Source organism: Lathyrus oleraceus, chromosome 3, assembly GCF_024323335.1.
Source record: "Lathyrus oleraceus cultivar Zhongwan6 chromosome 3, CAAS_Psat_ZW6_1.0, whole genome shotgun sequence".
Taxonomy (NCBI): domain Eukaryota; kingdom Viridiplantae; phylum Streptophyta; class Magnoliopsida; order Fabales; family Fabaceae; genus Lathyrus; species Lathyrus oleraceus.
Genome location: NC_066581.1, coordinates 447,790,218 through 447,862,306, shown reverse-complemented (window position 1 = coordinate 447,862,306; position 72,089 = coordinate 447,790,218). Strand labels below are relative to the sequence as shown.

General features: G+C 36.9%; 1 non-coding gene across 1 annotated transcript; it reads right to left on the bottom strand.

The window, feature by feature from the left end:
* Positions 1 to 27,251: 27,251 nt before the first annotated feature.
* Positions 27,252 to 27,358, bottom strand: LOC127134046 (small nucleolar RNA R71). The gene has a single exon (XR_007807826.1). It is a non-coding gene; the product is annotated as a small nucleolar RNA R71 (small nucleolar RNA).
* Positions 27,359 to 72,089: the final 44,731 nt, after the last annotated feature.

Sequence of the window (72,089 nt, the reverse complement as noted above, 5' to 3'; positions counted from 1 at the left end):
TCATTTCCATTTAATTTGTTTTTGAATTCTTTGTAATTTCCTCTTTAAGGATCTTTTCATCCTTGTATACACTCTACATGTACAAACTTTTCACTATCAATAAAACTCAGTCGTTATTTAGTAAATTCTCCTATTTTTAGTTTTCCGCATTTTTGTTTGTAAAATAATTGCTGATCCTTATTGCATAATGCCATAAAACTTTGAGAATAATAAAAGGCTTAAATCATAAGGAAAAATTTTATGCATTGGTTTGATTATTGAAACACCCTAGTGGATTGTCAGTAGTCTATAGTTAGCACTCGTTATACACTTTTATCTCTATTATTGCTCATACCGGTCATGTTTCCTTATTTCCCGAAGCAGAGTGAGATGGTAGTCCTCAACCATAGGATTTTCCCCCCAATAGCGGTGGTAACTTGGAAGATCTTCCCCTGCAGAGTTCTCTGATATGGATGCCGACGTGTCAAATTCTATCTTTCATTCAGCCAATTTTACCTTGCTATTCAATATTGCATTACATATGCATCATAAGTAAACAATCAAGCATTGCTATTATACAATCATGCATATCGAGCCTCCATCTTGCAATTGATATACCTCTTAGCAGAATATTTCAGTTTATTCCCAACAAATCAAACCAACCAGTTTATCTGTCGCTCTTTGCAACCCTTTTTTCTCGGGAAAATTTTCGGTTACTTCTGTATTTACTCCTCTTTTACCTTGAATACCTGAAAGGCTAACACAATTCTCACCTTCAGGTTAAAGATGGTTACATAGGGGAAGTTGTCATACCCTAAAATTTACCCTCCCCTTTTTCCTTTTCTGCATTCCCATTTGCATACATCTAACCATATCATACATGACCATTGCATTTGGTCATGACATCACAAGCATAGCCACATTGTGGTTTGTATCTTAACACTAGGGTTTTACTTTGTTATACTTATCAACTAAACCTAACTTCATGAAGAGATGGAAATTGTTTTCTCATGTTACTCAAGTAGGTGATCATGCATCAAAAGCAAGGCAAAGTTGATGTCTTTAACCAAGGGAAATGCAAGTTTGGTTATAGTTGTTTCAAAAGGGGTTCATGTGTTTATTTTCATGCCACATCACTCAATCTCCAAGCCAAATCAGGCATCACTCAAGCCCTAATCAAGATTTTATCGAGGTATCCCCACTCCATCATCATCATGGTATAAAATGCAAGAAAACTTCAAATTAGCAAAAGAGGTGCAATATGGTTTAACCTAATGCCATGCCTTTGATCCAAACTCCATAAATCCTTCATTTTTTCCCAATTGCCAATCTTCTTTGATAAAAATGTGCCTTTTGGGATCCTCTACACCTTTTATTCAAGGGTAAAACATCAATTCATCCATTTAGGACTTCATTTGTGCAAAGGACCAAGTTGCCAAAGTGGGTCAAAACCTTGCCATGACCCCTACTTTCCACCCTTACCATTTTCAACTAAATTACTCTTTTGATCCCATTCCTTTTGAATTTTTTAAGCTTATGTCAAAGATCATTTGGCCTAAGTTTGGCTCAAAATGCACATCAATATTAGGGAACAAAGCTAACCCATAGATGAGCAAAGAGAAGTACGTGTCACCCAAGAGAGTTGGAACAGGATTCCCAATCAAGAAAATTCTATTGGCATTAATATCAACAAAACCATCAATATTAGGGAACAAAGCTAATTCATAGATGATCAAGACAAAGATGAATTTAAAAGCATCCATACTACCGACGTGAGCAAAGACGATGGCTTTACCAATGAGGAACTCAGAAGTCAACCCAAGAATACCTCCTTTCTTCACCAAATGTGCATCAACCTTAGATTTCTTCAAATAAAGAGCTTCAACTATGATATGAGATATGGGAATCTCCTCCAATCCACTAAAAGGTACCTTGTCAGATACGGGTATTCCCAAGAGACGGGCATACTCCTCTAACGTAGGTACTAGCTGATAATCGGGAAAAGTGAAACACACGTAGATAGGGTCTTAAAACTGAACCAAAATACTCATAAGTCCTTCAACCATATCAGTAGATAATGAATACAAAAGCTTCCCATGATGTTGCTTGAAGTCCAAGGGATCTAATACAAAGGATGACAACTTCCTTAGCTCTTTCAAATCAGGACATCTGAAACTGTACTTCTTAGTGTTCCTTCGTCCACAATCCATGGTCTGAAAATATTTGCAAATAAGACCTTAGTTCCTTAAAAAAAATTGTGATGAATATTATGATGCACATGTATCCATGAATTCAACAATCACACACAAAGGATCACACACAAGGTAAACACAAACAAAGGTCAAGGGATGGATCATGTAATTATCAAGATCAATAATCCATTTTGGTGGATTATGGTTTTCACCTTATCAACACCTAAGTTCCATTATTATTGACAAGACTTGATCGGATCAACCAAGAATCAAAGGGTTTATTGTGAGTCACGAGCATGGGGTCAGGTTAAGAACCATCACAAAGGAGTGTACTAAGGATAAAAACCCGTAGATCATGTCCTAAGAAGTTCCCAGAGTCTTAATCCCATCTATCGGATATTACAGGTTTGGATGACTGATTCATCATCCCATAATATTCTCAAGAGAAACTAGTCTGAGTGTAGTATCGTGTAACAACTATTATTAGGTCTACACCTAAACAGTCTCTGCACTACGTCCTAAATAGGCCAAGTTAGGTTAAATGTTCTATGGTCCTCAGCTTCTCGGACCCTAAATGAGGGAAAGTAATGCCTATCCACAAATAACTAGTGTGACATTAGTAACTCCAAAAGGGTCTCCACTGAGTAGATGGGTCTCAAGCCAACTTGTTAAGGACTACTCCACACAAGTTGAACATGACTATACCATTCTCCTATCTTAATTGCACTCAAGTTCGGGTTAGAACATCTCTCACCACTCAGAGATCACCAAGTATAATAGATAGATTATATCATACAAACAAATATACAAACATCAAATATACAAATATATACACATAAAAAGTAGGCTAAACCGACTGAGGACTACTCCCTAGCAGAGTCGCCACTTAATTTCTATAGCGGTAAACTCATGACCATCAAGCTATGGATAAGCTTAACATCAATAAAACTAGAGTCGCCACCACGCTTTTATTGTTTCCAAAGGAAAAAGTAAAAGTACGAATAAAACCCAAAGATGAGAAGTTTTCAAATCAAAACTAATAAAATGCCCGAGATTACAGGTAAGGGGGTTGGTTACATAGAGGGAAGGTGTTAGCACCAAAAGTGTCCTAGGTACTCCTAGGGAGCCCTTTTTTATGTGTGCGTATGTGTTTGGTATAAATGATGTTTGAGAAAGATAGAGTGTGGGGATGAGAAAATAATTCATTGATTATATTTTTGTGTTTGATAAGACCTTCAGAATTGTACCTACGTACCAACATAAAATGAGAGATCAAAACCTCGTAGTTCGTGGTAAAATATTCAAAGTTGGTGAATTGCTTTTAACAAAAGGTTTAATAAGAAAAGGCACAAAGGGCCAAAAGTTTGAATGGAGTTGTTAGTTCTTCTTGTCTTTTTGAAATTTTTAGTCAATATGATTAAGTTTATTTGCAACTTTGATTTAAGAAAAAGTTTGCAAATTTAATGGCATAGGGCCAAAGTTTCTAATCATTAAAATAAAGTCTAAGTTTGAAAATAAAAGCAAAGAAGTTTTCGAAAACAGGGAGAGGTTTTGAAATTTAAGAAGTGGGGGATATGAAGAGACTATCCTAAGCACAAATTAAAAGTCAAGAGTTGAAAAGATCTGACCAAAGGGATGTAATCCAACAAACAATAATGTCATATACAAAACTCATTTTTCCTTTGGACTTTGAATCAAGCAATAATCAATAAGAAATTAGCAATATCCAGACATCATGAAGATTAAGGAATCAAATAAAGATAGCAACATCCAAGTAAGCAATCCCAAAAGCTAGCAGTCGTCTTTGTCTTCTCATGTATCAGGTGAAATATTCCTTGATCAACTTAAAGTAAAACATCAGACACAAGGTTAAAATAACAATTAGCACAAAGACAGAGTAACATATGAATTCAAACAAGATCCAAGGCTTGCATCAGATGAAGGCTTAACGTACAATAGCTTGGTCTCAGAAAGTTGGCATTGGCCAAGTCCTTTTTTGCACAGGGAATATTGCCTAATCCTAAGTCCAAAAGTTAAAATCAAGATCAATAGTCCACCAGATGTTTTTTAGGGTTTGTTGTTATTATTAAATATTTTAAGGCCCTAAGACCACAAACAAAATCAAAACACACAAACAACATATACAATCACAAGATATGGCTCAAATGAGCAAAGTGAAAATGACATAAATATAAACAAGTTAAATGAAATCTAAATGGCAATGAATGATAAATGACTAAAATTTAAATTGCATAAAGTAAATGACTTAAAAGTAAAGCAATATTAAGAATTAGTCAAATGTTAGTCAAGTGTTAGTAGTGTTTTTTTATTGGTTAAGGCATTCTTTGGAGAACACTCAACCATTCATTCACAAGTATGAATCTTTAAACCAAGACATCTTCCATGAGAAGGGCTCTAACTTGGATAATTCAACAAGTATGCCACTAGCTCCCATGAAAGGAAAAATGGTCAACTTTCCACATAATGCCATGAAGAATGGGAGACTTACATTCTCACTTACTATAATGTTATACCTTTAGGGTAAAATTTAGCTCTATGTTAAGCAATCGTAATTGGACTTATGTAGAAGTCACAACTATCTGAGGTCGGGCAATAAAAATTTAGGTGTTAATGCATGTTAAGGATTTGGTATGAAGAACCAAACTCCTAAAACATACTACACATTAAAAGAAAAGATCAAGAAGGAAGGACCTATCTCAGTCATATTTGTATTGGTTCATCTGACACAAGGTCATTGATGAACCAATTAGCCTTAAGATATTTGAGATTTCATTGGTCCAATGAGGGGATGGGAAAGAATAGGGATGAAGATGAAGAGGGAGGGGAAGATAGAAACACAAATTGGTCATGGGAGGACTTTCATCAAATCAAAACCATCCATTCATTTTGGGAGATGAAGTGTACATTTCATCAATCCCCTAAATCCAATGGTTTTGATCCAACAAAAGTCAAATCAACCTTGACCAAGGCTTAAACATAAAGTCAAACATCACAAGACCATACGAATGGCTGAGTATCATTTTTAAAAAATTAATCAATTACAAATCGAATTAAAAGTGAATAAAAATACAATTTAATTTGGTCAAAACCTAAAACCTCTTCAAAACAACAAATAAAAGGCCAAGAGATTTATCCTAGGTTAAACAAGGTCAAAGGACCTTAGACAAAAAATTTCACAATTTTTGAAAAGTCAGAAGTATTTTTAAACAATTAAAAAATGCATAAAAACATTTAATTCATTAAAAATATCAAGTTTAATCCAAAAAATAATTTTTATTCAGAATATGAAGAGAAAAATATTTAAATATTTTTGGTGAATGTCCCATATTTTTTGGATTAAAAATGAAATTAATATGAATTAAACAAAATAAAAGGATTAAACATAAAATAAGAAATTAATATAAAATAATAAAAAACAAGGGCCATCAGATCTCCCTCATTAAATTAGGTGGCAGATCTGATGGTCACACGTGCGCGTTCCATGGTAGTCTTGAGTCAACATGTTGTACGCGTGGTAATTCAAACCAAAGGTCCTGATTAGAACATCCAAACATGATTAGATGGCCAGGAGGTGTGCCAACACACCACCAGAGCTAGGGCTCCGGTCATCTTCTTCGGTGACCTCCACCAAATTGGTCCAACTTCATCTCAATGGAAAATGAAAAATAAGGACACTATTTCAAAGAGAAAATGCTCAACATCACGAATCTGACCTCAATTTTCTCCAATTCCCAGTATATAAAAAGATACAAGGATTTGAATTTTGAGGATCATGAACTGAGTTGCTTCGATTTGACCTCAAAGAAAATCAATCTTGATTCCTACATTGGTAAGACTTCAGCCAACCAAAAATCACAAAGAATAGTAAAGAATTGAAACAGAATCGAAGATATAATGTTTTTAAAAATTCACCTTCGAGGGAGCTTGAATCTTGCTTGATCTTGCTTCTAATTAGCTTTGGCTTGACTTCAGAATCTTGAATAACTTTTGCTATGGGTTTCAAGTTGAAACAGTTCCTTCATGAAAGTTGTAGCTATTTCAAAACTCTTCAATTTAGTCACAAATTTGACCTCATTTGGATTTGGCATGAAGGAGTTATGCATTTTAGAAGTTGAGGAAAATTGCATGTTCAATGGTAATGGCCCAAAGTGACCAATAATGTTTCCTCTTGGCACATGCATTTGCAAGTTGAATTTTAATTTCTTCCAAGAATCAAAGTTGAAGAGGACATCTTGAAATTTATCATTAAAGTTTAGTGGTCTTCCTATTATACAAATTCAGAAAGTTATGGTTCTTGGAAGTTGACCTCCTAACCTTAGAGTTCTCATGATATTTGGGACTCATGGAGGATCATATATGCGTAAGGTGGTATACGGTTAAGTATCCCTTGATATATTGGACCAAATGTTGAAGAAACTTACTGAGGAAGTCACACAAGTAACCTAGATGAACTAGGGTTTCCAAGGCAAACTAACTTCAAACTCTTGATCAAATCTTGACCCAAATGATAAATGAAGAATATGGGGATCCATATATGATGTCTAGAACCATTGTGAACCATCTCTTGATTGATTTACTTGGATTGAAGGTCTCAAACCATAGTTGTGAGCTTGATGAGGCATTGGTAGATGCACACACTTCCTACAAAAGAAACAAAGCTATACTTAGACATATTTTTGCTATTTTGGTTAGTAAGCAAAGAAAAATAAAGTATGATACAATCAAATGTGTTTGGTGCTCTCTCCCAATGCAAACCCAATGAATAAGGGGTTAGGAGGATACCAAGGTGTGATCCCAAAGCCAATGCAAATGATGAGATAACATGAGGGATCTTAGGGTCAAAATTGGGTCTTACAATTGCATCATAAGGATACGTAGGTAGGAGAATTCAGATTCTTCGTGAGCTACCTTATTTAAATCAATCATTCTCCATTCATTCAATCAATACCATCTTTTTGAGATCAAATATACTTCTCCTTGGACTCCTTGTACATCCCTTTAGGATGATATAGCGACAGTCCACGTCGTGAATCAAGAGTTGTTTGGATCGGCCCTAAACATTTAATTCATTATTTTTTGGCTAAGACGACAGTTTTCTCTTCGATTCAGAGTCCATCCCATTCATGGATCCAAGATATTATTCTTCTTTGATCTCGAACTGATTGTTCCCCAGCCAATGATATATTGTTCCTTGTACTCAACAATACTTTCTTTTGAGCCCCGCATATACTCTTTTCGGACGATATAGTGGCAGTCCATCTTGTGAATCAAGAGTTGTTTGGCTCGTACCCAGACATTTAATTCACCTTATTTTTTGCCATACCATATAGTGGCAGCCCAACTAGTTCACATATGGGTTCCCTTGATACCATTCTATTGGTGCAATTTATACTTTTCATCACTATCATTCTCTCTTTATTCTCGTGGTTCCACGAACTACGATTGCTCTATCTTTCTCATTGTACGATGAGAATATGTAGGCACGAGGATGCGAATCCTTGGCAAGCATACTCCAAATTATTCCACTTTCTGCCTTAGGGAACCATTCATATCTTTCACAGCTCATGATATGCCTTCGATCATTGAACCTTTCACCCTAGTGACATACTACCTCTTTGACACTGAAATAATATTTTCTTTGGGATATCCATATTGTAGAGGGAAATTCATGATCATCGAGCTATTGACAAGCTAGAGATCAATTAACAAGAGTCGCCACCGCGCTTTTATTATTTCCAAGGGAAAAGGGAAAAGTACGAACAAAACCCAATAAGTAAGAAGTTTTCAACTAAAAACTAATAAAAATCAGAGATCACAGGTAAGGGGGTTGGTTACACAGAGGGAAGGTGTTAGCACCCAAAGTGTCATAGGTACTCCTAGGGAGCCCTTTTTGTGTGCATATGTATTTTGTACAAAGTGATGTTTATAAACAAATAGAATGAGGGGTTGAGAAAAGAATTCATTAGTTATATTTTTGTGTTTGACAATACCTTCAGACTTGTGCCTACACACCAACATAAAAATGAGGGATCAAAACCTCGTAGTTTGTGATACAAATTTCAAACTGGGTGCATTGATTTTAACAAAATTTAAGTTTTAAAGGCACAAAGGCCTAAAATGGTTTGAATGAGTTAGTTCTTTTTGGCTTTTTGAAAGTTTAAATCAAGTATAGTTAAGTTTATTCACAAGTTTGATTTAAGAAAATAAGTTTGAAAATGCAATGGCATAAGGCCAAAGTTTCTACCTTTTTGCAAAAGTGGTCAAAGTTTAGAACAAAAATAGTTCACACAAAGTATATTTTTGAAAATGGAGGGAGAGATTTTGAAATTAAATAAATGGGAAGAAGATGAAGAGACTACCCTATACACAAAATTTAAAAGTTTAGAGTTGAAAAGATCTAACCAAATGGGTAGCAATCCAATAGACAAAAATGTCAATAGAAACCCAGAATTCCCTTGGTCTGTTAGAATCAAGTAACACACAAATGCACAATTATATTATCTTGAAGAGAAAATGCATCAAATAAAGATGGCCTCATCCAAGCTTATCCATTCCATGATCTTCTTCAAAAATAGCCCATGTAACAGATGAATTCCACAAGTCACAGGTTCAAAATAACAGCTTCACCAGTGATCATGTTACAGATGGATCCTAGAAAGGTCTTCAAAGATGTATCAGATGAAGTTCAAATTGCAATCTCTTGGTTCTTCACAAATTGGCATTGGCCAAGTCCTTTAGCTTAGGGAGGTTGCCTAGATTCTAAGTCCATTTGTCTAAGATCAAGCCAGCAGTCCATTCAAAACTTTTTTTATGGTTTTTATGATTATTATGTACATTAGTGGTCAAATACCACATAAAAAAACAAAGTATATACAAACAAAATATATCACACAATATGGTCCAAATGGACAAAGTGAAAATTGCATTTGTAAGAACAAAATTAGTTCTACAATAGAATTCTAGGATTTTGATGATAACAAAGGATGAAACCAAAAATGGCACCCTAACGAAATTTCTCTAAGTGTGAAGGACTCTGAACAGCAACGAAGGACTCTGATCTTTTTATAAGATACAAACTATGATCATATACAAAGCACTAGAAGATCAGACGCATCTGAGGAAGAAGTGTGCTCAAGAAGTTCGGAATCTGAAGAAAGCAAGATAGTAGAAAGAACCAAAAGCTCTAAACATCCACGGGTCTCAGTTCTGATGATCTGGAAGACCAGTACTCTGAGAAGCTCTGATGTAACCTCAAACTAATCTCCTTCTGACGCAGAACTCCGAGATAACAAAGACTCTGATGAAGATTCACCAAATCCAGAAAGAGTAACGGAAAGAAATTCTTCAAATGGAAAGGGAGTATTTTTAGAAAGAAATTATTCAGGGAGACAAATTGGTTATGGCAAGAAACACAAAAGTAATGACATTGAATGCTCATCAAAGACCAATATTCTGTCATCACTCCAACGGTCCTTCTCACTACTATATAAAGGACAACCTACCACATTGAGAGACACAACAATGCACAGAAAAATCATTCATATTCTCTCTCAGTTTTTCACGAGCTGCTGCTCATACGTGAAAACTCTTGCTTAAATATTCTGTTGTAATACTTGCTTACTCTTAGAAGCACCTTCTATTACAAACTTATTTTTTGTTAAATTGCTTTTGTTCCTCAAGTGACTCTGCATAGTCTGTATACTTGAGAGGACTAAGAGATCATTCTCTTAGACGTTTGGTTGTATTAATCTTTCAAGATTAGTGGATTAAGTCCTTTTTTGAAGGCGAAATCACCTTGGCTGGGTGGACTGGAGTAGCTTTGTTTTATAAGCGAACCAGTATAAAATTTTGTGTGTTCTTACTTTTGAAAAATCTTTTAATTTCTAAAATAATTCAAACCCCCCTTTCTTGTTTTTCTCACCTTCAGTTGGTATCAGAGCTTCGTCTCTGTTATTGATTTTCTAATCAAACACTTAACAGTGTAGAGAGATCCAGAACGAGAAAAACTATGGCCAACACCAATGAAAGAAATAGTTACAACGCTAAGCCTCCAGTCTTTGATGGAGAGAAATTTGATTACTGGAAAGATAGAATTGAAAGTTTCTTTCTGGGCTACGATGCTAATCTCTGGGACATTGTCACAGTTGGATACATACCTCCTGTAACAGATGCTGGAGTTGCTATTCCAGAAGCAAAATGACAGATGATCAGAAGTGCGAATTCAAGCATCATCACAAAGCCAGAACGATACTTCTCAATTCCATATCCTACAATGAGTATGAAAAAATCACCAACAGGGAAACAACTAAAGAAATACTCGACTCCCTGAGGATGACTCATGAAGGAAACTCTCAGGTCAAAGGAACAAAGGCTCTGGCTCTAATCCAGAAATATGAAGCCTTCAAAATGGAGGATGATGAAGCTGTAGAGGTAATGTTTTCTAGATTTCAAACTCTAATTGCAGGTCTCAAGGTGTTAGATAAAGGATACACAACTGCGGACCATGTCAAAAAGATAGTCAGAAGCTTGCCAAAGAAGTGGAGACCCATGGTCACAGCCTTAAAGTTATCAAAGGATCTGAACAACATCAGCCTTGAAGAACTTGTCAGTTCACTCAGAAGTCATGAGATAGAACTGGAGGAAGATGAGCCTCAAAAGAAGATCAAGTTTATAGCACTAAAGTCCAGATCTGAAAGGCGCAAGTCTGACAAAAACAAAGCCTTCCAGGCCGAAGAAGAAGACGTTGATGACTCTGAAAAGGAAGATTCTGACGATAAGGAAGAATTATCCCTTCTGACCAAAAGAGTAAAACAACTCTGGAGAAAGAGGAATAATAACTTCAAAAAACCAAGATCCAAAGGAGATCGATCAGAATCAACCTCAAAAGGTAAACCTAACAAAGATGTTATGTGTTATGAATGTAAGGAAAAAGGTCACTACAGAAACGAATGTCCCAAGTTGATGAAAGACAGTTCCAAAAAAGAGAACTTCAAGTAAAATTCCTTTAGAACCAAAAAGGGACTGATGGCTACCTGGGACGACAGTGAATCTGACTCATCAGAATCAGACCCTGATGAACAGACAAATATGGCACTCACGGCTACCACATCCAAGAATACTTCAGATGAAGAATCTGAATCTGAAGAGGTATTTTCTGAACTTTTTCGATCTGACCTAGAATCATGCCTATCTGAAACTCTAAACTCATATCAGAAACACAAATGAAAATTTAAAGCTATAAAAGGTGTGCTTGAAGAAACACTTGAAGAATGTGGCAAACTTGAGATAAGAATTTTAGAACTTAAAGATGAAAACAGAACCTTGATATTAGAAAGAGATTCAACAAATAAAAATTGTTCAAAATTTGAAGAAGCGTTATCTCAAGCTCCACAAACTTCAAACACAATAATTTATAAATATGAAAAATCTTTTCAAAAGTTTCTCAAAAATGGGATAGAGAGGAGCAGAATGGCATCCATGATTTATGGGGTCAGTCAGAACAATAGAAAAGGAATTGGATATGATCATAGTGAAGATAAAACTTATACTAATGACCAACCTAAATCTCCATTTTTCTATCACTATACACATACACAAGCACAACAATTTAATAATGCTAGAAAACCCAAAGTGTTAAGAAACTCTGGGAAAACTAATCACAAAGGACCCAAAAGATTCTAGGTACCAAAGGATAAGATTGTTTATATTGCAGATATCTTATGCAGCAGAGTTAAAACACCAGTTATGGTACCTAGACTCTGGATGCTCGCGACACATGACGGAAAGAAAGTATATGTTCCAAAACCTGGAACTTAAAGACGCTGGATTCGTAGGTTGCGGAGGGGATCAGAAAGGAAGGATCAAAGGCTCTTGAACTATTGGTAATGGTACTCTTCCCTCTATATCTGATGTTTTATATGTAGAAGGATTAATACATAATCTGTTATCAATAAGTCAATTAAGTGATAACGGGTATGATGTAATCTTCAATAAAAAAACATGTAAAGCCATAAATCAAAATAATGGTTCTGTCCTATTCACTGGCAAGAGGAAAAACAATATTTATAAAATAAATCTTTCGGATTTAAAAGAATAAAATGTAAAATGTTTGATGTTTGTTCATGAAGAGCAATGGGTATGGCATAGACGCTTGGGCCACATTAGCATGAGAAAGCTATCTCAGCTAAATAAACTCGAGTTTGTCAGAGGTCTACCTAAACTGAAGTTTTCTTCAAACGCTCTATGTGAAGCTTGTTAGAAAGGAAAATTTTCAAAATCATCTTTTAAAAAGAAAAACATTGTTTCTACCTCTAAGCCTCTGTTACTTCTTCACATTGATTTATTTGGTCTTGTGAAAACAGCATCAGTCAATGGAAAGAAATATGGACTAGTCATTGTTGACGATTTTAGTCGCTAGACATGGGTAAAATTCTTAAAGCACAAGAGTGAGTCTCACTCTGTATTCACTAGCTTCTGTTCCAAAGTGCAATGGGAAGGTGTTAGGCACCCAAAACATCCTAGGTACTCCTAGGGATCCCTTTTCATACTTGTTGTAAGGTTGTTGTTTTGTGAAAATTTGTTGTGCAAACATAATTGAAGAGATGAGAAGAGGATATACAAGTTTATTTACATTTTGTGTTTGGATGGATAAACCCATTGCCTACGTACCATCTTTAAAAAAGGTAGGATCAAAACCTCGTAGTTCGGGGTAAAAATCTCAAAAAAATGAGTTGGTGAATTGATTGGTCCAAAAGCCTTAAGGTCTTTTGTTATCCAAGGGAGAAAACTCAACCTAAAACCACAAATCTACCATATGAGGATAGCTTCAACATGCTAGTGAGGGGTTAACCCCATAATAAGCATGGAAGACTCATTGTCCATCACTAAGGATATAGGTGAGTATTACATCTACAACAAGGATAACTCAAACCTAATAGCTAAAGGTTATGGAAAAGTTTTGATTAAGAGAGTGGCCATTGAAACCACAAAAGAGATTTGAATGGGTTATATTTACCAATGAAAAGTATATACAAAATATGGTCAAAGTTGACTTAGAGATTCAATTCAAAATAAGTGTTATGAAAAGAGAGTTTGAAAATCAAAAGCATAAGGCTTAGGTTTCTAATGTTGAAAACAAGTATTAAATGTTTATACAAAAGCTTTGGCTTGGGTTAGAGTGGAGAGAAGAAGAAGAATGGCTAGAGTCCTAAACATGCAAAGAGGTGAGGGATAAGAAACAAAACCACAAAATGAGTTCCTCTCTTGAGATCATGTGGATGATCCAAGTAGCTCCCATCCTTTGGAATAAGCGATCACATAAACATAAACTCAAGCAATCAACAACCAAATGAACTCTTGGAAGGTTCCTCAGTGTATCTTGAATCTTTCTCTCTTAGAAGCACATGGCAATGGTTCCCCAATTTGGCTCAAGTTGGAATCCCTAGCACAAAGAAACACACACATCAAAAGGTTCTATTTACAAATCAAAGAATGGACAAGAGGGAGTTTAGAATATGGTCCTTTCAATGTTCATCTTCAAGCTTTAAGCATTCTAAAGGCATGAGGCCTAGTTGCTCTTTGACATTTATAGCACTCTAAAGGCATGAGGCCTAGTTGCTCTTTCACTCCATTTTGCATAGGGAAAGTCCTAAAATCTACGTACTTTTTTCCATTTTTGCATTTGGTTCACAACAATCAAACAAAACACAAACACAATAGTATATACACAATTATGTGCTCAAGTGAGCAAAAGGCAAATTGCATTAACATAAACATGTGCTCAAGTGAGCAAAGGAAAAAAGCAAATGGATAATATGTGCAAGAAGAGTAAATTGCATAAAAGTAAAGAGCAAAAGTAAATGTTAATGGTTAATAGTTAGTGTTAGTAGTTAGTGTGCCATAAGGCAAATTTAGCGCTATGTTAAGCAATTGTAATTGGACTTATGTGACGTCACAACTATCTGAGGCCGGTCAATAATAATGTAGGCAACAACACAAGTTAGAAGTCTTGATTAGTGAACCAAGTTCCCACAACTTGCCATGCTAAAAAGAAGAAGAAAATTGATCTTGTATTGGTTTAAGTCTTTTGCATGTTTAGGAAATAACCTATCCTTAATGCAAAGCTATTCACTTGATCAATTGATCAAGATGAATTAGATTTGAATCAAGGAAGATTAAGTCTCCCTAATCAATGCTAACTTATCAACCTTTAACTTATTGATCAAAAAGAAAGAAGAAGAAGAAGGAGATGAATAATGGAAAAGGAAATGGAAAGAATAAAGTGCATAAGGTGAAATAAAATGTACCAATCCATGTGTGTTGACCAAATGACATTGAGAGTCAAAGTCAAATAATGAGGAACCAGAAATGGGATGGAGATTGGAGGTCAAATAATAATCAAAATATTTTTTGGAATTTTTAATATCAAAATAAACTTGAATTAAAAATAAAAGAAAGGTCAAACTTCAAAATCACTTCAAATCAACCTTGAAAGGTCCAAGTGATTTATCCCAAGTTCAACAAGGTCAAACAAAGTTTGACAAAATATTTCAGCATTTTTAAAAGTCAGAAACTATTTTTAATCAATTAAAAGTGAATAAAAATAACCTAATTGAACTAAAATCTCAAATAAATCTCAAATCAATTAAAAAATTGATGAGAATATTTTTCATAGATCCATCATCATTCAAATAGGTTAGGAAAATATTTTTGTATTTTTTGAATATCAAAGACTATTTAAAATGAATTAAAAATAACCAGAAAAGAGAAAATTCACAAAAAATATCAAATGACAAAATAAAAAATATTAAAAATTAAAATTAGAAACTAGAATTTATTTGGAGAAGAATGAAATTGGTCTCATATTTTTTGGAATAAAAATGAAGAAGATATGAATTTTTGAAAATAAAAGAAATTAAATGAAAAAAATAGAAAAATCAAAAAAACCAGGAGCGTCTGATCAAGCCTCATTAATTGACGTGGCTGATCAAACGCTCCATATGCGCGCTTCCATGGTAGGCTTCAGTCAAATGCGTCACATATGGTATTAAAAAGAGTCATAAGAAACAAAGGTGGAGATTAGATCGTGGTCAATTAATCCAAGGGCTGTGAAGCCATCCACGTGTGGACGGTGGTGGAAACCACCGTCTTCTCAGGTGAGAAGCCAGAATCCGGCCACCAGTTGCAGGTTTTCAAACCTTAACCAAACCACACGATCCTTATATCGAAATGAAGCTGGGGTGATGTACATCACCCCTGTAACCTTGAATTGCACTCAAACTTTCTATAGAATAAGAAATCTGAGCTGGAAGATTCAGGTACAAAAATTACAGTTCATTAAAACACGAAATTAAAGCCACCACTGGCTTGCCTCTCAAGTGAGGACTTCAGAAAACACATTGGCCAGGCAAATAGATCATGGAACAAGGAGATTCGAAGCGAAAACCAGTTGGACCATACCTTTGAATTGAGAAGTTTTTAGCTGATTTCTTTGCTTCCTTTTGTAAAACAGAAGTACAATGGATTATGAGAGAGAGGTCTAGGAACTTTAGATCCAAAGATTCAACAAGATTTAGTTGAATTTCAGATATAAAAATTGAAGAAAAGTGAAATAGTTCCTTTGGTAATGGTTATGGATTCAGTTGTGTAGCATCTCAGGCGCCATTAGGTTGGATTTCAAGTGAAGCAAGCAAGTGTATTTATAGCAAGAGCTGATACAATGCATGATCAAACTTGTGTGCATGTGAATTGGGTCCTCCATGCATGGGCCTGTACAGGCGCATGTGAGGCCCAAAACTTGGTGCAAATGCAAGCTGAAATGAATGTGAGATGGTTTTGACGTGTAGTTTGGAGTGAATTGGCTTGTGTGATGAATTTCAACATGTTATGCATAATCATGCCGAAAACTTCTCATCTTCGAAAATGCCATTTGCCAAATCCAAACATGAGCATGTGAGTAATGGTTGGAAAGGTATTGATGTAAGGAACAAATGTTATGTTGGGAAAAAATCCATTTGAAGTGTGGAAATTAGTGAATTTTGAGTTTAAAGTGTAAGGTGCAAAACATGTAAAGGCAAGGTTTCCAAATTTGGCCAATGTTCAAGCCCTTCTGTTTTGATGATGCAAGCTCCAAATGGAAAAACTCCAACATCAAAGTTGTAGATCTTATCAGTACAATCAAAATGGACTTAAATTATGCATCATTTGGATTTTTGATAAAGAAGTTATGGGCACTTGAAGTTGGACTTTTTTGACTTTCAATGCATTTGGTCCAAAGTGACCTATAGTGTTTTGCATTATCACATGTATTTCCTTTAAGATTTTGAACTTTTGTTCAACATAACCTTTGAAGTAGACATCTTAAGCTTTCCAATGCATTTGATCCCACCTCAAAATCATAAAACATGAATGAGTTATGTTCTTGGGAAGTTGACCCAAAATTAGGGTTTCAGTCAAAATGACCTATAATGTCTTGGAATGGATGATGACTTTCCAAACTACAAATCAATTTTTGATGAACATGAAAGTTGTTCATATTGTCCTTAAGAACATTGTTTCTTTTGGGATAATCTCCATTTGACCAACACATAAAAAGTTAGGTCACAGTGCATTTCAAAATAATCAGATGGATTGACTGATCAACTTCTCAAGTCCATGACTCATGTCTTGATGAATTGATGATCGAGGACACTCAAATATGTTAAAATATGCATGAAATGATGAATTAAAGAACTTCCCTTGATTTTATTTGATCATGAGCTGAGGTTGCTTCAGGAGCAAGGCATTGTGGATGATCTGATGAACTAGGGTTTCCTTGGGGAACAAACCCCAAACCCTTTGACTTGCTTTGATCAAAATGATGAATTGAGATGCTAAGGAGGCATATTTGATGGATGAGAGATTTGGGAACCATTTCCATGTTTTCTTTCCTCTTTTCTTGGCCATATCTTTGTACTTATGATCTCCTTGAAGCTTTTGACCTTATGATTGCTCAAGCTACACACAAGAAATGTTAGTGACATATTTTTGTGCTTTTGGTTAGTAAACAAAATAGGAAAAGAAATAATATACAATTCAAGCATGCTTGGTGATCTCAAACCACTCACAAGAGGTCCCACCCAAAGGTAAGGGGAACCAAGATGCTTATGATCCTTGAGGCAATGCAAATGCAATGTTATGATGCCATGAGGGATCTTAGGGACAAAATTGGGGTCTTACAGATGCCCCTATTTAAGGTCATTCTAGCCGGAGAAGTGAAGGTTAAAATCTTCGTCTCGACGAGGTAGAATGGGCTTAAATAATAACAGAGAGACGAATTTTGGTCCCTAAGAGACCTCATGATGCAAATGTATGTATGCAAAAGGTAACACTCTGTGGAGATATGTGTCCATAAAGAAGGAAAAGAAATAAGGAGAAACTGATAATACATATGAGTAATTTACTCCATGGGACAGAGACTCTGGGACTCTCATGGGGATAAGGGAGGAATAAAATGCGTGAGTAGGTCACGACTTCAAAGCTTGGGGAGCAAAATTCCAAAAGGAGTAAATCCATGGAAAGACTCGAGCTGACTCAAAGATGCGTGTATTGGGGAATATGCCAATACAACAAAATTATCCACTTCGGATACTTCGGATGAAAATCCGGACTCAGATGGGGAGAATCCACCACGGGACTCCACTGGGGAAACACCAGGATGAGGTATTACCGGCTACTGGGTAATAAGCTCAAGGAGACATGTGATTCGAACATCGGTATGAGGGTGAAGGGACAACATGCTCGGGGAGAATGAATATCAAAGACCGGTATAAGGGTGAGAGATATCAAACATCCGAGATCATCTGAGGAAGACCTAAAAAAGGTACACTTTAACTCAGGAAAATCTGACTCCGCAGGGGGACACAAGGTCATAATAGGGAGCAGAAGGAAGGAACACCAAGGATACCGGTTACTGGGCATATAATAGGTGACCAACCAAAACGTGAATTGGGGAATATTCCCAAGACACTCATCATCCAAAAGAGGGCTAAAAGCAAACTCGATTATAGGATGGACATTCGATTCCAAAAAGGGATACGAATCTTACTCAACTGGGGAAGAACAAAAGGCTTCGACCAAAGAGTGCATGAGATATATTATCTATTACCGTCAGAACATAGATAATATACTCGCATGGAAGATTATCCACAACCGGTTACTGGGTTAATAAAGGATAAATCGACCGTCACAGAAAGGCATCGGGATACCGAAACTAGGTATATAATGATGACCATTCAAGGAGAGCAACAACCATTACCGGCAATCGGGATATGAAAGATGACTTGCTGGGGATAAATTGCTTGATAAGAGCAATTATCCAAGATATAAACCACCGGGGGTGAAGGACTTATCAATACCGAATATTGGATAATGATAACAGTCAAAGAGGGGATTACATCTACCGGATACTGAGTAGAAAACCACAGAAGAGTAACCGTCATCGATTAGGATGAACAAAAGGTTAACTCTGCAAGGGGATGAAATAGGGTTTACAACTACCGGTATAAGGGTAGAAAACCACAGACTCTGCCGGGGATAAGATGAATGATTACTGACTACTGAGAAATTATTCATTTATACCACAGGGAAGCGTAGGAAATAGTCACAAGAGGCCAATCTAGGATCAAACTAAAGAGGCAAGCTGAATCAAGACTCGTCCTAGTGAGGATATAACTCAATAGGGAATCCCATCCCAATATATGTGTTGGGATGAAACAGAAGCAATCATCATCCACGAGGATATAACTCGGTGGGGAATATGGGAGGAAAGGTAAACACTTTCTACTTAAGGGGATGACTCTATATGAGGAGTTCAGACACCGACATCTGCTTGGGGAAATGTATTACCAACTAGCAGGGGATCGCAAACAAAGATATATGGCAAAGAATGCGATATGAATATCTGAATGTTTGAAAACTATATGCACACATGTGTAGTTTTATATATGATGAATGCTGACAAACAGGTATCTTTAACACCAACAAGTCCATCAAACAAGTACAAACATCCGGTACTACATCTCAAAAGAGAAAGCCAGGATAACAAAGATCTCCGCTGGGGAATGAGCAAAACATTCTAGCTGGAGGCAAAGATCATCAAAAATCCGTCATGGAAACACTCTACTGGGGAAATCAACAAAGGGGATCATGGAACTCTGTGGGGAACAACCACCAAATCAGAAATTTCCAAAGGTCATCAAACACTGTCCCAAATAATGAAATCACATCTTCCGAGGAGGAAGAATCACTATTCTGCTGAAAGAAGGAGGGAGGAATAAATCTTCCCAACACTCTACTAGGGGCAGAAACCACAAAAGGCTCAGGAGGAAGAGGACACCAACATGCCAGGAACATGAACAACTGCCTTACCCTATCAAGAATCTTACCATCCTTGGGAGAGCACTGAAGGCATTCCCAGTATCCTTATGTCATTGTGAATGTTCACTTTGTTTAAAAACAAATTATGAAAAATTTGATTATTTAAAACAATGACATTTTTTTCAATTAAAACATGCAAAACATTTTTTGAATAGAAACAAATAAGAGTGCAAATAATTGGATAAAGGCTTAAGTTTATTTGATGGAATGGTAGTTTGCAAATGGCAAGACTCCATAGATCTTTACAAATTTGAAATTGGTGATATATATTGGAAAAGGGCTACATTGAACATAATGACCATTTCTCCACCAATTCTGAATCCGATTTATTTGAAGCTTTGGTTGATGGTGAATGGGCGAGAATCTTTGACAGATAACAGTTGTAGAACAAAGTCTTGTCAGGATGCAGTTACTTGCCAAATCCCTATTTTTTTCCTAGATTGCCCCAGGGTGAGGTACTCAATCTAGCGGGATACATACATTCATTTTTTTTATGTCTCTAACTTTTTCCTGGATCGCCCTCTCAGGTTTTCAATCCACCGAGACGCTCATATTTTCCTAAGCCTCCCTTTCGGGTTTTCAACTTAGTGAGCTATTCTGTTTTTATTTTTAGGCGAAGTATTTCTTGACTGCATCTGAATTCACAGGATGAGTGAAATCCTCCCCATCCATAGTCGTAAGTATCAAAGCACCGCCTGAAAAGGCTCTTTTAACAACATATAGACCTTCATAGTTTGGAGTCCACTTTCCCCTGGAATCGGGCGCGAAAGACAAGACTTTCTTGAGCACGAGGTCACCTTCTCGGAACACATGAGGCTTGACCTTCTTATCAAAGGCTTTCTTCATTCTTTGTTGATATAACTGACCGTGGCACATGGCAGTCAATCTCTTCTCTTCAATCAAATTCAACTGGTCATAACGACTCTGAACCCATTCAACATCAGTCAACTTGGCTTCCATCAAGACTCTCATTGATGGGATCTCCACCTCTATTAGGAGCACAACCTCCATGCCATAAACGAGAGAGAAAGGGTTGCCCCTGTTGAAGTGCAGTCAAATGTACGATATCCATGTAAAGCGAACGGCAGCATCTCATGCCAATCTTTATACGTGACAACTATCTTCTGGATAATCTTCTTGATATTCTTATTAGCAGCTTCAACAGCCCCATTCATCTTGGGTCTGTAAGGAGAAGAATTATGATGCGCAATCTTGAACTCACTACATAGCTCTTTCATCATCTTGTTGTTCAGGTTAGATCCATTATCAGTAATGATCTTATCTGGCACACCATAACGGCATATGAGTTGATTCTTGATGAATTTTACAACCACCTGTCTGGTTACATTAGCATATGATGCCGCTTCAACCCACTTTGTGAAGTAATCAATTGCTACAAGAATAAATCTTTGTCCATTGGACGCTTTTGGTTCTATCATGCCAATCATGTCAATTCCTCACATGGAGAAAAGCCATGGTGATGAAATCACATTCAGAACTGTCGAGGGAATATGAATCTTATCCGCATAAATCTGACACTTATGGCATTTCTTCACATATTTGCAGCAGTCAGACTCCATTGTCAGCCAATAGTAGCCTACTCTCAACATCTTTCAAGCCATGGTGTGTCCATTGGAATGAGTACCAAATGAACCCTCATGGACCTCAGTCATCAACAGGTCTGCTTCGTGTCTATCCACGCATCTGAGCAGAAACAAGTCAAAGTATCTCTTGTAGAGTACATCACCATTGAGGTAAAAACTTCCTGATAATCTCCTCAGAGTATGATTTAACATATACTGGCGTAAGCGCTTAGCGGCCCAAGCCAAAGCACAACATGTCTTCTCAAGCATTGAGTATCGAGACTCACAATCAGTAAACTTCTTGCTCAAGTAGTAAATATCATACTCTTTCTTTCCTGATTCGTCTTGTTGACCAAGGACACAACCCATTGAGTCTTCAAGAACAGTCAGATACATAATCAATGGTCTTCCTTCCACGGGCGGAGACAGGATCGGAGGCTCAGACAGATACTCTTTAATACTGTCAAAAGCTTTCTGGCAATCCTCGGTCCAATCATGAGACTGATCTTTCCGGAGGAGCTTGAATATTGGTGCACATGTGGCAGTCATGTGGGATATGAATCTGGAAATATAATTCAAGCGGCCAAGAAAACCTCGGACTTGCTTCTCAGTTCTGGGCGTAGGCATCTCTTGTATTGCTTTGACCTTTGCAGGATCAACCTCAATACCTCTTTCACTGACAATAAAGCCCAATAGCTTACCAGAACGGACCCCAAATGTACACTTGTTAGGATTCAGACGAAGCTGATATTTTCTCAAACGCTGAAAAAGCTTCAACAAGTGCTCTACATGTTCAACTTCCGTTCTTGTTTTAGCAATCATATCATCAACATATACCTCGATCTCCTTATGCATCATATCATGAAACAAGGTAGTAATAGCTCGTTGATACGTGGCTCCGGCGTTCTTCAAACCGAAGGGCATCACTCGATAACAGAATGTTCCCCAAGGTGTGATGAATGTTGTCTTCTCCATATCCTCGGGTGCCATTTTAATCTGATTATATCCGGAAAATCCATCCATAAATGAGAAGATGTTGAATTTAGCCGTATTATCTACCAACATATCAATGTGTGGTAGAGGGAAATCATCTTTCGGACTAGCTTTATTCAAGTCTCTATAGTCCAGACACATCTGGACTTTACCGTCTTTCTTAGGCACGGGCACAATATTGGCCACCCATTGAGGATATGTAGAAGTCACCAGAAACCCCGCATCAATTTGCTTTTGAACTTCCTCTTTGATTTTTACTACCATATCAGGATGAGTTCTTCTGAGCTTCTTCTTCACAGGCACGCACTCAGGCTTTAAAGGTAGGAAATGTTGCACAATATCAGTATCTAGACCAGGCATGTCTTCATATGACCAAGCGAAGACGTCAACATATTCTCGTAGTAATTCAATCAACCCCTTCTTAACAGACTCTTCCCGGAGTGCCCCAATCTTCACTTCTCGCACACAATCCTCAGACCCCAAGTTGACTGTTTCTAGATTCTCAAGATGCGGCTAAATGATTTTCTCTTCATGCTCAAGTAGGCGGGTAATCTCGTCAAGAATCTCTTCATCATCATCTTCTTCCGCCTCAAATACAGGGAATTCAAAGTTGGGAGATGGTGTTGGATCATTATGTTCAATGGGTTTGATTAACCTGCATAATGATTTTGGATATAAAGAGCTTTTAGAATTCAAACAAGGCAAATCATTATGCAGATGAAAAGATTGATTTTATTCTATTTTTAGGGTTTTATGTGATCACCAATTTCATGCAAAAACGAAAAGGGAAAACAATTGGAAAAACAAACATTTAGCATGAATCTATTGAATGAAAATATCATTATATTTATGCGCCAACAATGTCATCACTTCTCCCTTTGGCATGAGAGAAGGGTTTTTAAACACAATGAACATTACTTTGACTTATGGATAACTGTTGGAATATCCACAGCGACCCAATTATTGCAGATCCCTCCAGGGATGACAAAGTTGCCGGAATCCTCTTCGTCCTCTTCCAAGATAGCAGCAACCTCCTCGTCTTGATTGGTGTGGATGAAACCTCCACTCTTGAACAACCCTTGCGTATTGGAAACCCCAGAAGAATAACCTATGCCAGCCCGGGACTTGTTGTCTTTTAACTCAATAATTTGCCCCAAACCAGCAGTTGCGCCATGCTCAATGGCCAACTTTGCATCTTTGTAGGAAACAAATGAAGAAGTTCCCTTCTTAATAGGCTCTGCAATAGATAAAGCTTGGAACGGAGTTCCAACTTCATCCTCAGCATCTATATAAGAGAAGGAAGACAAATGACTGACCTGGAGAGCCTTTTCTCCCCCTACCTCCACCAGCTTCTTATTCTTTACAAATTTCAATTTCTGGTGTAGGGTGGACGTCACGGCGCCCGCCTCGTGAATCCATGGTCTTCCCAAAAGACAGTTATACGATGGGTGAATATCCATAACCTGGAAGGTAATCTTGAAATCACTTGGTCCGATTTTGACTAGGAGATCAACTTCACCAATCACAGTTTTGCGAGACCCGTCGAAAGCCTTCACAACTACTCCACTCTGCCTCATGGGAGGCCCTTGATATGACAGCTTCGCAAGAGTGGATTTCGACAATACATTCAATGATGACCTAGTGTCCACCAGAAAATTGGACATGGCGTCGTCTTTGCAACCCATAGATATGTGTAATGCCAAGTTGTGGTATCTTCCCTCCTCGGGGAGATCGGAGTCACAAAAACTCAAGTTGTTACAAGCGGTAATGGTTGCAACAATACTATCTAATTGTTCTATTGTGACATCGTGATCCACGTACGCCACTTCCAACACCTTCTGCAGAGCTTCTCGGTGTGGTTCTGAATTCAAAAGCAATGATAACACAAATATTTTGGATGGCGTTTGTAGAAGCTGGTCAACAACGTTGTACTCGCTCCTTTTGATGAGCCTCGGCATCTCATCACAGTCTTCTTTCGTATTGCCACTTGGTCTAGCAGAAGCAGGAGTTCTTAACGTAGAGGAGGGCTTAACAACAAGTGCCACATTCGGAGTGCTCACGGCATTCCCAATCGGGCGCTCAACAAAATCAGCATCAACACTTCCTCGAACATCAGCTTGAGGCTTCGACGGTGTTGAAAATACACGATCGCTACGGGTCAAACCACTGACATCAGCAATGTTAACAACAGATGAAGAGGGCAAGGACACCTCTTTCCCATTTTCCATTGCCACAGCGTTGTAGCGATAGGGAACCGCTTTCTCAGAGGAGTACGGTACAGGTCCGACTGGTTTGATGACCAGAGCAGGAGAAACCTTTTGCTTTCTACCCTCATACTTGATGACAATAGGCTCAGGTATCCGGAACACCGGGGAAATTACATTGACTTCGAGCTCTTCTTTGTCAACATTTCTATTTTGAAGGATCTCAATGACTCCTTCGTCCAACATCTCTTGCACATCTTTGCGCACCTGGTGACATCCTCTCTTATTGACGGAACATACTCTACATCTGTCGTGATCATGCTCATAATGGCTATAGTCACGCAGCAATCTATGCATCTCAACCAGCGATTTCCGGATATGACTGACATATTTCACCTTGTACTTGCCAAGGCAGCCCTGGACCATATTGACATACTTCCCATGCTCGGGCAATGGGTTCTTCTTCACATTCGGACCTACGTCCTCGAAAAACAGAATCCCACTTCTCACAAGGTCTTGCACCTTGGTCTTCAGGGGATAACAATTCTCTACGTCGTGTCCGGGAGCACCGGAATGATACACACAATGAAGTTCAGGCTTGTACCCCCACTAGGGGTTAGTAGGTACAGCGGGAGGGTTTCGCGGCGTTGATAACATGAAACTATATCACATTTTAGACTTGATTTAATTAAATTATATTATTATTTGATTCAATTTATTTTATATTATTCGATATTACTTGGTATTCTCTTATTATTTATTTCAGGTAACATTATTTGAAGCATGTATGAAAAGGAAAGAAAAGGGGTGCAAAAAGAGGATTCTCTAGGAAAAGCATCTCACTAAAGCCCAACCCACGTTTGGGGCAAGCAAAATGACTGTGACGACCGCCACACTCACGTGCCGAGCGTCACGCCCCTTTACCTAGAGTTACGACCGTAACACATAGTGTGACGGTCGTCACACCCCCACTCCTATATTTTGGCTTTGACGCGCATAACAGAAGGACGTTCTCTCCTATTTTTCCTCTTGACTCGTTGACACTTTGGAACCCTACTGAAGATGCTTTTGAGGAAACGGTTATTTTATGGATGAATATAAATAGACCCCAAAAGATCCAATTGGACACCTCTACGCCGTGCAATATTTTTCCTGCTTTCTAATTTTCCAGCATTCTATTTTCTTAGCATTTTATTTTCTTTTCTTTGCTAGCTTAATTTCCTAAGCATTCAATTCATTTTCTCACGATAGTTTCTACACCGGAAACTATTGTGTAATTTTTACTGGATTTAACCTTACGTTAGATCATAGTATTTTATTTCTTTGTTTTTACCTTCCTGTCTGATCAAGAATTGTGAAGAACAAATCCAACCGACTTGTGGTAGAGTGTTCGAGCATCGAGGCTTGGAACAAAACCAAGATTTCTAGTAATTTTCCAGGTTCATTAATTAATTGAGTTATTGTTTTAATTTACATATGCTTTGTGCTCAATTTACAGAGTTAATACCAAAGTTTTTATACGAGAGTAAAAGACATAAAGAAGTTAAAATCTATAGAACGACGGTTTGAGCTTTTAACTGGACAGTGTAAATTGAACATTAACTTTAAATAAGGGCGAAAGCAATTTTTAAAGTTAATTAAATTCTAATCATTTTCAAAAATTATTTTTAAAGCTTAAATGTGAGGACGAGAGTTAAGCATTTAAGTTTAATCATATAGTCTAAGTCAACAGAGCGAGAGTTTGAGACGAGGGCGTTTAAACGGTTAGTATTTTCTTAAAAAGAGTTTCTATAGATTCTATTGTTTCAAAAAGTGATTTTAGATATAGCGAAATAGTGAGAGCGTACGTTAATATAAAGTCATAGTCTGATTCAACAGAGCGAGAGTTTGAGGACAAGACTTTTAATTAATAGTGTATACGGAAAAGACTTATTTAAAAATTAAGAAAAAGATCAACGAAGATTTGATTCCCTAATTACGACGAACTACATACCGATATCCGTGTTATTTGATATTTTATCTATATCTAAATTTAGTTTTACTATTCCCCTTAATCATCAAAGTATCATCCGCCTTAGCTTTACGCAGTAACCCTAGAAAAACGGTATATCGATTCATTAAGTCCCTGTGGGATCGATATCTTTTAAAACTACGTGATTAGATTGTGCACTTGCAGTTAATACCCTGATAGACTCACCAAGTCACGATCAAATTTTTTGGCGCCGTTGCCGGGGACTTTTATTTAGTCGATATCGTAACTCTCCTGTTACGCTGTAGAGACTAAGGCAATTTTTATTTTTCCTTCTTTTTCGTTGATTTGTATGCCACACACTCGCTCACAAGGCGAACCGTACTACTTACGAATCAACGACGTTGAACGATATCTCCGATTATTATGACGAATTTGGGAGTATCGTGCTACAAACAATCTTCCTCCAATCAAAATTCCCGATCTCAAAAATCTTCTTCCTTCGACGATACCAGCAATGGCAGAACCAGCTCATGCTCTTCGAGATTACGCTGCTCCATCGCAAGATGAGCCGCATTCGAGTATTTCTCCACCCGTAATCGAAGCGAATAACTTCGAACTTAAACCTTCGCTGTTGCAGGCAATGCAACAGAACCAATTTTCTGGAAATCCTACCGAGGATCCAAACCTTCATTTATCCGTATTTGTCCAATACGCTGATACCGTTAAAGCTAATGGTGTCACTTCAGAGGAAATTTGACTTCGTCTTTTTCCTTTCTCGTTAAGAGATAAAGCTAGAAGATGGCTTCAGTCTCTTCCTTCCAACTCAGTCACCACATGGAATGAGTTGAAGAAAGTCTTTCTTGCCCGATATTTTCCCCCAAGCAAAACAGCTATGTTGAGAGCCCAGATAAATGGATTTAAGCAAAAAGACAATGAGTCTCTTTTCGAAGCATGGGAAAGATACAAAGACATGATGAGACTTTGTCCGCACCATAGGTTAGAGGACTGGTTAGTAATTCATACCTTCTATAATGGTCTCTTGTACAACACAAGGTTAACAATAGACACCGCCGCCGGTGATGCGCTTATGGATAAACCTTGCACCGACGCTTATCAACTTATCGAGAGCATGGCCCAAAATAATTATCAGTGGGGAAGCGACCGAACAATGGTAGAAAAACCTCAAACGAAAGGTGGGATGTACGAGATAAGTAGCCTTGATCATGTTAAAGCAAAAGTGAATGCTCTTGCCCAGAAAATTGAAAGTTTAAATGTATCACCTCCAGCCACCGTGGTTGCCGTAACTCAAAATTGTGAAGTCTGTGGAATTCAAGGTCACACGCCTACAGATTGTCAACTCCTAATAGGAATCCAAGCAGAGCAGGTGAACTATGCTCAAGGAAATCCTTACTCGCATACCTATAACTCAAACTGGAAGAACCATCCTAATTTTTCATATAAAAGTAACAACGCTTTATATGCACCAGGACAAGCTCCTAGTCAAGCCCCAGCTATACCTCCTGGATATCAAAAGCCGACCCCATCTACACCTAACAACAACGTTCCTAGGATATCCAATTTGGAAATCATGATGGAGAACTTCATAGCTTCTCAACAGCAAACCAATAAAGAGTTCTTAAACCATAATGTACACACTAACGAACAGATTAAACAACTAGCAAGTAAAGTAGATGCCCTGGCTACCCATAACAAAATGCTGGAAACACAAATCTCACAAGTAGCTCAACAACAAGCGCCTACTGCTGCCCCAACTGGTACATTTCCTGGACAGCCCCAACCTAATCCGAAAGGCCACGCTCATGCAATTATATTAAGAAGTGGAACAGAGGTAGAAGGGCCATCTGACCCAAGGATTGAGAACCAAAACTCTAAAAAGTCAACTGAGGAAAAAGGTAGACCTAAGGAAAAGGAAGAGTGCAATAAAGAAACCGTAGAAAACAAAGAACCTTATGTAGTTCCGCCACCTTACAAACCACCTATCCCTTATCCTCAAAGGCTAATTAAAACCAAAGACGCGGGCCAATTTAAAAAATTTGTTGACCTACTGAAACAATTAAACGTCACCATTCCTTTTACAGAAGCTATTACACAGATGCCCTCATATGCTAAGTTCTTAAAAGAAATTTTATCTAATAAAAGGAAACTTGAAGACAGCGAAACCGTTACACTCACTGCAGAGTGTAGCGCAATAATCCAAAATATGCCTCCTAAACTTAAAGATAAAGCTTTTGCGATTTAGGAGCCGGTATCAGTGTTATGCCCTTGTTCATATGCAAGAAACTTGAAATGGGAGAAGTAAGACCAACTAAAATGTCTGTGCAATTAGCAGATCGTTCTGTTAGATATCCCGTAGGAATTCTTGAAAACGTTCCCGTGCGCATAGGTCAATTCTACATTCCCACCGATTTTATAATTATGGACATAAGAGAAGATGAAGTTACCCCCATTATATTGGGAAGACCCTTCTTAGCAACCGCCGGTGCTATCATAGACGTAAAACGAGGACGACTCACTTTCGAAGTAGGAGAAGAGAAAATTGAGTTCATTCTTTCCAAATTTTTGAAAGCACCTGCAATAGAAGACACATGTTACTTCACGGATATCATCGATGAATGCATAAAAGAAACAGAATTCAAAAATGACGAATTGTCCGACTATCGTGTAGAAGACAGACTGAACCAATGTTTAGCAATAACATCAGATCCTACGCAATGCCTTAAGAAACCAACCCTCGACCTGAAAACACTTCCCAAAAATCTGAGATATGAATTCCTAGACTTAGAACTCGAACGACCAGTGATAGTCAATCCAGACCTAGGAAAACTTGAAACCGAAAAACTCTTACATATCTTAAGAAAATATCCAACCGCACTAGGATACAACATCACTGATCTTAAAGGGATAAGTCCTTCTATTTGTATGCACCGCATCATGCTAGAAGAAGACTGTAAAACTTCTAGGGAACATCAGAGGAGACTAAACCCGATCCTGAGTGAGGTAGTGAAAAAGGAAGTAACGAAGTTATTAGAGGCAGGTATCATATATCCTATATCCGATAGCGAATGGGTTAGTCCTGTACACGTAGTACCAAAGAAAGGAGGTATAACAGTGATCGAAAATGATAAAGGAGAAACTATAACCAAACGAATTGAATCAGGATGGAGAATGTGCATTGACTATAGGAAGCTAAACAAAGCAACCCGAAAAGATCATTTTCCTTTACCATTCGTAGACCAGATGTTAGAAAGACTAGCCAAGCATTCTCATTTCTGCTATTTGGACGGTTACTCAGGCTTCTTCCAAATACCAATTCATCCTGATGACCAAGAAAAGACAACGTTCACATGTCCCTTTGGTACCTTCGCTTATCGACGAATGTCGTTTGGCTTTTGCAATGCTCCTGCAACCTTCCAAAGGTGTATGATGGCAATATTCGCCGATTTCCTCGAAAACATCATGGAAGTCTTTATGGATGACTTTTCCGTATGCGGGCAAAGTTTCGAAGAATGTCTTGAAAACCTAGAAAGAGTTCTAGAACGATGTGTAAAAGTAAACCTAGTACTTAATTGGGAAAAATGTCACTTTATGGTACAAGAAGGAATTGTTTTAGGACACATCATATCAAATAGAGGAATTGAAGTAGACAAAGCCAAAATAGAAGTAATCGAAAACCTTCAACCTCCGAAAACTGTGAGGGAAATACGAAGCTTCTTAGGACATGCCGGTTTTTACCGACGATTCATTAAAGATTTCTCTAAAATAACTAACCTTTAACCGGATTATTAATGAAAGATGCTGAATTCATCTTCGACAATAAATGTTTAGAAGGATTTCAAACACTTAAACAAGCATTGATCTCCGCGCCCATAATGCAGACCCCGGATTGGAATGAACCTTTCGAAATAATGTGTGACGCAAGTGACTGCGCCGTGGGTGCTGTTTTAGGACAACGAAAGGATAAAAAACTTCACGTCATATATTATGCGAGTAGAACTCTAGATGAAGCACAAATGAATTACGCCACGACCGAGAAAGAACTTTTAGCAGTAGTATTTGCACTGGATAAATTTCGTTCCTACTTGGTCGGAGCTAAAATAATCGTTTACACTGATCACGCTGCCATTAAGTACCTCTTAACAAAAAAGGACGCCAAACCTAGACTCCTAAGGTGGATCTTGTTGCTACAAGAACTTGATTTGGAAATCAAAGATAAAAAAGGAACTGAAAACGTAGTAGAAGATCACCTCTCTAGACTTGAAAACCTAGAACCGGAAAGAACATCGATCAACGATGATTTATCGTACGATAAACTTATAGCTAATTTGGAAGAAAATAGAGTTGATGAACAGGTAGAGACCACCTTGGTTGTATGCGTTACACCATGATACGCTGTTTTTGTTAATTATTTTGCCGCCGGAGTGGTTCCACTTGATTTATCCTACCAACAAAAGAAACGATTCTTCCATGACATAAAACATTACTACAGGGACGACCCTTTACTTTTCAAAAGAGGCCCCGATGGTATTTTCCGTCGCTGTATACCTGAAGAAGAGGTAGAAAGTATAATCCAACATTGTCATTCCGCTCCCTATGGTGGACACGCAAGTACATCCAAAACCTGCTCTAAAATCCTACAAGCCGGTCTTTATTGGCCAAACATATGGAAGGATGTGCACGCCGCTGTCAAGAAATGTGATAGGTGTCAACGCACAGGAAACATATCTAGACGTGATGAAATGCCGCAAAAAGGAATTTTGGAAGTAGAAATTTTCGATGTGTGGGGAATAGATTTCATGGGACCTTTTCCACCTTCTTTTGGTAACAAGTACATACTCGTAGCGGTAGACTACGTATCAAAATGGATTGAGGCTATAGCTTCTCCAACAAACGACACACGAGTAGTAATTAAACTCTTTAAGAATATAATCTTTCCAAGATTTGGTGTCCCAAGAATAGTCGTCAGTGACGGTGGATCTCATTTCATATCTAAGATACTCGAAAAATTATTGTTTAAATATGGTGTAAAACATCGAGTAGCAACACCTTACCATCCTCAAACTAGTGGACAAGTGGAAGTGTCTAATAGAGAAATTAAACAGATATTGGAAAAAACAGTCGCTACATCAAGGAAAGACTGGTCATCAAAATTACCCGAAGGTTTATGGGCATATCGAACCGCTTACAAAACTCCCATAGGAACAACTCCATTTAAGCTTATTTATGGTAAATCGTGTCACCTCCCAGTGGAGCTAGAACATAAGGCCTATTGGGCTATTAAAAATTTAAATTTAAACTATAAGGCCGCCGGTGAAAAGCAAATTCTAGATATAAACGAATTAGAGGAACTTAGACAAGACGCATACGAAAATGCCAGAATCTACAAGGAAAGAACGAAAAAATGGCATGATAAACGTATATCAAGGAAAACTTTCAAACAAGGCGATGTAGTCCTATTTTTTAACTCTAGACTTAAGTTATTCCCAGGAAAACTACGCTCTAGGTGGTCAGGCCCTTTCCAAGTCACTAATGTCTTTCCTAGTGGGCCTGTAGAAATTAAAGGAAAATCTATTGAATCATTTATCGTAAACGGGAAGCGTCTAAAACATTATCATTATGATGAAAACAATGAAGACTCGCAAGTCCTGCACTTAGATGTATTGTCTCCAAAATTAATAGATTAACATTTAATAGTTTTATGTCGAGCTTGCGACATTAAACAAAGCGCTTTGTGGGAGACAACCCACAAATTTTTATTTTTCTTTGACTATTCTTTTGATTTTATTCAGTATTCATTCTTCATTTTCTTTATTTTATTAAATTTTTCTTCTTTTCTTCTTTCGGCATCTGGCCAAATCCTGACTAAATTCTTGTTTTCTTTTCTTTAGTTAACACTAACCTGATGGGACATATTGATCGCATGGGTATCAAATTCCTAGGGAGAGCTCAGAGACAAAAATTTGAAGAACTTGCTGAGAGAGAGATGCACCCAAGTTTTTATGCTGATGATTGTGCAATGACCGTTCTTGGGCTAAGAGATAGTGTCCTATATCTGCTGAGTCAAATAGGGTGGGAAACCACTCCTATTCAGAGACAATTTGTTACTTACCGGAGGCTAACTCTAGAATTCCTTAGCTCCCTGATTTATTTACCAAACCATGGAAAAGGAATAAACCGAGGTTTCATTCAATTCAGGATGTTCAATATGGAGTATCAGTATAACATTCAAGAATTTACTAACCTCTTAGGGTTCCCTACTTCTTTTGACACATTCACCATGAGCCAAGAAGACCTCTTTGAATATCGAGAGCTTGAGTATTTTTTGGAAGTTTGACGGGAAATGACGACCCTGAGGAACATGAGTTTCTTTCTGGAAACATACATAACCCAGCGTTCCTTTATTTCCACAAGATCCTAGCACACACTCTTTTTGGGAAAAGATCAAACATCACCACAGTATCACGTGATGAACTCTTCATAATATTTTGTGCTTCCCAGAACCGTCCAGTGAATGGTGCCACTTATATGTTGGCGAGTTTTGACCTCCTCATTCAAGATGACCGTGCACCGATTCAAATAGGAGGATTGATAACTATGATTGCTAATGCTATTGGATTGCGCCAACCCATGCTTGATTTGAACCCTTTTTGTTGTATTCAGCCTATGAATATACTTTTCCTTTTCAACACTATGTTTATTTGAAACCTTGGACCTTAAGAGTTTGAACTATTTATTAACAACCAAGCTTTTTACCTATTCACCATGCCTAGCCCAATGACTAGTGTCCATAACCGAAATAATTGGCTCTACAACGTGGATGGAATACTTTCTCCTGTTAGATCTATTGAAACCATCCAAGATTATGAGATTCTTGACAACCAGATCCCTTATGCTGAGTCTGATCCGCAGACACCAACTGGTTACCATGATGCTGCCTCTCCACCTCATCCTATCCCGTCTGCAGAATCGGCAATACCTGATCTTAGACATCATATGCCCGGAACTGATTATAATACCACTATTCAAGCTTTGATATTAGAACAAGATGCCATTAGAGAAGAGTTAACTAACATGGGACATGAATTTCTGGAATACATGAGTAGAATGACAAATCAAAAGCTTTCTTCATTATCTTCTGGTGTAACTGACCATGGCACATGGAAGTTAACCTCTTCTCTTCAATCAAATTCAGCTGATCAAATCTAATCTGACACCATTCAACTTCAGTCAACTTGGCTTCCATCAAGACACACAATGATGGGATCTCAACCTCTACTAGTAGGACAACTTCCATGCCATATACAAGTGAGAAAGGGGTGGCCCCTGTTGAAGTGCGGATGGAAGTACGATACCCGTGCAAAGCAAATGGGAGCATCTCATGCCAATCCTTGTATGTCACCACCATCTTCTAGATGATCTTCTTGATGTTCTTATTTGCAGCTTCAACAACCTCTTTCATCTTGGGTTTGTAGGGATAAGAATTATAATGTGCAATTTTGAAGTCTTTTGCAAAGAGCTTCCACCATATTATCATTCAAGTTAGATCCATTATCAATAATAATCTTACTCGGCACATCATAGCGGCATATAATCTGATTCTTGATAAACCTCACAATCACTTGCTTGGTTACATTCACATACGATGCTGGTGCAACCCACTTTATGAAGTAGTCAATAGCCACCAAAATGAAACGATGTTCGTTCGAAGCTTTCGGCTCAATCATGCCAATCATATCAATTCCCCACATGGAGGAGGGCCATGGAGAGGAAATGAAATTCAATAGTGTCAGAGGAACATGAATCTTATTTGCATAAATTTGACACTTGTGGCATTTCTTCACAAACTTGCAACAGTCAGATTCCATTTTCAGCCAATAGTAACATGCTCTCAACATCTTCTTAGCCATAGCATGTCCATTGGAATGAGTACCAAAGGAACCTTGATGGACTTCCGTCATCAACAGGGCTACTTCATGTCTATCCACGCATCTGAGCAAAACCATGTCGAAATTTCTCTTATGAAGCACATCACCATTCAGGTAGAAGTTGCCAACTAATCTTCTCAAAGTCTTCTTATCTTTCAAAGATGCCCCAGACAGGTAAATCCGACTTTGGAGGAAACACTTGATATCAAAATACCAAGGCTTCTCATCTTTGATCTCTTCAACAACAAATACATGAGTTGGCCTATCAAGATGAATCATAGTCAAATTGGAAACTTCATTCGAAAACTTCACCATAATCATGGAAGCCAACGTTGCAAGAGCATCTGCCATCCAATTTTCATCTCGAGGGATATGATGAAACTCAACCTTTGTAAAGAAAGTTGAAATCCTCCTCGCATAATCTCTATATGGTATTAAACCGAGTTGATTTGTCTCCCATTAACCTTTGATTTGATTCACAACCAAAGTTGAATCTCCATAGACGTTAACATATTTGATTTTGAGATCAATGGCCTCTTCAAGCCCCATAATGCAAGCTTCATACTCAGTCATATTATTTGTACACTTGAAAGTCAATTTAGCTGTGAATGGAAAATGCGTGCCTTGAGGAGTAATAATCACTTCCCTAATTCCATTACCATACTGATTAACAGCTCCATTAAATACCATGCCCCAGCGGGAACCAGGTTCTGGCCCTTCTTCAAGCAATGGTTCATCATAATCCTTCATTTTCAAGTACAAGATCTATTCATCAGGAAAATCATACTGCACTGACTGGTAATCTTCAATCGGTTGGTGAGCCAAATGGTCAACCAAGACACTACCTTTGATCGCTTTTTAAGATCGGTATTCAATATCATACTCTGATAACAACATCTGCCAACGGGCAATCTTCCCAGTTAAAGCAGGCTTCTCAAAAATATACTTGATTGGATCCATTTTGGATATCAACCAAGTAGTATGATTCAACATATATTGACGCAAACGCTTAGCAGCCCAAGCCAATGCACAACAAGTCTTTTCTAGCACAGAATACCGAATCTTACAATCGGTGAACTTCTTACTGAGGTAGTAAATTGCATATTCTTTCTTTCTAGATTCATCCTGCTGACCAAGAACACAACCCATACTTTCATCAAGCACAATCAAATACATGATCAATGGTCTTCCTTCCATAGGCGGAGACAAAATCGGAGGCTCAAGCAGATCCTCTTTGATACTGTCAAAAGCTTTCTGGAAATCCTCGGTCTAATCACAAGACTGATCTTTCCAAAGGAGCTTGAATACAAGCGCACATGTGGCAGTCATGTGTGAAATGAATCTTGAGATATAATTCAAGGGGCAGAGAAAACCTCTGACTTGCTTCTCAGTTTTGGGCCCGGGCATTTCTTGTATTGCTTTGACCTTGGAAGGATACACTTTAATACCCTTCTCGCTGACAATAAAGCCCAACAACTTACCAGAACGAACACCAAATGTACATTTATTAGGATTCAAGCGGAGTTTATACTTCCTCAAACGTTGGAATAACTTCAACAAATGCTTAACATGTTCTTCTTCATCGCCAAATTTAGCAATCATATCATTAACATAGACTTCAATCTCTTTATGCATCATATCATGAAAAAGAGTGGTCATTGGTCTTTGGTAAGTTTCACTAGCATTCTTTAGACCGAAAGGCATCACTCTATAACAGAATGCTCCCAAGGTGTAATGAATGTGGCCTTCTCCATATCTTTAGGTGCCATTTTGATCTGATTATATCCGGAAAATCCGTCCATAAATGAAAAGACTTTGAATTTAGTTGTATTGTCTACCAACATATCAATGTGTGGCAGAGGGAAATCATCTTTCAGACTAGCTTTGCTCAAATCCCTATAATCAACACACATACAAACTTTTCTATCCTTCTTCGGAACAGGCACAATGTTGGCCACCCATTACGGGTATTCAATAGTAACAAGGAATCCGTCATCAATTTTCTTTTTCACTTCTTCTTTCATCTTCACTGCCAAATCAGGATGAGTTCTCCTTAACTTCTGCTTGACTGGCGGGCATTTTGGTTTCAACGGAAATCTATGCTCCATTATCATAGAATCCAAACCAGGCATGTCTTGATAGGACCGGGAAAACACATTTGAATACTCTCAAAGAAGATCAATCAACCCCTTCTTGACCTCTGGACGCAGTTGAGACCCGATCTTGACTTCCTTCACATCATCTTTGGAACCCAAGTTGACTAACTCAATCTTCTCTTTGAATGGCTAAATGGCTTTTCCCTCGTGTTCAAGTAGACGAGATAATTCCTCAGTCACTTCTTCATCACTTTCTTCCTCAGCCTCAAACACAGGGAATTAAAAGTTTGAAGAAGGAGTAGGATCATTGTATTCAATGGGTTTAGAAACCATCCTGCATAATGATTTGATATTTTGATTTTAGAGAAGTGAATTGTGACCAAATATTATGCAGATGGATAATTATTATTTATTTATGTTTTTTTATGTGATCACCATTTCCAAAAAAGCAAAAAGTAAAAATAAAAACATCATAGATTTGGATGAATAGAATTGCATTTTATTAATGATCAAATTGAAAGATGTCAAACAATGTTCACTTCTCCCTTAGGCATAGGAGAAGGATTTTTTCAAAAATAATAAAAATAATTACTTAGAGAAATGAACAATAACAGGAACATTGACAGTGATCCAATTGTTGCAAGCTTTTCCATGCGTCACAAAATTGATGATGTCTTCATCTCTGTCCCCCTCGATCACTGCAACTGAGTGTTGCTCATTACCATGAATGAACCCTCCTCTACGGAAACTCGGTTGCACATCTTTGATTGACGACCCTTGTTGGAAACCCAAACCGGCTCGAGTCTTGGTCTTGGTGACCTCTACCATCTGACCCCACTGATCAGAATTACCGTCTTCAACAATCTTATGCGCATCTTTAAAAGAGGACATGGGTGCCCCAACTCTCTTTTCTTCAGCAATAGATAGAGCTTGGAACAGAGTTCCAATCTCATCCTCAGGTTTAACATATGAGAAAGACAATAGGTGACTCACCAACAGAGTTTTCTTTCCACCAACGATAACGAGCTTACCATTCTTCACAAATTTCAACTTCTAATACAGAGTTAACGTCACAGCTCTCGCCTCATATATCCATGGCCTTCCTAATAAGCAGCTATAGGCCGGGTTGATGTCCATTACCTGGAAAGTAATTTGGAAACCACTCAGACCTATCTTCACTGGAAGGTCCACCTCACCAGTAACAGTCTTGCGAGAACCATTAAAAGCTTTGACGATCACGCCACTATATCTCATCGGAGCTCCTTGATATGATAATTTGGAGAGAGTTGACTTGGGGATTACATTCAAAGAAGAACCAGTATCCACCCACACATTGGACAACGTATCCTCCTTACAGTTCATTGATATATGCAATACTAGGTTGTGATTCCTACCCTCCTCGGGGAGTTCTTCATCACAAAAGCTCAGATTGTTGCAGGAAGTAATATTAGCCACAATGTGATCGAACTGGTCTACTGTTACATCATGTTCTACATAAGCTTGCTCCAATACCTTTTGCAATGCTTCTCTGTGTGCTTCAGAATTCATGAGCAGAGACAACACTAAAATTTTGGAAGGAGTTTGGAGCAGCTGCTCCACCACATTAAATTCACTTTTCTTTATCAAATGGAGTACCTCATCATCATCACTAGGCTTCAAACTGCTAGATTCACCAGACTGACACTTCGGAGCACTAACCAGATTCACTGCAGGCACTTCAACCTTATTACTACATTCCTTTACATCCTTCGAGAAAATAGGCCTAAAAACTCGATTGCTATGAGTCACCTTCGTAACATCAGCAATGCTCACAACAGAACTGGTCGTAGGCAACGGAACCACTTGACCATTCTCTAACATAGTAGCGTTATACTGACAGGGAACAGCTTTCTCAGATGTATACGGGATGGGCCCGCTAACCATATTACCAACGACGATACTGATCTATTGATGATGTTACTGCTGCTACTGTCAAACTGGATTACTACCCTCTCGGGGGCCTTAAACACAGGAACAATCACATTCACATTGTCACCCAAGTGACGGGACTGAAAAATCTGGATCATACCTTCATCTATTAACCTTTGGATGTCTCTCTTAACAATCGCACACCCTCGGGGGTTAACACTGCAAATTGCATAAACATCATGGTCATGCTCGCACTCACTAACCATACAGATATCTTTATGTATCGTTACCAAGGACCTTTTAATGAAACTGAAATCATATATCTTGAACTCTCCAGGGCAGCCATCTACCATATTGACAGAGGAATTACCATGAGCAGGCAATGGGTTTGCTTTCACATTCGGCACACGGTCCTCAAAGGACACCATCCCACTCTTTACTAGCTTTTAAACCTCATATTTCAGTGGGTAGAAATTCTCAATATCGTGGTCGGGAGCTCCTTGGTGAAAGGCACAACGGAGTTACGGCTTATACCACCATGGAAGTGGTTCTGGGATTTGAGGCGGATTTCTCGGTTGAAGCAGGTTCTTGAGAACCAAAGATGGGTATAATTCAGCATAAGTCATAGGAATAGGTTCGAAAGAGACCTTCTTCCTCTCAAAGTTATGTTGTTGTTGATTATTGTTTTGTTGTAGTTGTTTGTTCTTTGTTGTGGCTATTGTTGACGTTGTTGTTGAACTGGCATTGATTGATTGTTTAAAAATACCGGAATAACAGATGAAACTTGATAATTATGCTGACGTGGTTGCTTACTGTTACCATACTTCTTGCTTGATGATACCTCTTCCTTAGACAACCGTCCCTCATAGACACCTTCTTCTAATCTTATCCCCATATTTACCATTTCGGTAAAGTCACTGGGGGTACTAGCAATCATTCGCTCATAGTAGAACAAGCTCAGGGTCTTGAGAAAAATCTTGGTCATCTCCTTTTCTTCCAACGGAGGGTTGATCTGAGCCGCTAGCTCTCTCCATCTTTGGGTGTATTCTTTGAATGTCTCCTTGTCCTTCTGAGACATCGACCTCAACTGGTCACTATCCGGCGCCATATCCACATTGTACTTATATTGCTTCACAAAAGCCTCACCAAATCATTGAACGTGCGGACACTCGCACTATCCAAACCCATGTACCACCTCAGAGCGGCACCAGTCAAACTATCTTGAAAGCAATGAATCAGGTAGGCATGGCAGGAGCAAACTGAGGGGCAGACACGGTTGAAGTAACAACCTCTGAAATGACAGTCCTCTGAGGAGGAGGAGTTGCAGGCGTTGGAGAAGATTGACTCTAAGCAGCTAGAACTGACTCCATCATGGCAGTCAGGCGAGAAATCTCGTCCTTCAATTCTCAGTTCTCTTGTTCCAATTGTTCCATGATTCTCGGATGATTGGCGCGAGTATTATATTGATGAGTCAGCTTGGCTGAAGCACAGATGAATAACCAATAAGACATCTGGCGGAAGACAAACTTGTTATGCAAATGATGCATGAAATGCAATGCTTTGATTGTTTTTATTTTCATGGAACATACTATTTTATTTGCAAATATATAATAATAACAATTGTAACAATTTCATTGACCATAAAAATCTCTTTTATTCATATATATTGGAAGGATTACACTGAGTATAAATTTCAGAAACCAAAATACAAATACAAGAGGAAAGGAAACTAGTTATCCTAAGGATCCCCTAACAACAATGTGAGATGATCGGGCCGCAAGCGCGTCCTTCCTTAGGATGCATCGAATCTTGGACTCAAAAGAAGTCTTCATTTGAGCCTTCTCGAGGACAAGATGATCAACAATCTTCTTCCAAGAACCGGAAGGTTGAGGAATACTAGAGGAAGATGGACCCTCTGGCTCTCTCTTTCTCTTCACTACTCAGTCTTCAAGAAGTTCAATAATTGCATCCTAGTCTTTTGACTCAAGCTATAACTCCTCATGCTTTCGGCTCAAAGCATGAAACCGCTCTTCCCACATATCCTTCTCTTGCTTCATCTTGGCGAGTGCGTCTTCCAACTCCTCTACATCTTGGTTAGGGAGAGTTGATGGCTTAACCACAACCATATATATAGGTCTCTCACAAGCATAAGGCGTCTTTAACTCCAAAGCTCTCTTCTTCACCCAAGAAGTGTAAGCTTCCAAAGCTACACAGTAGCATGTACCATGCTCGGATCTTCCTTTCCTATGCATATTGTGCCAAGCATGCATCATCTTCTGCTTCAAATGTTGGGGATCTTTACCCTCTTGATAGAAAATACCTTCTAACTGAGTGTTATTAGGTTTGTCTCTCAAGGGGAACCCAAGTTGACGACGAGCAAAAGCAGGGTTGTAGTTGATTCCTCCTTGTGTACGAATGAGGGGCACATTAGAGAATTCTCCATAACTGTCAATAATATCCAAGCTGATTAACGAATAAGCATATCAAACTATATCATCATTAGTGAGAGACATAAGTCTCTGAGACCAATGTAGACATTGTTTGTTCTCCATAAAAGCAGATGTTTAAGGCAAGTGCGAAATAAACCACTTCTAAACAATAGTTCCACCACCTTTAGAACTCCTGAGATGCAAAGAGAAGTACATATCACCCAACAGAGTAGGCACAAGATTCCCAATCAAGAAAATTCTAATGGCGTTATCATCAACAAAACCGTCAATGTTATGGAACAACGCCAAACCATAGATGAGCAACACAAAGATGGCTTCAAAAGCATCCACGCTACCGGCTTGAGCAAAGGCGGTAGCTTCCTTAATTAGGAACTCAGAATTCAACCCAAACATTCCTCCTTTCTTAACCCAATGAGCCTCAATTTCAGAATTTTTCAGATGAAGGGCTTCAGCTACAAGATGAGATCTGGGAATCTCCTTCAATCCATTAAAAGGAACTTTGTTAGAAACAAGTATTCCCAAGAGATGGGCATACTCCTCCAACATAGGCACAAGCTGATAATCGGGAAAAGTGAAGCAACGGTAGAGAGGACCATAGAACTGAACCAACACATCAAGAGTCCTTCAACCATATCAGCAGATAACGTAGATAGAAGCTTCCCATGACGTTGTTTGAAGTCTAAGGGATCTAATATAAAAGATGATAGCTTCCTTAACTCTTTCAAGTCCGGACATCTAATAATGTACTTCTTAGTGTTCCTTCGTCCATAATCTATGGTCTGAAATTTTTTGAAAATAAAACCTCAGTTCCTAGAAGTTATTTTTCGTGTGATGAATGTCATGATGTGCATGAATGCATGAATGCAACAATCACAAATAAGGGATCACACACAAGGCAAACAAACAAAGGTCAAGGGATGAATCAAGTCATTGTCAAGATCAATCATCCATTTTGGTGGATTATGGCCTTCACCTTATCAACACCCAAGTTCCATTGACATTGACAAGAGTTAATTGGATCAACCAAGAATGAAGAGTTTGTTGTGAGTCACGAGCATGGACTCAGGTTAAGAACTATCCCAAAGGAGTGTACTAAGGATAAAAACTCGTAGATCATGTTCTAACTCATCAACCCATAATATTCTCAAGAGAAACTCATCTGAGTATAGTATCGGGTAACAACTGTTATCAAGCCTACACTTGAACAGTCTCTGCACTACATCTTAAATAGGCCAAGTTGGGTTAAATGTTCTACGATCCTCAGCTTCTCGGACCCCAAATAAGAGAAAGCAATGTATAACCACAAATAATTGTGTGACATCAACAACTCCAAAAGAGTCTCCACTGAGTAGATGGGTCTCAAGCCAACTTGTTAAGGACTACTCCACACAAGTTGAACATGACTATACCACCCTCCTATCTTAATTGCACTCAAGTTCGGGTTAGAACTTATCTCACCACTCAAAGATCACCAAGCACAACAAGAAGATTATATCATACAAACAAATATACAAACATAAAATATACATTTATATACACATAAAAAAGTAGGCTAAACCCACTGGAGACTACTCCCCAGCTGAGTCGCCACTTAACTTCTGTAGCAGTAAATTCATGACCATTAAGCTATGGATAAACTTAACGTCGATAAAAACAGAGTCATCACCTCACTTTTATTGTTTCCAGGGGAAAAGGGAAAAGTACGAACAAAACCCAAAGATAAGGAGTTTTCAAATCAAAACTAATAAAATGCCAGAGATTACAGGTAAGGGGGTTGGTTACACAGAGGGAAGATGTTAACACCCAAAGTGTCCTAGATACTCCTATGGAGCCCTTTCTTATGTGTGCATGTGTTTTGGTATAAAATGATGTTTGCAATAAATAGTGTGGGGATGATAAAAGAATTCATTAATTATATTTTTGTGTTTGACAAAACCTTCGGAATTGTGCCTACGTACCAACATAAAAATAAGGGATCAAAACCTCGTAGTTCGTGGTATCAATTTCAAAGTGAGTTGGTTGCTTCTAACAAAATTTTAAGTTTAAAAGAGGCACAAAAGGCCTAAAAGAGTTTGAATGAGCGTTAGTTCTTTTTGTCTTTTGAAATTTTAAGTCAATATGATTAGATTCATTTACAAGTTTGATTAAAAAAAGGAGTTTGAAAATGCAATGGAGTAAGGCCAAAGATTCTAATTTACAATCAAGTCTAAGTTTATAAATCACAAGCAAACAATATTTTGAAAAGATGGAGATATTTGAAATTAAAGAAGTGGGAGGGGATGAAGAGACTAATCCTAAGCAAAAATTAAAAGTTAAGAGTTGAAAAGATCTGACCAATGGGATGCAATCCAATAGACAAGAATGTCATATAGAAACCCAATTTTCCTTGGACTTTAGGATCAAGCAATATCAATACATAAATAACAAGATGAAGAACAAGGCATCAAATAAAGATAGCCACATCCAAGCTAGCAACTTCATGATCTTTTTCTTAAGCTCCCATGTATCAGATGACATACTCCTTAAATGGCTCAGAATAAGGCACTAGACACAGGTTCAAAGTAAAATTTGCATGAAGACCATGTAGCAGATGAACTTAAAAGGATCTGGATACTTGCATCAGATGAAAGTTCAATTCACAAGCACTTGGTTTCAGAAATGTTAGCATTGGCCAAGTCCTTTTGCATAGGGAATGTTGCCTAATTCTAAGTCCAAGTCTCAGATCAAATTCAGCAGTCCACACAAATATTTTTAAGGTTTTTGTTGTTTATTAAGTATCTTAAGGTCAAAAGACCACAAACATAAACAAAATACACAAACAAGTATATACAATCACAATATATGGCTCAAGTGAACAAAGTGAAAAAATGGCATATACATAAACAGTTAAATGGTATGTATAATGACAAATGATAAATGACTTGAATTTAAAGTGCATAAACATAAATGACATGAAAGTAAAAGTTAGGCAAATGTTAGGTGATTAGAGAACACTCAACCTTCTATTCACAAGCATGGATCCTTGAACCAAGACATCTTCCAAAGGAAGGAAAAAAGGCCAAGTTTCCACACAATACCATGAAAGGGGGGAGACTTACAATCTCACTTACTAGAATGATATGCTTTTGGTTCAAAATTTAGCGCTATGTTAAGCAATCGTAATTGGACTTATCTAGAAGTCACAATTATCTGAGGCCGGACAATAGAACTTTGGTGTTAATGCATGTTAGAGATATGGTATAATGAACCATACTCCTAAAACATACCACACACAAAAAGAAAATGGAAAAAGGGAGGAACCTAATCTCATCCATACATATGTTGGTTTTTCAACCAACTAGCCTTAAGATATAGAGATATCATACGTCAAATGAATGAATAGGATATAAATGGATTGAAGATGAAGAGGGGGGGGGGGGGGGGGGGGGGGGAATGAAACAAACACAAATTGGTCATGGGAGGAATTTTATCAAATTAAAATCATTCATTTTGGGAGATGAAATGTACATTTCATCAATCCCCTAAACCCAATTATTTTAATCCAACAAAAGTCAAATCAACCTTGACCAAGGCCCAAACAACATAGTCAAACTCAACAAGTCAACAAAAATAGCTCAACACAATTTATTCACAATTACACAATTAAAAATGCATTAAATTAAATTATGGTGGGTCAAAAACCTAAAACCTCTTCAAAACACCAAATAAATGGCCAAGATATTTATCATAGGTCAAACAAGGTCAAAGGACCTTGGAGAAAATTTTTCATAATTTTTGGAAACTTAAAAGTATTTTTAAACAATTAAAAATATGCACAAAAAAGACTAAATTGGGAAAAATATTAATATTGATCCAAAAAATGATTTTAACTCGGAAAATGAAAGAGAAAAATGTTTGAATTTTTTTGGTGAAAGTCCCATATATTTTGGATCAATATTAAAATCAATATGAATTAATGAAAATAAGGCAATTAAAATGAAAATCAGAAATTATAAAAAAACGTGGACCACTTGATCTCCCTCATTAATTTAGGTGGCAGATCAAGTGGCTTCAAGCGCGCGTTCCACAAGGTCATTAGTCAGCGCAGCAAGGATTGTAATCAAAACCAACGCGTGAGATTAAAATAATTTGAATGTATCATGTGGTTTAGAAGCACGCCAACGCATCGCCGAAGCCAGAGCTCCGAGCTTTTTCTCCGGTGGACCTCACCAGACTGGTCCACCTTCAACCATCACCAAAATAAAAAAGGAGGACATGAATTTAAAGAAAAAATGTTCAGGAGCTCTAATCTGGCCTCAATTTTGTCCAACTCCAAGTATATAGAAAGATACAGGGAGTTGAATTTTGAGGATCATGATCTGCGTTGCTTCGATTTGACCTTAAAGCAACTCAATCTTCTTGCCTATATTGGTAGGACTTCAGATAACCAAAAATCAACAAGAATAGTAGAGAATTGAGTGAGAATCAAAGAGATAAAAAATTCTGAAAATCACCTTCACTGCAGCTTCAGATTGGCACGATCTTGCTCTCAATTATGCTTGGCCTTGCTTCAGATGCTTGATGGAATGGAAATGGATCAAAGAAAGGGATGAACTCTTGGAGTTTCAACATTGTGAGATTCAAACTCGACTTTCAAAGAAAATCTTCAAGCTTATCCTTTGAATGTGAGGGTTTAGGGTTGCTGATTCAAAGCTTGCGTGCCAGGGTCCTTAATTCTGAGCAAGAGCCCTTCTATTTATAGCCAAGGAGATTGATAAATGAACACTTCCATTTTTATCCAAAGTTAAAATTCTCACTTGCATGCTTGCATGGGCGTGTGATAGGCCCATCAAATGATGCACTTAGGTCCAAAAATGTGTGTAAGCAATGCTAAAATCATGTGGAAAGGTCATGCATTTGTGTATGAAATATGGAACTTCAAATCTTCCAAATGGTCCTTCAACTTTATGACATGCGCAAGTCATTCATTCTTGTCCAAATGATATGAATTTGGACTTTTTTGAAAGGTTAGATCAAGAGGAACAACTTTTATGTTGAACACTTTTCATTTGAAGCTTGTATCATGATGAATTTTAAGGTGGAAGTTTGGAAAATCAAACATATAAAAAAAAATCTAAGTACCAAGCTATATGTTCACTTCTTCCACCTTCGATAACTTTTTCTATGAACTTCAAATGATAAAAGTTCCGTCATCAAAGTTATATGTCTTTCGAATCCATTCAATTTCGTCACAAATTTTACCTCATTTGTATTTAGCATGAAGGAGTTTTGCATTTTAGAAGTTGAGGAAAATCACTTGTTCAATGGTATTGGCCCAAAATGACCTATAATGTTTCCGCATATCACATGTATTTGCAAGTTGAATTTTCACTTACATCTAACATAAAAGTTGAAGTAGAAATCTTGAATTTGATCATGCAACTTTAAAGGATTTCATCTCATAAAAAATGAGTAAGTTATGGTATTGGGAAGTTGACCTCCAAATTAGGGTTTAGACAAAATGACCTATAATCTTTCACCATAAAAAATGACTTTCAAAGAAAAACGAGCTCTAGACCTAAACATGTGTCATTTGGAGTAACTTTCCTCTTGGAGTAATTTTCAAATGACAAAAATTGTAGGAAATAGGGTCTAGGGAACCCCACTTTTGATCATTTGACTTAATCTGGTCAACCACCATGAACCAACTTGCTAGATTGATATTCACTTGACTTTTGGGATTCATGGAGGACCATATATGCATAAGATAATAAAATGTGAAGTATCCCTTGAAATATTTGATCAATTATTGAAGGAACTTGTTGAAGAAGTCACACAAGATACCCAGATGAATTAGGTTTTCCAAGGCAAACCAACTCCAAACTCTTGATGATTTATTGATCAAAATGACATGTGAAGATAATGGGGACCCATATATGATACTTAGAGCAAATTTAGATCATTTATTAATTGAGCTCCTTGCAATGAGGGTCTTAAACCCTAGATATGAGCTTGATAGATCAAAGGTGAGCATGTGCACTACCTACAAAAGACTTACACTATACAATGACATATTTTTGCTATTTTGGTTAGTAAAAAATAGAGAAAACTGAAATATGATACAATCAAAAGTGCTTGGTGATCTCTCCCAATGAAAACCCAATGAATGAGGGGTAAGGAGGATGCCAAGCTGTGATCCCAATGCTAATGCATATGATGAGAATAGCATGAGGCATCTTAGGTTCAAAATTGGGGTCTTACAACTAACTCTTCTTAATATTTCTTTAATGTCAAGTCATTTAATTTATGCAATTTAAATTTCAGTCATTTATCATTCATTTCCATTTACATTTCATTTAACTTGTTTATGTTTATGTCATTTTCACTTTACTCACTTGAGCCAGATCTTGTGATTCTATATATTGTTTGTGTACTGTGATTTTTGCTTATGGTCTTAGGACCTTAAATCATATAATAACAACAAAAACCCTAAAAAATCATCTGGTGGATTGTTGATCTTGATATGAACTTTTAGACTTAGGATTAGGCAACATTCCCTGTGCAAAAAGGACTTGGCCAATGCCAACATTTTAAGACTGAGTTATCCTTAATAGAGCCTTCATTTGATGTAAGCCTTGGGATTTTGTTTGAGTTCATCTGCTACTCTGTCTTTATGCCTAATTTTTATTTTGATCTTGTGTCTGATGCTTTGTTCTGAGTTGATCAAGGAATATTTCATCTGATACATTGAGAAGACAAGGAAGACTGCTAGCTATTGGAATGATTGCTTGGATGTGGCTATCTTTATTAGATGCCTTGATCTTCATGATGTATGGATATTGATCATTACTTGATTAAAGTCCAAAGGAAGATGGGTTTCTATATGACATTCTTGTCTGTTGGATTGCATCCCATTGGTCAGATCTTTTCAACTCTTAACTTTTAAATTTATGCTTAGGATATCCTCTTCATTTCCTCCCACTTTTCTTAAATTTCAAAATCTCTCCTCCCTTTTCAAAAACTTTATGTGCTTGTGATTTCAAACTTAGACTTTGTTTTAATAATTAGAAACTTTGGCCTTATGCCATTGAATTTTGAAACTCTTTCTTAAATAAATTTGTAAATAAACTTAATCATATTGACATAAAATTTCAAAAGACAAAAAGAACTAATAGCTCCATTCAAACTTTTGGGCCCTTTGTGCCTTTTCTTATTAAAACTTTTGTTAAAATCAATTTACCTGCTTTGAAATTTTTACCACGAACTATGAGGTTTTGATCTTTCACTTTTATGTTGGTACATGGCACAAGACCGAAGGTCTTGTCAAACACAAAAATTACAATGAATTCTTTTCTCACCCCCAACACTCGATTTTTCTCAAACATCATTTATACCAAAAACAGACGTGCACATAAAAAAGGGCTACCTAGGCACTTTGGGTGCTAACACCTTCCCTCTGTGTAACCAACCCCCTTACCTGTAATCTCTAGAATTTTATTAGTTTTGATTTTGACAACTTCTTATATTTGGGTTTTGTTCGTACTTTTCCCTTTTCCTTTGGAAACAATAAAAGCGCGGTGGCGACTCTATTTCTATTAACGTTAAGCTTATCCATAGCTTGATGGTCATGAATTTACCGCTACAAGAAACCATTGCCTGAAATAAATGACTCGTTGGACAATGATGCTCTCAAAAGGATATACTCTAGGTGTGACGTCTCATGTCAACCGTAAACAAAGGCTAACTCCAAGTAGGTCTCCATGACTATAGTCACGATACTATCATGTATCTATGATCAAGCTCGGGTATAGAGCTTCTCTCGTGGAACATCATCCTTCACCCATAGAGAGTATCACAATAATATCCAGAACATGGTTAGCAAAACAATGAAAAAATAAAGTAATAAAGATAAATGCAATAAACAACATAAAAACTAAAATTAAACAAAGACAATAAACAAAGAAAACTAGGATTGGCTCTCTATAGAAACTAGGATGTAGTGAGTCTCCAGTAGATGGGCATACTCTTCCAACATGGGCATGAGCTGATAATCTGGAAAAGTGAAGCACCTATAAAGAGGATCATATAATTGGACCAAGACACCCATGAGTCCTTCCACAACCTGAACAGATAACACGGACAAAAGCTTCCCATGATGTTGCTTTAAATCCAAGGGATCTAATACAATGAATGACAACTTCGTTAACTCCTTCAAATCGGGAGATCTGAAATTGTACTTTTTAGTATTCCTTTGTCCATAATCCATGGTCTAAAAATTATTTGCAAATACGAACTTAGTTCCTTAAAAATTTATTACGGTGATGAATGTTATAAGGCGCATGAATGCATGAATGCAACAAGCACACACAATGGATCACACACAAGGGAAATAGAAAGAAAGGTCACGGGATGGATGAAGTCATCATCAAGATCAATCATTCATTTTGGTGGATTATGGTTTTCACCTTATCAACACCCAAGATCCATTGATTTTGATAAGACCGCTCAGATCAACCGAGAATGAAAGGGTTTCTTGTGAGTCACGAGCATGGAGTCAGGTTAAGCACCATCCCAAAGGAGTGTACTATGGATAAAAACATGTAGAGCATGTTCTAAAAAAGTTCCTAGAGTCGTGATCCCATCTATATGATACTATAGGTTTAGATGACTGACTCATCAACCCATAGTATTCTCAAGAGAAACTCGTTTGAGTGTAGTATCGCGTAACAACTGTAACCAAGTATACACTTGAACAATCTCCGCACTATGTCCTAAATAGGCCAAGTTGGGTTATATGTTCTACGATCCTCAGCTCCTCGGACTCCCAGGTCGGAAAAAGTAATACCTATCCATGATTTACTCGTGTGACATTAGTAATTCCAAGGGGGTATCCACTGAGTAGATGGGTCTCAAGCCAACCCGTTAAGGACTACTCCACAAGATTCGAAAATGACTATACCATCCTTCTATCTTAATTGCACTCAAGTTCGGGATATAACTTATCTCACCACTCAGAGATCACTAAGCACAACAGACAGAATATCACACAAACAGTATATGCAAACATTAAATATCAACAAAATATTGCACACAAAAAAGTAGGCTAAACCCACTGAGGACTACTCCCCAGGAGACTCACCACTTTATTTCTATAGCGGTGCATTCGTGACCATCGAGATCTGGATAAACCCGATGTCATTGAAAAGTCAGAGTTGCCACCACGCTTTTATTGTTTCTAAAGGAAAGGGGAAAAGTACGAACAAAATCAAAAGATAATAAGTTTTCAAATCCAAACTAAAAAAATATTAGAGATTACAGGTAAAGGGATTGGTTACACAAAGGGAAGGTATAAGCACCCAAAGTGTCCTAGGTACTCTGAGGGAGCCCTTTTTTGTGTGAAAAAGTATTTGTTGAAAATATGTTTGATAAAAATGGAATGGGGGGATGAGAGAAGAATTTATTTATTATATTTTTGTGTTTGACAAGACCTTAGATCTTATGCCTACGTACCAACATAAAAATTATGGATCAAAACACTGTAGTTCGTGGTAAAAATTTCAAAGAAGTTGGTGGATTGGTTTTAACAAAAGATTAAAGATCTTTTGATATCAATGGAAGAATACTTAACTAAACATCCACCGATAAATGTGTGCTTTACAACATTTAAGAGGGAGGGCTCCAACTTGAATTCAATCAACAAGTATGCCATTGACCCCTAATAAATGGAAATACTTATAATTAAAATATCATGGAATGGGAGAATTATGTCTCAACCAAAGATAACTCAAAGCTAAAAACTCTCTTATGCAAAAGTTTTAAAGAAAAAGGGCGTAAAGGCCAAAAGAGTTAGATGAAGTTGTTAATTCTTTTTGTCTTTTGAAATTGGATTCAATATAATTAAGTTTATTCACAAGTTTGATTAAAGAAAAAAGTTTTGAAAATCAATGACGTAAGGTCAAAGTTTCAACTCATTAAAACATGTCTAAGTTGAAAACACAAACAAAGTTTTTAAAAGGAGGGAGAGATTTTTAAATTTAATAAAGAAGGGAGGAGATGAAGGAACTACCCTAAACAAAATTAAAAGTTAAGAGTTGAAAAGATCTAACTAATGGGAAGCAATCCGCAAGACAAGAATGTCAGATAGAAACTCATTTCCTTTGGACTATTGATCAAGCAACAAGAATAATCAACATCCAAGAAAATAATAATGAAGACCAAGGCATCAAATAAAGATAGCCATAACATCCAAGCAAGCACTCCAATAGCAAGCAGTCTTCAAATGCATCATGTGAAATATTCCTTGGAAAACTCAACAAAATAATCATCAGACAATCAACAATAATAACAATATAATAATTAAGCATAGATACAAAGTGACTGATGAACCCAAGTGGAAATCAAGGCTTGCATCAGATGAAAGGTACTGTCAAGGATGACTCAGTCTCAAAATATTGACATTGCCCAACTCCTTTAGAGCATAAGGAATGTTGCATATTTCTAAGTCCAAGAGTTCATATCAAGTCAGGGGCACAGGTCCAATAGTACACCAATATATTTTTAGGGTTTTTATTGTTTATTATGTATTTTAAGGTCCTAAGACCACAAACAGAACAAAATCAAAATCACACAATATTTACAAGCACAAATGGTATGACTCAAGTGAGCAAACTGAAGATGACTGAAACATAAACATCTTGCATGAAATGTAAATGGCAATGAATGATAAAGGTACTTGACTTTAAATTGCACTAAGTAAATGAATTTAAAAGAAAATGTTAGTGAAGATTTCAATTATTTAAGTCATTCTTTGGAGAACACTCAACCATTCCTTCACAAGTATGAAGACATGAACCAAGACATCATCTATGAGAAGGGCTCCAACCTGGATAAATCAACAAGTATGCCACTAGCTCCCACAAATGTAAAAAAGGTCAAGTATTCACACAATGCCATGAAGAATGGGAGACTTACAATCTCACTTACAAGAATGTTATGCCTTATGGGACATATTTAGCTCTATGTTAAGCAATCGTAATTGGACTTATGTAGAAGTCACAAATATCTGAGGTCGGGCAATGAAAATATTGATGTTAATGCATGTTAGAGACATGGTACAAAGAACAATACTCCGAAAACATACCACACATAAAAATGAAGTGGGAGGGACCTATCTCAATCAGGCTCATGTTGATTCATCTGACACAAGGTCATTGATGAATCCACTAGCAATTGATACTTGAGATTTCATTGGTCAATGATGGATTGGGGAAGAATCGGGATGAAGATGAAGAGGGAAGGAGAAATAGAAACCCAAATTGATCACGGGAGGAAATTCATCTGATTAATAATATCCATTTATTTTGAGGGATGAAATGTACATTTCATCAACCTCCTAAATCCAATAGTATTGATCAAATGGAAGTTCAAATCAACCAAGATCAAGGCTAAACAGAAAGTCAAACATCACAAGGTCAACCAAATGGATCAACGATATTTTTAAACAATTAAACAATTAAAAATCAATTTTAAAATGAATTAAAATTCATTTTTTAATGGACAAAACCTCAAATCCCTTTAAATCACCAAATAAATGGCCAAGGGATTTATTCTAGGTCAAACAAGGTCAAAGGACCTTAGACAAAAAAATAGATTTTTGGGAGGTTAGAAGTATTTAAAAATATTTAAAAACAAGTCAAAAAATCATTTCATTCACAAAAAATATCAAAATTAATCTAAAAAATAATTTTAATTCAAAATATGGAAGAGGAAAATATTTAAATATTTTTGGTGAAAGTCCTATATTTTTTGGATTAAAAATGAAATTTCTATGAATTAAATAAAATAAATGGATAAAATAGAAAATCAGAAATTAAAATAAAATGGGAAAAAACATGGGCCATCAGATCTCCCTCATTAATTGAGGTGGCAGATCTGATGGCCACGTGCTAAGGTGCATGATATGCTCAAGTCAATGGCGTGGCAAGCATGGTCATCACAACCAATGGATGAGATTAGAACGTGGGAGAAGATCATATGGTCGGGACTGATGCCAATACACCACTGGAGCTAGGGCTCCGGTCATCTTCTCCGGTGGACCTCACCGGACTGGTCCACCACCAACTTGCACCAAAATGAAAAGTCTATGCACTAATTTAAAGGAAAAATTGTCAGGGATCTAAATCAGTCCTCAAAACTCTCTAATTCTCATTATATTGAAAGATACATGGAATTGAAAATTGAGGATCATGAACTGAGTTGCTTCGATTTGACCTCAAAGCAACTCAATCTTGTTGCCTACATTTGTAGGACTTCAGCCAACCAAAAATCAAATGAAATGATGAAGAATCGAGGGAGAATCGAAGAAGAAAAGTTTCACAAAATTCACCTTCTGTTTGCAGTGAGGGAGCTTGATCTTGATCTCAATTTGTTTTGGCTTTCTTCTACCATCTTGCAAGAAGTGAAATGAGTGATTAAGAAGCTTGGATTCTTGGAGTTTCAATTCCAAAACAGAATGAGAATTGAAAATCGATTTCTAAATAAATCTTCATGATTATCCTTTCAATGGGGTTTAGGGAAGAAGCATGTCGAATCTTGGGCAAGAGGGATCCATTTTTGAGCTCAAGGAACATGTATATATATCATTGCAAGTTGCTTTCCACACCTTTCCACAAAATGTCAAAAATAGAAACATGGTGTGCAGGCTTGCATGGGCGTGTGATAGGCCCATCAAATGATGCTAAAAGATCCAAACTTATGTGTAAACCAACCCAAAAAAATAGCATGCTTTATTAAAATGTAAATTGATCGTGGAACTTACCAAATGGAGCCATGCATTACACCCATGCGCATATCCTTCAAAAATGCTCCAAATGCCATGATCTTGGACTCTTTGGAAAGGTAACATGAAGGGGAACAACTTTTCTATTCAAAACTTTCCATTTGGAGATTGTATCATGATGAATTTTAAGGTGTATGTTGGATAAATCAAACATAGTCAAAAAATTTCTAAGTTAAAAGTCAAATGACCATTTTTCCACCTTGAATAACTTTTGCTATGAGCTTCAAATTAAAATGGTTCCTTCATAAAAGTTGTAGCTATTTAAATCCTATTAAATTTCGTTCAAAATTTGACACCATTTGAATCTTGCATGATGGAGTTATAGATTTTAGAAGTTGAGGAAAATTGCTTGTTCAATGATGATGACCCAAAGTGACCTATAATGTTTCCTCTTAGTACATGCCCTTTAAAGTTGAAACTGACATTTTCAAATAAGAAAATTTGTAGAATAAATCTTGAATTTGATCATGAAACTTAGATGGCCTTCATATCACAAATATTGAGCAAGTTATGGTCCTTTTAAGTTGACCTCCTAACTAGGGCACATACAAAATGACCTATAATCTTTCACCACAAAACATGAGTTTCCAAGAACAAATAGCTCTTGATGCCAACATGAAATTTGTTTGGAATGTCATAAAGAGTAAAGTTTCTCTTGGAATAATTTTCATATGACAAAACGTGTAGGAGATAGGGTCAAGGGTACCCTAGATTTGACTAGTTGACTTTCTCTGGTCAACCTCTTTGAACCAACTTGTAAACACAAAGTTATTGTGCTCTTTGGGGCTCATAGAGAATCATATATTCTTGAAATGATGTAAAATTAAGTATCCCTTAAGATCTTTGATCAAATATTGAAGAAACTTGCTGAGGAAGTCACACAAGATACCCAAATAAATTAGGGCTTCCAAGACAAACAAGATCAAACTCTTGACGAATTCTTGATCAAATTGACAAATAGAGAACATGGTGTATCCATATATGATGTTTATAAACATGGTGAACCTTTCTTTGATCGATCCCTTGCATTGAGGGTCTCAAACCATAGATGTGAGCTTGATGAGGCACATGTGAACTCACACACCACCTACAAAAGAAATGTAGCTACACTAGACCTATTTTTTGTATTTTGGTTAGTAAACAAATAAAAAAAAGTATGATAGAATCAAATGTGCTTGGGGATCTCTTCCAATGCAAACACAATAAATGAGGGGTAAGGAGGATACCAAGGTGTGATCCTAAAGCGAATGCAAATGATGAGATAACATGAGGGATCTTAGGGTCAAAATTGGGGTCTTACACTTCCAACGATAACCGTTTCATCCTTGTTACCATTAACTACTTCACGAAGTGGGTTGAAGTTGCTTCCTATGCAAATGTCACAAGACAAGTGGTTACAAAGTTTATCAAGAAAGAGATAATATGTATCTACGGTGTTCCTAGCAAGATTATTATAGACAATTCCAATGACCTCAACAATAAGATGATGAGTGAGTTGTGCTAAGGGTTCAAGATCGAGAATCACAACTCTTCACCATAACGGCCAAAGATGAATGGCACCGTCGAAGCAGCTAACAAGAATATCAAGAATATTGTCTAGAAGATGGTCAAGACGTACAAGGATTGGCACAAGATGCTCCCATTTGCTTGCATGGCTACAGAACTTAAATTTTTACTTCTACTAGGGTAACTCCTTATTCTCTAGTATATGGAATGGAGGTCGTTCTTCCTATTGAAGTTTAAATCCCATCTCTGAGGGTTATCGTGGAAGCAGACCTTGATGAAGCTAAATGGGTGCAATCCAGATATGATCAGCTGAATCTCATTGAAGAGAAGCGCTTGACGACCATTTTCCATGGTCAGTTGTACCAACGACGCCACAAGAGAGATTTTAATAATACGATTCATCCTCGCTCATTCCAAGTCGACGAGCTTGTGCTCAAAATACTTTCTCTTATACACTCGGATCCTCGAGGCAAGTAGACTCTCGACTATAGAGGACCATTCGTTGTCAAAAAGGCCTTCTCAGGAGGGGCTCTTATTCTCACCATAATGGACGAGGACGACTTTCCGATTCTAGTGAACTCAGATATAGTCAAAAAATATTATGCCTAGAAAAATGAATAGAAAGCCCGTTAGATTGGAACTCGTCAGAACCAATCTAGGAAAAAATGGATATCCTGATGGACAAAAAAATTATCCATGCAAAAGTTAGGGATTAAACAAAAAAATATATAAGCCCGCTAAGTTGAAAACCTAAGAGGGTGACTTAGGCAAAAATGGCATCCATGTGGACAAAAGAATCAAAGAATACCATGTAAAAGTTAGGGATAAGGGTATTTGACTATATCTTGGTGTTTTTTTTAGAACATTTTCCCTCTCATCTTGACTCATAGCTCGACCTTAGGTGGCATCAGATCGGTCCAATCACCATCAATAGAAGCAAAGTATCGAAGCTCAATGCCATAACAAATGATAGTCAATGTTGTGATCAGTGGAAAGCCAAACAAATTTCTCATTTCCATTTAATTTGTTTTTGAATTCTTTGTAATTTCCTCTTTAAGGATCTTTTCATCCTTGTATACACTCTACATGTACAAACTTTTCACTATCAATAAAACTCAGTCGTTATTTAGTAAATTCTCCTATTTTTAGTTTTCCGCATTTTTGTTTGTAAAATAATTGCTGATCCTTATTGCATAATGCCATAAAACTTTGAGAATAATAAAAGGCTTAAATCATAAGGAAAAATTTTATGCATTGGTTTGATTATTGAAACACCCTAGTGGATTGTCAGTAGTCTATAGTTAGCACTCGTTATACACTTTTATCTCTATTATTGCTCATACCGGTCATGTTTCCTTATTTCCCGAAGCAGAGTGAGATGGTAGTCCTCAACCATAGGATTTTCCCCCCAATAGCGGTGGTAACTTGGAAGATCTTCCCCTGCAGAGTTCTCTGATATGGATGCCGACGTGTCAAATTCTATCTTTCATTCAGCCAATTTTACCTTGCTATTCAATATTGCATTACATATGCATCATAAGTAAACAATCAAGCATTGCTATTATACAATCATGCATATCGAGCCTCCATCTTGCAATTGATATACCTCTTAGCAGAATATTTCAGTTTATTCCCAACAAATCAAACCAACCAGTTTATCTGTCGCTCTTTGCAACCCTTTTTTCTCGGGAAAATTTTCGGTTACTTCTGTATTTACTCCTCTTTTACCTTGAATACCTGAAAAGCTAACACAATTCTCACCTTCAGGTTAAAGATGGTTACATAGGGGAAGTTGTCATACCCTAAAATTTACCCTCCCCTTTTTCCTTTTCTGCATTCCCATTTGCATACATCTAACCATATCATACATGACCATTGCATTTGGTCATGACATCACAAGCATAGCCACATTGTGGTTTGTATCTTAACACTAGGGTTTTACTTTGTTATACTTATCAACTAAACCTAACTTCATGAAGAGATGGAAATTGTTTTCTCTTGTTACTCAAGTAGGTGATCATGCATCAAAAGCAAGGCAAAGTTGATGTCTTTAACCAAGGGAAATGCAAGTTTGGTTATAGTTGTTTCAAAAGGGGTTCATGTGTTTATTTTCATGCCACATCACTCAATCTCCAAGCCAAATCAGGCATCACTCAAGCCCTAATCAAGATTTTATCGAGGTATCCCCACTCCATCATCATCATGGTATAAAATGCAAGAAAACTTCAAATTAGCAAAAGAGGTGCAATATGGTTTAACCTAATGCCATGCCTTTGATCCAAACTCCATAAATCCTTCATTTTTTCCCAATTGCCAATCTTCTTTGATAAAAATGTGCCTTTTGGGATCCTCTACACCTTTTATTCAAGGGTAAAACATCAATTCATCCATTTAGGACTTCATTTGTGCAAAGGACCAAGTTGCCAAAGTGGGTCAAAACCTTGCCATGACCCCTACTTTCCACCCTTACCATTTTCAACTAAATTACTCTTTTGATCCCATTCCTTTTGAATTTTTTAAGCTTATGTCAAAGATCATTTGGCCTAAGTTTGGCTCAAAATGCACATCAATATTAGGGAACAAAGCTAACCCATAGATGAGCAAAGAGAAGTACGTGTCACCCAAGAGAGTTGGAACAGGATTCCCAATCAAGAAAATTCTATTGGCATTAATATCAACAAAACCATCAATATTAGGGAACAAAGCTAATTCATAGATGATCAAGACAAAGATGAATTTAAAAGCATCCATACTACCGACGTGAGCAAAGACGATGGCTTTACCAATGAGGAACTCAGAAGTCAACCCAAGAATACCTCCTTTCTTCACCAAATGTGCATCAACCTTAGATTTCTTCAAATAAAGAGCTTCAACTATGATATGAGATATGGGAATCTCCTCCAATCCACTAAAAGGTACCTTGTCAGATACGGGTATTCCCAAGAGACGGGCATACTCCTCTAACGTAGGTACTAGCTGATAATCGGGAAAAGTGAAACACACGTAGATAGGGTCTTAAAACTGAACCAAAATACTCATAAGTCCTTCAACCATATCAGTAGATAATGAATACAAAAGCTTCCCATGATGTTGCTTGAAGTCCAAGGGATCTAATACAAAGGATGACAACTTCCTTAGCTCTTTCAAATCAGGACATCTGAAACTGTACTTCTTAGTGTTCCTTCGTCCACAATCCATGGTCTGAAAATATTTGCAAATAAGACCTTAGTTCCTTAAAAAAAATTGTGATGAATATTATGATGCACATGTATCCATGAATTCAACAATCACACACAAAGGATCACACACAAGGTAAACACAAACAAAGGTCAAGGGATGGATCATGTAATTATCAAGATCAATAATCCATTTTGGTGGATTATGGTTTTCACCTTATCAACACCTAAGTTCCATTATTATTGACAAGACTTGATCGGATCAACCAAGAATCAAAGGGTTTGTTGTGAGTCACGAGCATGGGGTCAGGTTAAGAACCATCCCAAAGGAGTGTACTAAGGATAAAAACCCGTAGATCATGTCCTAAGAAGTTCCCAGAGTCTTAATCCCATCTATCGGATATTACAGGTTTGGATGACTGATTCATCATCCCATAATATTCTCAAGAGAAACTAGTCTGAGTGTAGTATCGTGTAACAACTATTATTAGGTCTACACCTAAACAGTCTCTGCACTACGTCCTAAATAGGCCAAGTTAGGTTAAATGTTCTATGGTCCTCAGCTTCTCGGACCCTAAATGAGGGAAAGTAATGCCTATCCACAAATAACTAGTGTGACATTAGTAACTCCAAAAGGGTCTCCACTGAGTAGATGGGTCTCAAGCCAACTTGTTAAGGACTACTCCACACAAGTTGAACATGACTATACCATTCTCCTATCTTAATTGCACTCAAGTTCGGGTTAGAACATCTCTCACCACTCAGAGATCACCAAGTATAATAGATAGATTATATCATACAAACAAATATACAAACATCAAATATACAAATATATACACATAAAAAGTAGGCTAAACCGACTGAGGACTACTCCCCAGCAGAGTCGCCACTTAATTTCTATAGCGGTAAACTCATGACCATCAAGCTATGGATAAGCTTAACATCAATAAAACTAGAGTCGCCACCACGCTTTTATTGTTTCTAAAGGAAAAAGTAAAAGTACGAATAAAACCCAAAGATGAGAAGTTTTCAAATCAAAACTAATAAAATGCCCGAGATTACAGGTAAGGGGGTTGGTTACATAGAGGGAAGGTGTTAGCACCAAAAGTGTCCTAGGTACTCCTAGGGAGCCCTTTTTTATGTGTGCGTATGTGTTTGGTATAAATGATGTTTGAGAAAGATAGAGTGTGGGGATGAGAAAATAATTCATTGATTATATTTTTGTGTTTGATAAGACCTTCAGAATTGTACCTACGTACCAACATAAAATGAGAGATCAAAACCTCGTAGTTCATGGTAAAATATTCAAAGTTGGTGAATTGCTTTTAACAAAAGGTTTAATAAGAAAAGGCACAAAGGGCCAAAAGTTTGAATGGAGTTGTTAGTTCTTCTTGTCTTTTTGAAATTTTTAGTCAATATGATTAAGTTTATTTGCAACTTTGATTTAAGAAAAAGTTTGCAAATTTAATGGCATATTGCCAAAGTTTCTAATCATTAAAATAAAGTCTAAGTTTGAAAATAAAAGCAAAGAAGTTTTCGAAAACAGGGAGAGGTTTTGAAATTTAAGAAGTGGGGGATATGAAGAGACTATCCTAAGCACAAATTCAAAGTCAAGAGTTGAAAAGATCTGACCAAAGGGATGTAATCCAACAAACAATAATGTCATATACAAAACTCATTTTTCCTTTGGACTTTGAATCAAGCAATAATCAATAAGAAATTAGCAATATCCAGACATCATGAAGATCAAGGAATCAAATAAAGATAGCAACATCCAAGTAAGCAATCCCAAAAGCTAGCAGTCGTCTTTGTCTTCTCATGTATCAGGTGAAATATTCCTTGATCAACTTAAAGTAAAACATCAGACACAAGGTTAAAATAACAATTAGCACAAAGACAGAGTAACATATGAATTCAAACAAGATCCAAGGCTTGCATCAGATGAAGGCTTAACGTACAATAGCTTGGTCTCAGAAAGTTGGCATTGGCCAAGTCCTTTTTTGCACAGGGAATATTGCCTAATCCTAAGTCCAAAAGTTAAAATCAAGATCAATAGTCCACCAGATGTTTTTTAGGGTTTGTTGTTATTATTAAATATTTTAAGGCCCTAAGACCACAAACAAAATCAAAACACACAAACAACATATACAATCACAAGATATGGCTCAAATGAGCAAAGTGAAAATGACATAAATATAAACAAGTTAAATGAAATCTAAATGGCAATGAATGATAAATGACTAAAATTTAAATTGCATAAAGTAAATGACTTAAAAGTAAAGCAATATTAAGAATTAGTCAAATGTTAGTCAAGTGTTAGTAGTGTTTTTTTATTGGTTAAGGCATTCTTTGGAGAACACTCAACCATTCATTCACAAGTATGAATCTTTAAACCAAGACATCTTCCATGAGAAGGGCTCTAACTTGGATAATTCAACAAGTATGCCACTAGCTCCCATGAAAGGAAAAATGGTCAACTTTCCACATAATGCCATGAAGAATGGGAGACTTACATTCTCACTTACTATAATGTTATACCTTTAGGGTAAAATTTAGCTCTATGTTAAGCAATCGTAATTGGACTTATGTAGAAGTCACAACTATCTGAGGTCGGGCAATAAAAATTTAGGTGTTAATGCATGTTAAGGATTTGGTATGAAGAACCAAACTCCTAAAACATACTACACATTAAAAGAAAAGATCAAGAAGGAAGGACCTATCTCAGTCATATTTGTATTGGTTCATCTGACACAAGGTCATTGATGAACCAATTAGCCTTAAGATATTTGAGATTTCATTGGTCCAATGAGGGGATGGGAAAGAATAGGGATGAAGATGAAGAGGGAGGGGAAGATAGAAACACAAATTGGTCATGGGAGGACTTTCATCAAATCAAAACCATCCATTCATTTTGGGAGATGAAGTGTACATTTCATCAATCCCCTAAATCCAATGGTTTTGATCCAACAAAAGTCAAATCAACCTTGACCAAGGCTTAAACATAAAGTCAAACATCACAAGACCATACGAATGGCTGAGTATCATTTTTAAAAAATTAATCAATTACAAATCGAATTAAAAGTGAATAAAAATACAATTTAATTTGGTCAAAACCTAAAACCTCTTCAAAACAACAAATAAAAGGCCAAGAGATTTATCCTAGGTTAAACAAGGTCAAAGGACCTTAGACAAAAAATTTCACAATTTTTGAAAAGTCAGAAGTATTTTTAAACAATTAAAAAATGCATAAAAACATTTAATTCATTAAAAATATCAAGTTTAATCCAAAAAATAATTTTTATTCAGAATATGAAGAGAAAAATATTTAAATATTTTTGGTGAATGTCCCATATTTTTTGGATTAAAAATGAAATTAATATGAATTAAACAAAATAAAAGGATTAAACATAAAATAAGAAATTAATATAAAATAATAAAAAACAAGGGCCATCAGATCTCCCTCATTAAATTAGGTGGCAGATCTGATGGTCACACGTGCGCGTTCCATGGTAGTCTTGAGTCAACATGTTGTACGCGTGGTAATTCAAACCAAAGGTCCTGATTAGAACATCCAAACATGATTAGATGGCCAGGAGGTGTGCCAACACACCACCAGAGCTAGGGCTCCGGTCATCTTCTTCGGTGACCTCCACCAAATTGGTCCAACTTCATCTCAATGGAAAATGAAAAATAAGGACACTATTTCAAAGAGAAAATGCTCAACATCACGAATCTGACCTCAATTTTCTCCAATTCCCAGTATATAAAAAGATACAAGGATTTGAATTTTGAGGATCATGAACTGAGTTGCTTCGATTTGACCTCAAAGAAAATCAATCTTGATTCCTACATTGGTAAGACTTCAGCCAACCAAAAATCACAAAGAATAGTAAAGAATTGAAAGAGAATCGAAGAGATAATGTTTTTAAAAATTCACCTTCGAGGGAGCTTGAATCTTGCTTGATCTTGCTTCTAATTAGCTTTGGCTTGACTTCAGAATCTTGAATAACTTTTGCTATGGGTTTCAAGTTGAAACAGTTCCTTCATGAAAGTTGTAGCTATTTCAAAACTCTTCAATTTAGTCACAAATTTGACCTCATTTGGATTTGGCATGAAGGAGTTATGCATTTTAGAAGTTGAGGAAAATTGCATGTTCAATGGTAATGGCCCAAAGTGACCAATAATGTTTCCTCTTGGCACATGCATTTGCAAGTTGAATTTTAATTTCTTCCAAGAATCAAAGTTGAAGAGGACATCTTGAAATTTATCATTAAAGTTTAGTGGTCTTCCTATTATACAAATTCAGAAAGTTATGGTTCTTGGAAGTTGACCTCCTAACCTTAGAGTTCTCATGATATTTGGGACTCATGGAGGATCATATATGCGTAAGGTGGTATACGGTTAAGTATCCCTTGATATATTGGACCAAATGTTGAAGAAACTTACTGAGGAAGTCACACAAGTAACCTAGATGAACTAGGGTTTCCAAGGCAAACTAACTTCAAACTCTTGATCAAATCTTGACCCAAATGATAAATGAAGAATATGGGGATCCATATATGATGTCTAGAACCATTGTGAACCATCTCTTGATTGATTTACTTGGATTGAAGGTCTCAAACCATAGTTGTGAGCTTGATGAGGCATTGGTAGATGCACACACTTCCTACAAAAGAAACAAAGCTATACTTAGACATATTTTTGCTATTTTGGTTAGTAAGCAAAGAAAAATAAAGTATGATACAATCAAATGTGTTTGGTGCTCTCTCCCAATGCAAACCCAATGAATAAGGGGTTAGGAGGATACCAAGGTGTGATCCCAAAGCCAATGCAAATGATGAGATAACATGAGGGATCTTAGGGTCAAAATTGGGTCTTACAATTGCATCATAAGGATACGTAGGTAGGAGAATTCAGATTCTTCGTGAGCTACCTTATTTAAATCAATCATTCTCCATTCATTCAATCAATACCATCTTTTTGAGATCAAATATACTTCTCCTTGGACTCCTTGTACATCCCTTTAGGATGATATAGCGACAGTCCACGTCGTGAATCAAGAGTTGTTTGGATCGGCCCTAAACATTTAATTCATTATTTTTTGGCTAAGACGACAGTTTTCTCTTCGATTCAGAGTCCATCCCATTCATGGATCCAAGATATTATTCTTCTTTGATCTCGAACTGATTGTTCCCCAGCCAATGATATATTGTTCCTTGTACTCAACAATACTTTCTTTTGAGCCCCGCATATACTCTTTTCGGACGATATAGTGGCAGTCCATCTTGTGAATCAAGAGTTGTTTGGCTCGTACCCAGACATTTAATTCACCTTATTTTTTGCCATACCATATAGTGGCAGCCCAACTAGTTCACATATGGGTTCCCTTGATACCATTCTATTGGTGCAATTTATACTTTTCATCACTATCATTCTCTCTTTATTCTCGTGGTTCCACGAACTACGATTGCTCTATCTTTCTCATTGTACGATGAGAATATGTAGGCACGAGGATGCGAATCCTTGGCAAGCATACTCCAAATTATTCCACTTTCTGCCTTAGGGAACCATTCATATCTTTCACAGCTCATGATATGCCTTCGATCATTGAACCTTTCACCCTAGTGACATACTACCTCTTTGACACTGAAATAATATTTTCTTTGGGATATCCATATTGTAGAGGGAAATTCATGATCATCGAGCTATTGACAAGCTAGAGATCAATTAACAAGAGTCGCCACCGCGCTTTTATTATTTCCAAGGGAAAAGGGAAAAGTACGAACAAAACCCAATAAGTAAGAAGTTTTCAACTAAAAACTAATAAAAATCAGAGATCACAGGTAAGGGGGTTGGTTACACAGAGGGAAGGTGTTAGCACCCAAAGTGTCATAGGTACTCCTAGGGAGCCCTTTTTGTGTGCATATGTATTTTGTACAAAGTGATGTTTATAAACAAATAGAATGAGGGGTTGAGAAAAGAATTCATTAGTTATATTTTTGTGTTTGACAATACCTTCAGACTTGTGCCTACACACCAACATAAAAATGAGGGATCAAAACCTCGTAGTTTGTGATACAAATTTCAAACTGGGTGCATTGATTTTAACAAAATTTAAGTTTTAAAGGCACAAAGGCCTAAAATGGTTTGAATGAGTTAGTTCTTTTTGGCTTTTTGAAAGTTTAAATCAAGTATAGTTAAGTTTATTCACAAGTTTGATTTAAGAAAATAAGTTTGAAAATGCAATGGCATAAGGCCAAAGTTTCTACCTTTTTGCAAAAGTGGTCAAAGTTTAGAACAAAAATAGTTCACACAAAGAATATTTTTGAAAATGGAGGGAGAGATTTTGAAATTAAATAAATGGGAAGAAGATGAAGAGACTACCCTATACACAAAATTTAAAAGTTTAGAGTTGAAAAGATCTAACCAAATGGGTAGCAATCCAATAGACAAAAATGTCAATAGAAACCCAGAATTCCCTTGGTCTGTTAGAATCAAGTAACACACAAATGCACAATTATATTATCTTGAAGAGAAAATGCATCAAATAAAGATGGCCTCATCCAAGCTTATCCATTCCATGATCTTCTTCAAAAATAGCCCATGTAACAGATGAATTCCACAAGTCACAGGTTCAAAATAACAGCTTCACCAGTGATCATGTTACAGATGGATCCTAGAAAGGTCTTCAAAGATGTATCAGATGAAGTTCAAATTGCAATCTCTTGGTTCTTTACAAATTGGCATTGGCCAAGTCCTTTAGCTTAGGGAGGTTGCCTAGATTCTAAGTCCATTTGTCTAAGATCAAGCCAGCAGTCCATTCAAAACTTTTTTTATGGTTTTTATGATTATTATGTACATTAGTGGTCAAATACCACATAAAAAAACAAAGTATATACAAACAAAATATATCACACAATATGGTCCAAATGGACAAAGTGAAAATTGCATTTGTAAGAACAAAATTAGTTCTACAATAGAATTCTAGGATTTTGATGATAACAAAGGATGAAACCAAAAATGGCACCCTAACGAAATTTCTCTAAGTGTGAAGGACTCTGAACAGCAACGAAGGACTCTGATCTTTTTATAAGATACAAACTATGATCATATACAAAGCACTAGAAGATCAGACGCATCTGAGGAAGAAGTGTGCTCAAGAAGTTCGGAATCTGAAGAAAGCAAGATAGTAGAAAGAACCAAAAGCTCTAAACATCCACGGGTCTCAGTTCTGATGATCTGGAAGACCAGTACTCTGAGAAGCTCTGATGTAACCTCAAACTAATCTCCTTCTGACGCAGAACTCCGAGATAACAAAGACTCTGATGAAGATTCACCAAATCCAGAAAGAGTAACGGAAAGAAATTCTTCAAATGGAAAGGGAGTATTTTTAGAAAGAAATTATTCAGGGAGACAAATTGGTTATGGCAAGAAACACAAAAGTAATGACATTGAATGCTCATCAAAGACCAATATTCTGTCATCACTCCAACGGTCCTTCTCACTACTATATAAAGGACAACCTACCACATTGAGAGACACAACAATGCACAGAAAAATCATTCATATTCTCTCTCAGTTTTTCACGAGCTGCTGCTCATACGTGAAAACTCTTGCTTAAATATTCTGTTGTAATACTTGCTTACTCTTAGAAGCACCTTCTATTACAAACTTATTTTTTGTTAAATTGCTTTTGTTCCTCAAGTGACTCTGCATAGTCTGTATACTTGAGAGGACTAAGAGATCATTCTCTTAGACGTTTGGTTGTATTAATCTTTCAAGATTAGTGGATTAAGTCCTTTTTTGAAGGCGAAATCACCTTGGCTGGGTGGACTGGAGTAGCTTTGTTTTATAAGCGAACCAGTATAAAATTTTGTGTGTTCTTACTTTTGAAAAATCTTTTAATTTCTAAAATAATTCAAACCCCCCTTTCTTGTTTTTCTCACCTTCAGTTGGTATCAGAGCTTCGTCTCTGTTATTGATTTTCTAATCAAACACTTAACAGTGTAGAGAGATCCAGAACGAGAAAAACTATGGCCAACACCAATGAAAGAAATAGTTACAACGCTAAGCCTCCAGTCTTTGATGGAGAGAAATTTGATTACTGGAAAGATAGAATTGAAAGTTTCTTTCTGGGCTACGATGCTGATCTCTGGGACATTGTCACAGTTGGATACATACCTCCTGTAACAGATGCTGGAGTTGCTATTCCAGAAGCAAAATGACAGATGATCAGAAGTGCGAATTCAAGCATCATCACAAAGCCAGAACGATACTTCTCAATTCCATATCCTACAATGAGTATGAAAAAATCACCAACAGGGAAACAACTAAAGAAATACTCGACTCCCTGAGGATGACTCATGAAGGAAACTCTCAGGTCAAAGGAACAAAGGCTCTGGCTCTAATCCAGAAATATGAAGCCTTCAAAATGGAGGATGATGAAGCTGTAGAGGTAATGTTTTCTAGATTTCAAACTCTAATTGCAGGTCTCAAGGTGTTAGATAAAGGATACACAACTGCGGACCATGTCAAAAAGATAGTCAGAAGCTTGCCAAAGAAGTGGAGACCCATGGTCACAGCCTTAAAGTTATCAAAGGATCTGAACAACATCAGCCTTGAAGAACTTGTCAGTTCACTCAGAAGTCATGAGATAGAACTGGAGGAAGATGAGCCTCAAAAGAAGATCAAGTTTATAGCACTAAAGTCCAGATCTGAAAGGCGCAAGTCTGACAAAAACAAAGCCTTCCAGGCCGAAGAAGAAGACGTTGATGACTCTGAAAAGGAAGATTCTGACGATAAGGAAGAATTATCCCTTCTGACCAAAAGAGTAAAACAACTCTGGAGAAAGAGGAATAATAACTTCAAAAAACCAAGATCCAAAGGAGATCGATCAGAATCAACCTCAAAAGGTAAACCTAACAAAGATGTTATGTGTTATGAATGTAAGGAAAAAGGTCACTACAGAAACGAATGTCCCAAGTTGATGAAAGACAGTTCCAAAAAAGAGAACTTCAAGTAAAATTCCTTTAGAACCAAAAAGGGACTGATGGCTACCTGGGACGACAGTGAATCTGACTCATCAGAATCAGACCCTGATGAACAGACAAATATGGCACTCACGGCTACCACATCCAAGAATACTTCAGATGAAGAATCTGAATCTGAAGAGGTATTTTCTGAACTTTTTCGATCTGACCTAGAATCATGCCTATCTGAAACTCTAAACTCATATCAGAAACACAAACGAAAATTTAAAGCTATAAAAGGTGTGCTTGAAGAAACACTTGAAGAATGTGGCAAACTTGAGATAAGAATTTTAGAACTTAAAGATGAAAACAGAACCTTGATATTAGAAAGAGATTCAACAAATAAAAATTGTTCAAAATTTGAAGAAGCGTTATCTCAAGCTCCACAAACTTCAAACACAATAATTTATAAATATGAAAAATCTTTTCAAAAGTTTCTCAAAAATGGGATAGAGAGGAGCAGAATGGCATCCATGATTTATGGGGTCAGTCAGAACAATAGAAAAGGAATTGGATATGATCATAGTGAAGATAAAACTTATACTAATGACCAACCTAAATCTCCATTTTCCTATCACTATACACATACACAAGCACAACAATTTAATAATGCTAGAAAACCCAAAGTGTTAAGAAACTCTGGGAAAACTAATCACAAAGGACCCAAAAGATTCTAGGTACCAAAGGATAAGATTGTTTATATTGCAGATATCTTATGCAGCAGAGTTAAAACACCAGTTATGGTACCTAGACTCTGGATGCTCGCGACACATGACGGAAAGAAAGTATATGTTCCAAAACCTGGAACTTAAAGACGCTGGATTCGTAGGTTGCGGAGGGGATCAGAAAGGAAGGATCAAAGGCTCTTGAACTATTGGTAATGGTACTCTTCCCTCTATATCTGATGTTTTATATGTAGAAGGATTAATACATAATCTGTTATCAATAAGTCAATTAAGTGATAACGGGTATGATGTAATCTTCAATAAAAAAACATGTAAAGCCATAAATCAAAATAATGGTTCTGTCCTATTCACTGGAAAGAGGAAAAACAATATTTATAAAATAAATCTTTCGGATTTAAAAGAATAAAATGTAAAATGTTTGATGTTTGTTCATGAAGAGCAATGGGTATGGCATAGACGCTTGGGCCACATTAGCATGAGAAAGCTATCTCAGCTAAATAAACTCGAGTTTGTCAGAGGTCTACCTAAACTGAAGTTTTCTTCAAACGCTCTATGTGAAGCTTGTTAGAAAGGAAAATTTTCAAAATCATCTTTTAAAAAGAAAAACATTGTTTCTACCTCTAAGCCTCTGTTACTTCTTCACATTGATTTATTTGGTCTTGTGAAAACAGCATCAGTCAATGGAAAGAAATATGGACTAGTCATTGTTGACGATTTTAGTCGCTAGACATGGGTAAAATTCTTAAAGCACAAGAGTGAGTCTCACTCTGTATTCACTAGCTTCTGTTCCAAAGTGCAATGGGAAGGTGTTAGGCACCCAAAACATCCTAGGTACTCCTAGGGATCCCTTTTCATACTTGTTGTAAGGTTGTTGTTTTGTGAAAATTTGTTGTGCAAACATAATTGAAGAGATGAGAAGAGGATATACAAGTTTATTTACATTTTGTGTTTGGATGGATAAACCCATTGCCTACGTACCATCTTTAAAAAAGGTAGGATCAAAACCTCGTAGTTCGGGGTAAAAATCTCAAAAAAATGAGTTGGTGAATTGATTGGTCCAAAAGCCTTAAGGTCTTTTGTTATCCAAGGGAGAAAACTCAACCTAAAACCACAAATCTACCATATGAGGATAGCTTCAACATGCTAGTGAGGGGTTAACCCCATAATAAGCATGGAAGACTCATTGTCCATCACTAAGGATATAGGTGAGTATTACATCTACAACAAGGATAACTCAAACCTAATAGCTAAAGGTTATGGAAAAGTTTTGATTAAGAGAGTGGCCATTGAAACCACAAAAGAGATTTGAATGGGTTATATTTACCAATGAAAAGTATATACAAAATATGGTCAAAGTTGACTTAGAGATTCAATTCAAAATAAGTGTTATGAAAAGAGAGTTTGAAAATCAAAAGCATAAGGCTTAGGTTTCTAATGTTGAAAACAAGTATTAAATGTTTATACAAAAGCTTTGGCTTGGGTTAGAGTGGAGAGAAGAAGAAGAATGGCTAGAGTCCTAAACATGCAAAGAGGTGAGGGATAAGAAACAAAACCACAAAATGAGTTCCTCTCTTGAGATCATGTGGATGATCCAAGTAGCTCCCATCCTTTGGAATAAGCGATCACATAAACATAATCTCAAGCAATCAACAACCAAATGAACTCTTGGAAGGTTCCTCAGTGTATCTTGAATCTTTCTCTCTTAGAAGCACATGGCAATGGTTCCCCAATTTGGCTCAAGTTGGAATCCCTAGCACAAAGAAACACACACATCAAAAGGTTCTATTTACAAATCAAAGAATGGACAAGAGGGAGTTTAGAATATGGTCCTTTCAATGTTCATCTTCAAGCTTTAAGCATTCTAAAGGCATGAGGCCTAGTTGCTCTTTGACATTTATAGCACTCTAAAGGCATGAGGCCTAGTTGCTCTTTCACTCCATTTTGCATAGGGAAAGTCCTAAAATCTAAGTACTTTTTTCCATTTTTGCATTTGGTTCACAACAATCAAACAAAACACAAACACAATAGTATATACACAATTATGTGCTCAAGTGAGCAAAAGGCAAATTGCATTAACATAAACATGTGCTCAAGTGAGCAAAGGAAAAAAGCAAATGGATAATATGTGCAAGAAGAGTAAATTGCATAAAAGTAAAGAGCAAAAGTAAATGTTAATGGTTAATAGTTAGTGTTAGTAGTTAGTGTGCCATAAGGCAAATTTAGCGCTATGTTAAGCAATTGTAATTGGACTTATGTGACGTCACAACTATCTGAGGCCGGTCAATAATAATGTAGGCAACAACACAAGTTAGAAGTCTTGATTAGTGAACCAAGTTCCCACAACTTGCCATGCCAAAAAGAAGAAGAGAATTGATCTTGTATTGGTTTAAGTCTTTTGCATGTTTAGGAAATAACCTATCCTTAATGCAAAGCTATTCACTTGATCAATTGATCAAGATGAATTAGATTTGAATCAAGGAAGATTAAGTCTCCCTAATCAATGCTAACTTATCAACCTTTAACTTATTGATCAAAAAGAAAGAAGAAGAAGAAGAAGGAGATGAATAATGGAAAAGGAAATGGAAAGAATAAAGTGCATAAGGTGAAATAAAATGTACCAATCCATGTGTGTTGACCAAATGACATTGAGAGTCAAAGTCAAATAATGAGGAACCAGAAATGGGATGGAGATTGGAGGTCAAATAATAATCAAAATATTTTTTGGAATTTTTAATATCAAAATAAACTTGAATTAAAAATAAAAGAAAGGTCAAACTTCAAAATCACTTCAAATCAACCTTGAAAGGTCCAAGTGATTTATCCCAAGTTCAACAAGGTCAAACAAAGTTTGACAAAATATTTCAGCATTTTTAAAAGTCAGAAACTATTTTTAATCAATTAAAAGTGAATAAAAATAACCTAATTGAACTAAAATCTCAAATAAATCTCAAATCAATTAAAAAATTGATGAGAATATTTTTCATAGATCCATCATCATTCAAATAGGTTAGGAAAATATTTTTGTATTTTTTGAATATCAAAGACTATTTAAAATGAATTAAAAATAACCAGAAAAGAGAAAATTCACAAAAAATATCAAATGACAAAATAAAAAATATTAAAAATTAAAATTAGAAACTAGAATTTATTTGGAGAAGAATGAAATTGGTCTCATATTTTTTGGAATAAAAATGAAGAAGATATGAATTTTTGAAAATAAAAGAAATAAAAGAAATTAAATGAAAAAAATAGAAAAATCAAAAAAACCAGGAGCGTCTGATCAAGCCTCATTAATTGACGTGGCTGATCAAACGCTCCATATGCGCGCTTCCATGGTAGGCTTCAGTCAAACGCGTCACATATGGTATTAAAAAGAGTCATAAGAAACAAAGGTGGAGATTAGATCGTGGTCAATTAATCCAAGGGCTGTGAAGCCATCCACGTGTGGACGGTGGTGGAAACCACCGTCTTCTCAGGTGAGAAGCCAGAATCCGGCCACCAGTTGCAGGTTTTCAAACCTTAACCAAACCACACGATCCTTATATCGAAATGAAGTTGGGGTGATATACATCACCCCTGTAACCTTGAATTGCACTCAAACTTTCTATAGAATAAGAAATCTGAGCTGGAAGATTCAGGTACAAAAATTACAGTTCATTAAAACACGAAATTAAAGCCACCACTGGCTTGCCTCTCAAGTGAGGACTTCAGAAAACACATTGGCCAGGCAAATAGATCATGGAACAAGGAGATTCGAAGCGAAAACCAGTTGGACCATACCTTTGAATTGAGAAGTTTTGAGCTGATTTCTTTGCTTCCTTTTGCAAAACAGAAGTACAATGGACTATGAGAGAGAGGTCTAGGAACTTTAGATCCAAAGATTCAACCAGATTTAGTTGAATTTCAGATATAAAAATTGAAGAAAAGTGAAATAGTTCCTTTGGTAATGGTTATGGATTCAGTTGTGTAGCACCTCAGGCGCCATTAGGTTGGATTTCAAGTGAAGCAAGCAAGTGTATTTATAGCAAGAGCTGATACAATGCATGATCAAACTTGTGTGCATGTGAATTGGGTCCTCCATGCATGGGCCTGTACAGGCGCATGTGAGGCCCAAAACTT